Source organism: Podarcis gaigeae (assembly GCF_964106915.1).
Source record: "Podarcis gaigeae genome assembly, chromosome: 11".
NCBI classification, from domain to species: domain Eukaryota; kingdom Metazoa; phylum Chordata; class Lepidosauria; order Squamata; family Lacertidae; genus Podarcis; species Podarcis gaigeae.
The window spans coordinates 53,784,155-53,845,102 of NC_139687.1; the positions used below are offsets into that span (position 1 = coordinate 53,784,155).

Sequence of the window (60,948 nt, forward strand, 5' to 3'; positions counted from 1 at the left end):
CTGAATGAGGAAATCCCTAGTTACAAGATAGTGGAGGAGGAAGTTAGAGAGCAGATAGCAGAGTCCTCCCTGGAGAGTATGGGAGACCCTCCTAGTCCATGGACTCACCGTCACCGGTCCTTCTGTGTGGCGTTTGCCCTCCTATATGTGTGATACTGGGTACATAGGGAAAGGGTTAACTACCGTATTTTTCGCTCTATAGGATGCACTTTTTCCCCTCCAAAAATTAAGGGGAAATGTGTGTGCGTCCTATGGAGTGAATGCAGGCTCCTTGGCTTCAGCAATAGCAACGCAAAGCCTCCGAAGCACAGAGGGAGCGCTCCCTCCGCACTCCGGAGGCTTCGCGTTGCTTTCAGAACGCGTTGCTTTCAGATAGCCTCCTGAAGCCTTCGGAGCGCAGCACAAGTTTCCACTGCGTTCCGGAGGCTTCAGGTTCCTTTCGCTGAAGCCGGGAGAGCAAGAAGGCTTCAGGGATCTTTGAGGTAATTGTAAAATAACTAACCAATGGGAACCCAGGGGGCAGAGTTAACTGTGTATAAGGTTTAAGCACAGAGGGGTTTTTTAGGGAGTTAGAGTTAGGGTGGTTGAGAAGACAGTCTGGAGTTAGAAGAGACCGAGAAGATAAGTCTGTGGGTTGGGCTAGTCTGGTGTGACAGAGGGAGAGAATTTGTTAAGAGGAGTCAGTCAAACAGTTGAGATAATCAGTCAGAAGGTATTAGGAAGGTATAGGCCAGTAAAGAAACTAAAGTTAAGATACTGACAGGAATATTATCTAAGAAACCATAAACTTGCTAATGTTTGTAAAATAAACTTGGGGGGGGGGTTGGTTCACTTTTAACAACTGTCTGGACTCAGTGTTTTACCAGAGAGTAACGGGTTGGTGGCAGCGGGGAAGCGAGCACAGTGGTGGCTCAGGGATCAATAGACCGTCAAACGTCTGGGGACCCTGTGTGATCGCCACAGTCTGCATTCAAGAACAGAGGCTGCTGAGGGTTGTGACTCCTGTGACTTCGTGTAGGTTCCCAGGATGTTGTGGGAGATGGAAGAGGAGGGACTCAGAGTAACCAATGTCTCCTATGCATGGAGACATGGATCTTTTGTCTTGCAACCAGATGACTGAATAAAAAGCCATAAAATACGAAATGTTTGTTCTTGTTGCCTCTCAGGCTACCAGGGGAAGGAGAGGATACTCCACGCCCGAACACTACAGGAGATAAGGAAAGCATTGCACCTGAGGCCGTTGGGTAGGACCTCCCCAGAGGAACCTCCCAGGTCCTCAGGGCCTGCAAGACCACAGCCTGGACCCTCACAGTTGCCTTCCTGAAGAACCAGATGACTCCTATCTCACCCATTTATTCCTGAAAGTCCTGGTTATTTGCCATATACAGCAATGAGCAGATTAGAGGTGACTTTTGATTTTTGCCTGACTAAAATCACCTCCCGCTACCCTCAGATTTATAAAGTTTTCCTGGGATTTCTGCATCTATCAAATCGGTTTGGAGGGAGTGAGGTACCTCTGCCCCGAGGGCCAAATGTGGAATTTGGATTTTGGATCTTACAAATAAAAACTTTGCAAGTAAACTCATTTTAAAAAAAATTGATAATAGAAAGCCCAGAGAGGTGTCAGTTGTGACTACCCAGTGTATTGCATAGGCTGACACCTATATGATCATCTACCCTCAGGCATGTCCAACTTTCAAGAGACTGCGATCTACTCCTACTATTTTAAAAAAAAAAACTGGCCATGATCTACTCATTGGATTGACCAAAGTTGTTGAATTTTGGGGCGGGGAGCGTCAAAGTTGTTGAGCTTTTTCTTTTTGGGGGTGGGGGAGATTGATCATGATCATGCGATCAACCAGGATCGACCACAGATGCCCCGCGATCGACTGGTAGATTGCGATCGACTGGTAGATTGCGATCCACCTGTTGGACATGCCTGATCTACCTGATAGACAGAAGTTGTGGGTGGGTGCTCACTGCAGTGATCTCCTGCCTCTCAGGGAACAAGATCATTCCCTTCAGGCCGTAGTATGCTGCATTGATTCAAAGAGTCCCAGTTATGCTTATGGTCCACTGAAAACAATGGACAAATTAGTCACATCCGAGACTGTAATGGTTCTAGGGGTTGCTCGTGTGTAAGTTGCCGCCACTCCTGGCTAGGTTACCTGGTTAAACCCTTTCTGTCTGGACAGCCCTTCACTTCGTGGCTGTTTCAGTCGCTGGCAGAATCCGTCAGTGGGCGTTTCTTGAACCTCTTCCAGCAAAGAAGTTCTTTGACGCCAAGTCTCCGCCTACTCTCCCTGCGCGGAAGTCTTCTGCGCAGGGTGGGTGTGGGCAGCGGAGGACCCGTGCTCTCCCCGCTGGTCTCTGGCAAGGAGTCCTGGAGCCCCCTCGCCGATTCCCCCATCTCCCCCCCTTCACCCCTGGTGTTATGCTGATTTCCTTCCCCAGCAGATGGGCTGCCTCTCTCCCTGCTGGGCCCCTCTCCAGCATCGCTCTGGAGCCTTGCCTCCGCCTCTAGCTCCGATGGCAGTTTCCTGACAGAGACTGATGGGTTTCTTTCTTCTTCTTCTTCTTCTTCTTCTTCTTCTTCTTCTTCTTCTTCTTCTTCTTCTTCTTCTTCCTCCTCCTCTTCTTCTTCTTCTTTTAAAAAAATATTTTCAGTTTTTTATGATGATGATGATAATGATAACAATAATGATAATTTATTTGTACCTCGTCCTCCCCAACCGGAGCTGGGATCAGGGCGGCTAACATCATAGGACTAACACAGTATAGAAAGAACATAACATAAAACAGGCAATCAATTAATTTTTTTTAAAAAATTAAAATTAGCTCAGAGCAAATTAAAATCTGGACAGATGGCAGTCCACGGGGAAAATTGAGAGTGGTTAATATTCTCCAGGGCCAAATGTTACCACTGGTCTTGAAAAGGACCTGTGAGCGGACTAGGAGGCCTCTTTAATACTTGCTCTTATACAAAAAGAAAAGAATCAGACTGAACCCTGACCAAAGGCCTGGCGGAATAGCTCCGTCTTGCAGGCCCTGCGGAAAGATGTCAAATCCTGCAGGGCCCTGGTCTCTTGTGAGAGAGCGTTCTACCAGGCTGGAGTTATTTCCATACACTCCAAACATTATATATATATATATATATATATATATATATGCAGGTTTTGGTGTCCTCGGGTGTCTTCCCGTGTAAAAGTTGGGGTGTCTAGGCGACGTTTCGACGAGGTCTCACTCGTCATCTTCAGGCTGGTGCTTTCGGCTTCTTGTTACTGGAACAGAGCGGGATCTCAATGTTTGAGTTCCTATAAATACTGTAGAGGGGGTGTGGTGTCTAGCCTCCAATGTTCTGGGCAGAGAGGAAGTTCCCAGGCTAGTGTGCCTTTTCTTCTTTTGTTCCTTAATTACTTGAGAGATACCTTGAGTGATTTCTTGAGTGATATCCTGAGTACCACTTAGGTGGGTCATTAGGTGTGGATTAGTTGCTAAAGTCTTTGTGTCTTGACCTCTTGAACTTTGTGAAGAGTTTTCCTGAGAAGATGGCTGTATTGCACTTAGTTGTGCTTTGGCTTGGCTTCGTGTATAGGGGCGAGCTGTGGTTTTGTGGCTTGTGTCAGCCAGATCTGTGTAGGGATTGCAGGGGGGTGCAGCATCCGGAGGTGCCACCATGGATTGGCTACTGGATGGTGTCAGTAATTCATCTGTGGAGAGGGTCTGGGTTTGGGTCTGGTGTGGTTGATTGGTGTTGGCGTTCTGTGTGCCTCTGGATCTGGTGTCAGTTTTTGTGGGGAGGGCTAATTTCCAGATGTCTGGCAAGCGGGATGTGTCGTCACGCTTGTTCATGTTGTGAGGGTGTTTCTCTATCTCGATGGCTTCCATGATTATTCTCTTGTGGTGATGTTCCGTGTTAAAGAGCAATTTGGAATCTGCAAAATTAATTTCGTGTCCTGTTTCTTTCATGTGTTGGAAAAGAGAGGAAGTTTTTTCTTCTTTTTTGACGGCATTCTTGTGTTCTGCGATACGTGCATTTATTCGTCTGTTTGTTTGTCCAATGTACGTGGCTGGGCAGACTTTGCAGGGTATTTCATAGATCCCTTGGTTTTCCAACTGGATTTTATCCTTGGGGTTTCTGAGGATATTGGCTATTTTTTGGTTGGTGCAAAAGGCTGTTTTGATATTGTGTTTATGGAGGATTTTGCTAATTTTATCTGTAGTGCCCTTGATATAAGGAAGGAGGGCCATGCCATTGTTTTCTTCTGTGTCTTGGTTTTTGGGGGGTGTTTCCTTTTGGATTAGCTTCGTAATCCTGTTTTGCTGGTATCCATTGGCAATTAACACATTTGAGAGATTCTGTAACTCAGTTGTCAAGTGGTCTTTGTCAGCCAGGCGTTTGGTTCTGGAGATGAGAGTCTTGGCTACGGAGTTTATTTGTGCAGGGTGGTGGTGTGATTGTGCATGTAAGTAGCGGTTGGTGTGTGTTTTTTTCTGGTAGATAGTGTGTCCTAGGGAGCCATCAGGTTTTTTGTAGATTAGGACGTCAAGGAAGGGAAGTTGGTTGTTGGCTTCTATTTCCATAGTGAATTGTATTTTGGGGTGTAAGTTGTTGAGATGTGTGAGGAAGCTATCCAGTTTTTCCTTCCCGTGTGGCCAAATTACAAAGGTGTCGTCAACATATCTGAGCCAAAGTTTGGGTTTGTGTTCTGACTTGTCTAAAGCATTGGTTTCAAAGTGTTCCATGTACAGGTTTGCGATGACCGGTGAGAGGGGTGATCCCATAGGTGCTCCTTCTATCTGTTTGTATCTTTGTCCATTGTGGATGAAGTACGTGTTGGTTAGGCAGTGGTTGGTCAGGTCCAAGATGTATTCGGGGGGATTGTATTTGTTTTGAATAGCTGTCAAGGCTTCATTAATGGGCACTTGTGTGAAGAGAGATACAACATCGAAGCTCACAAGTAGGTCATTAGGATGTAGGTTTTGCTTCTTTATTGTTTCTATGAACTGGAAGGAGTTTGGTACGTGTGAAGAGATGGATTCTGCATAGGGCTGAAGTTGCTTGGCGAGAAATTTAGCGAGATTTTGTAGAGGTGAGCCTATGGAGCTGACTATTGGTCTGAGTGGTGTTCCTTCTTTGTGTATCTTGGGGACACAAGCCACAAAACCACAGCTCGCCCCTATACACGAAGCCAAGCCAAAGCACAACTAAGTGCAATACAGCCATCTTCTCAGGAAAACTCTTCACAAAGTTCAAGAGGTCAAGACACAAAGACTTTAGCAACTAATCCACACCTAATGACCCACCTAAGTGGTACTCAGGATATCACTCAAGAAATCACTCAAGGTATCTCTCAAGTAATTAAGGAACAAAAGAAGAAAAGGCACACTAGCCTGGGAACTTCCTCTCTGCCCAGAACATTGGAGGCTAGACACCACACCCCCTCTACAGTATTTATAGGAACTCAAACATTGAGATCCCGCTCTGTTCCAGTAACAAGAAGCCGAAAGCACCAGCCTGAAGATGACGAGTGAGACCTCGTCGAAACGTCGCCTAGACACCCCAACTTTTACACGGGAAGACACCCGAGGACACCAAAACCTGCATTCCTGTACCCGTGAAAATCTACGAAAGCATATATATATATAGTACTGGGATTAAACAAACCCCCGGTTTCCAAATTTTGCCCTCTTTTCTTGCATATAATTATATTTATCCATTCTATTTCATCTTCTTATTTTTTACTTTAGTTCCTATCACTTCATAAATGTTATAACAACCCTGCTAAAGTTTCTAAGTAACTACAGTGGTTTTTAAAGTATTCTACAAATTTTCTCCATTCTTGATTAATTTTTTCGTCATCTTGGGGCCTGATCTTCACGGTCATCTTTGCCATTTCAGCATAGTCCATCCTTTGGTAATCCATTCTCCTTTTGTTGGGACCTTCTCCTCATTCCACATCTGGGCTAACAACATTTTTGCAGCTGTTGTCACATAAATAGTCTTTTTAGATCTCTTGGTATTTCTGAGACCAGTGGGTTTCAATGCGTCTTAAGCATAAATAACTTCCTTTGGTTTTGTGCCAGGTAGTGGGAAAGTTCTCAATCCAAAAGGTCAGATCCCATTTTTTTTTTTTTGGACAAATCTGTCACTATTCATGTCCAGTTACAGATAGGTAGCCGTGTTGGTCTGCCATAGTCAAAACAAAAAAAAAAATTCCTTCCAGTAGCACCTTAAAGACCAACTAAGTCAGTTCTTGGTATGAGCTTTCGTGTGCATGCACACTTCTTCAGATACACACTGTGTATCTGAAGAAGTGTGCATGCACACGAAAGCTCATACCAAGAACTGACTATTCATGTCGTTTGCAGCAAAGTATCGGCGAAGGATTTCAAGCAAGACTACAAAAAGAAGAAAAGGATCAGATTGCATTTAATAACAGCTCCATTCCATCTTGTGGTAAAAGCAGTGCAATTTGGGAAAGACATTTTCATCCAACAAATCAATTGATAACTCCAGCTTCCCTAGTTTGTATGGGTGGCAAGCTGTTGACGAAGAATGAAATCTTTCTCCCATCCCCAAAATGTAATTACCCATGGAAGATTTATGTTTCATACTCCAATATGCAGAAGCCACTCTCAAGAGACGTTTATAGATCACAATGAAACTTTAGCAAACACAGACAGAATGCAATGGCACACAGATAGGTCACAAAGAGCTGCTCAAAAGGAGGAGAGCAGGATTCGTCCCTCGGTGGAATTATTCAAGGCTTCTTGTTGGATGAGAAGGCATTTACGAACTCCAAAGTATGCAGAGCTGCAACAAGTGAATAAATAGCAGCAAAATCCTTAGCATGTTAATTCAGAAGGAAGTCCCTCTTTGTTCAATGGGGCTTACTCCCAGGTAAGTGGGCATGCAACGCAGATTTTATCTGCAGTGTATTGTGGCTGTTGCCGTGTAGCTCCTTCCACTGATTGACTGAACTGGTGTAATGGCCCAAAACATTCCAATGGCTCAGGGACATAGGCGCCATCTCTGGGGAGCTCTGGGTGCCAAGGCACCCACAAAATTTGGGCCACCCAATGCTTCATGAGTGTGACATCACAGCCACAGGAGGGTCCGATGGGGCCCATCGTGCCGTGTGACGTCCCATGTGCAAAGTACAGGATGCCATGCTCTCTAGGCACCCCCAATGTGGGGCAAAACCCAGCATCCTTGCTCAGGGAACAAATCTTTCAAAGTGTTTGCAGTTCTGCTTCTGTCAGGAAAGGAGAAAATGGCTGACTTCTGTTGAGATTAAAACTTCACAGAGACTGCGGAAGTAGAAGCAGTTTTGTGGTATGCACTGAGAGAAAAGTCCCAGAGTAAGATCAATGCTTATCTTAAAGGTAAAGGGACCCCTGACTGTTAAGTCCAGTTGCAAATGACTCTGGGGTTGCAGCGCTCATCTTGCTTTACTGGCCGAGGGAGCCGGTGTTTGTCTGCAGACAGCTTCCGGGTCATGTGGCCAGCATGACTAAGCCGCTTCTGGTGAACCAGAGCAGCACACGGAAACGCCGTTTACCTTCCCGCCAGAATGGTACCTATTTATCTACTTGCATTTTGATGTGCTTTTGAACTGCTAGGTTGGCAGGAGCAGGGACCGAGCAACGGGAGCTCACCCCGTCACGGGGATTCGAACCGCCAACCAGCAAGTCCTAGGCTCTGTGGCTTAACCCACAGCGCCACCCGCGTCCTAACACGTATCTTACCCTTCCATTATTATGTGCAGTCTTTCAGGGGCCACATGCCTGAGGCCAAAATGGGCAGAGCAATTTACCTTTGTGGTCAGTTTGGCAATAGCAGATCCAGAGAACCTGAGCCCCTGAACCCATCACTAGAGCCCATCGATAGACTCAGCCCACTCTGTGTGCCAGCCATAACAGCTGTAAAAGTCAAATTTTGTTCCACTTCTATCATAATCCCTTGAGATGGGTAACATGTCTTTTGGGGGTCAGCTGCTTACTCCCCAAATCTTCTAGCTCATTCTAAAGGCAAGTGTTGAACACGAATTCCAGCGCTTGGCTAATATTGCTTCCAACACACATTCTTGGGTGGTGTTAAATAAACTTGACTTATGAAAGGTCCCTGCGGTTTGGAAACAAAACTGCCCTCCATCAATTCTGCTGCAAAATACATAAGGAAAAGTTCTCTGAAATGCAAAACTGTTGTATGGTTTGGCGTTAAGAAAAAGGCACTTTTGAAAAGCAGCTTGGACAACGAGTAGAGAAAGGTCAAAGCCTTCTTTTTTATACCCTTATCTCATTTGTTGCAAAACTGGCATGTCGTTACTCAAAACTGTGATTTAAAAAATGAGGCGATCGCATTCTGTTTTACTGCTGTACAAAATCAATTCCTTTATATTTGAGACATGCAGAGGCCAGCATTGCATATATTTGCAGCCTGTAGAGCGGAGGGGACAATGTAGATGTTGATTGTGATGGGATGCAACTCATATAGCAATGCACTGATCCAAAGTCCGCTATCGGTGGAAGAGTACCCGATTCAAATCAAGTCCCAGGGTATGGTCTGAAGGAGCATGGGGCCACCAGCTTGCTGAAACCAAGCAGATTGGGGTTTGGTGAGCACCTAGATGGGACACCACTAGAGATGGCGGAGAAATCAGATTCAGTTCACATTTAAAGGTGAACCTACCTGATTCACACTTTCCGAAACAATACGCAAACCGAAGCACAGCTGTCCTTTGAAATTCACACTTCTCTGAATTTTGCAGTGCCCAAACCCAGTAATGTCGACAAAAATGCATGAACTAAAGAGTACATAAAAATGCTTCATATTAGGGGAAATAGCTTTGCAAAAAAACAACAACCCTGTGTGTATTAAGCAAAATTGCATTCAAAAATGTGTATATTAGGACAAACATGCACTCAGATGCTAATGAATTGTCATGAGGACTTTATAAAATGCAAACTGATGTATAAATGTGAAGAACTTGAACTGAAGACTGGAAGGAGAGGTAAATAAAAAGGTAAAGAACCCTTGGATGGTTACGTCCACTCAAAGGCGGCTATGGGGTTGAGGCGCTCATCTTGCTTTCAGGCCGAGGGAGCCAGTGTTTGTCCACAGACAGCTTTCCTGGTCATGTGGCCAGCATGACTAAACCGCTTCTGGTGCAACGGGAGACCATGACAGAAACCAGAGTGTACGGAAACACTGTTTATCTTCCCGCCGCAGCTGTACCTATTTATCTACTTGCACTGGTATGCTTTCAAACTACTAGGTTGGCAGGAGCAATGGGAACTCACCCTGTCATGGAGATTCGAACCACCGACCTTCTGATTGGCAAGCCCAAGAGGCTCAGTGTGCAAATCTACACCTTTTTTTAGATCTATGACATCACCTAGCTCCTAGTTGCGACTGGTCAAGCTACGGGGCAGGGCCAATTCCTATTTCCTTTTCTTCAATCCATCCCCCATGTAGCAGTGGTGGGCTTTAAGCTTTCCAGTCAGACCTCTACCATTGCACACCCTCGTGTTTGCGTGAGGGTCCTTCCAAGATGTCCTAGCCACCAGCCTGAATCTAAGAGAATGAGGAAGATGGGGTGCATTTATTTGACCTGCACCAGAACCAGGAGGACCCCCCCAAAAAAACCAGCTAGGGAGACAGCTTGCTGTAGGTTTTAGCCCCTCCACAGGCAATGAACAGAGCTGTTGTCCAACCATCCCTTCAGCGCTGCCCGGGTCACCGGGCGTCTTCCTCTAACAACTTCATGGTGAGTTCCAACACCTATTTTTCTTGGGGAAAAAGCACTTCTAAAACAGCACCCTTGTTGGAGCTCAGAGGACATAATGGGACGCATAAGAGGGTGGCCTCTAGGGTTATGTTGGGATTGACCCATTTGGGGTTTCTGCAAAACTATTGCCATCTATTATGCCTGGAAAAGAACAGAGAGCCACTGCAGATGTTAGAGCAGTGATGTAATGTGTTGCCATCCCTTAGCAGAATATGGCCTTCCTTCCTTGCAGTATGTCATCTTGCATAGATTTACAGGGCTGCAGCTTGGATTCATTGCCCGGTCAAAATAGATTTTGTGCCAGAACCCCATTATTACAGCTGACATGCAATCTTCCATGTTTAAAGTTTCATAGTCCCCGAGTCGACAGGTGAGGTCTTGCTTGCAATAACGAAGAAAGCGCTGTCAGTGAGATGTAATAGAGAGAGAGATTACTGCAAGGGCATTTATGCAGAACGCGCTGGAGGAAACCTCGCGGATGCTCCTCAAAGTGGCCGTTTGTCACCGGTTTGGGATGAATTCATGAAAGACATTGTGAAACCATGCTTTATAATTGGATGCCTCTGGCTGCAGCTCAGTGCGGCATAGCAGACACAGGGTTCCTGTCCCTGTGCTTTGCTAGTTAGCCTGGCATCTTCAAAAAGTTTGTTTTACAAAACATTGTCAGAGAGATGTGTGACGTCCCCCACAAGGTTTAGGGAGGGCGCAAGTTGTGCGTTTCAGGCTCTGGGTCATGATTTGTGCAACGTCAAAACTATACTTGTGGAGAATGAGCTGATTGCTGAGCATCACAGTAAGAACTTCACGGACCAGTTTATTCAGCCATTTCATGTTTTTTATGGTGTGTGACCATAAATGGAGCTGGACAATAAAGAAGGCTGATCGCTGAAGAATTGATGCTTTTGAATTATGGTGCTGGAGGAGACTCTTGAGAGTCCCATGGACTGCAAGAAGATCAAACCTCTCCATTCTTAAGAAAATCAGCCCTGAGTGCTCACTGGAAGGACAGATCGTGAAGCTGAGGCTCCAGTACTTTGGCCACCTCATGAGAAGAGAAGACTCCCTGGAAAAGACCCTGATGTTGGGAAGGATTGAGGGCACAAGGAGAAGGGGACAACAGAGGACGAGATGGTTGGACAGTGTTCTCGAAGCTACCAGCATGAGTTTGACCAAACTGCGGGAGGCAGTAGAAGACAGGAGTGCCTGGTGCGCTCTGGTCCATGGGGTCAGGAAGAGTCGGACATGACTAAACGACTAAACAACAACAAATGCTGTGTGATGCAGAATGAACACCTTTTTGACCATTTGTTCCCAGATCTACGTCAAATGGCATCAGGAATCCAGCCATTCACACCACAATCTGGAAGGACTCTTTCTAATAGTCAAGAAGATTATCTAATTAATATACCAACCTCTGCTAATCTGGGCCCCTCCAAAAGTGTTGGATATAAAAAGTATATTGGACTACGACTCCCATTCTGGCTGTGGTGATGGGAGTTCAAAATATCTGAAGGCTGGTATTTTGATGAAGGCTGAGGTATACTTTCATATCCAACTCTTTTCTGCCACACTTTCTAGCAAAGTATGTGCTCCTTCATTTTTGTATTTGTTAGGTCGCTTTGAAGGACTCTTTTTCCTCTTTGAATTTGCAATTCTGGTATACTTCATAAAAGTACAGTTTTAAAAGAATAACCAAGTGCTTATACATGCATGTACGATCCAGCTCTTAACATAGCTTATATCAGGCTTCTTCAACCTTGGCCCTCCTGATGTTTTTGGCCTACAACTCCCATGATCCCTAGCTAGCAAGACCAGTGGTCAGGGATGATGGGAATTGTAGTCTCAAAAAACATCTAGAGGGCCAAGGTTGAGGAAGCCTGGCTTATATGATTTAAACAATTACATTATATATAAATAAATGTTCAGTGTTGATGTTGAGATTTCAGTAAATAATTTATCAAATTATTTGTAGCAAACTTCATTTTATAACCACTCGCCACTATTACTTGGGTATTAAAATTTGACATCCGATGAACAAAACAGGGGTGTTGGAGTTTAATTAAATCCATTAACTGTTGCTCTCTTACATGAAACGACCACTAGAGGGAAGAAAACACTTAGATTTTTCACTCTTTTAAAAACAAACCTACAGTTGAATCCACAGTACAGTGGTACCTCGGGTTAAGTACTTAATTCGTTCCAGAGGTCCGTTCTTAACCTGAAACTGTTCTTAACCTGAAGCACCACTTTAGCTAATGGGGCCTCCTGCTGCTGCCATGCCGCCCGAGCATGATTTCTGTTCTCATCCTGAAGCAAAGTTCTTAACTTGAGGTACTTTTTCTGGGTTAGTGGAGTCTGTAACCTGAAGTGTATGTAACCTGTACAGTGGTACCTCGGGTTACATACACTTCAGGTTACAGACTCTGCTAACCCAGAAATATTACCTCAGGTTAAGAACTTTGCTTCAGGATGAGAACAGAAATCACGTGGCGGCAGCAGGAGGCCCCTTTAGCTAAAGTGGTACCTCAGTTTAAGAACATTTTCAAGTTAAGAACAGATCTCCAGAACGAATTAAGCTCTTAACCAGAGGTACTACTGTATCTTATGTTCCCATTCTCCATTGAATTCCAAAAGGTAGGCTAAATGAGGAGCCAAAATGACGTCTATGGACTGTTAATCATCGGATCCAAAGCTACCCTCACAACAATATTTGTAAGTAATATTCAGTGCTTTTTTTTCCTAGAAAAAAGGTGCCAGTACTCACCATGAAGTTGTTACAGTAAGTGCCACACCTTTTAACAACAACAACAATAACAACAACAACTGTGCCGGTACTGTGTACCCTTGAGTGCCTCCCCCAGCACTGGTGATCTCCGATATTCAGCATCAGCATTTGACAGAATCAATATGTCCTTAACAGATTGGCAGTGTTGCCATACGTCCTGGAAAACCTGGACATGTCCTCTTTCGGGGGGCCAACATGCCCGCCCAGGCGGATTTTTACATTTTAAAGAAAATGTCTGGGGTTGGGGGGGGGGGTTCGGGTTCAGGCTGCTCTGCACACCATGGCTGCTGCCATATTGAGCCAGGAAAAGAGGCACAGAGGCATGGCAGCAGTGGCCCCACGCGCCCGCACCCACGCACCACTTTCCCTGACTCGGGCTGGCAGCAGCTCAGGCTATCCTCTTTTTTGCTCTTCAAGATATGGCAACCCTATGCCTATGGATTGGAAAACTGTGCCTCCTCCTCTTCCTCCCCCAAGCTGAACAAGTGCTAAGTAGGTTTTGTGAAGGACGCAGGAGGACTCCAGGACCCTGACAGAGCACTCATGTCTCCTCCCTGTTGCAGGAATTTATGTATAGTTTTGGGGGGGTTGCCCCTCCAGCAGATATCATACACATGCAGCCCACTACCAAAACCAGCACAATCACTTTTGTGACTTTTGTGATTTGTCCCCCAAAACACTTCATCACAGTTTCTTCCTATCTATTCAAAGGGCCTTTGCTGCACGATACCAAATGTAACAATTCACTGATATATGTATCTATAGGTGCTGGCTCACTGGGAAAACTTCAGAAATTCATATAGACCTGTGAGCTCAGCTACTCAGCAGCCCCTCTGCCTGAGTGATAATCCCTGGCCTCCTGATACCTGAGTGCCAGACAGGTAGCCATTCCAGAAATAACAAACCCAGATGAAGACAAAAGGGTGTGATTAACTTGGCTGGGAAACAGGGAAATGTAAATATATTTTTTGTTACACTTGATGGGTGTTTGGTGGAGGGCAAGGAGAACCATGAGGCAGGGTCCAGGATGCTCAGATTACTGCCACCAGACCTCCCCTTTCATGATGTAACCGTGATGTATGAGTGATGTAGTTTGGGGGAGGTGTAACATGGAAATAACAGCTAATAAAGGTTTGGGGGCTCTTTTGTTCGGGGCTTCCATCTTGTTCCACCTTGTGGCAGGTGGGAGTCCTGTCGCGACAGTCTTCAATAAAGACCAAGCCTACTGGCTGCTGTTTTGCTCAGGTATTCCTGGCTGGTGTCCTTGTTTTTTGTCCAAGGGAGCCCTCAGATTTCTCTGTTAACATCCCCAAAGCCCAGCACTTATTAGGCTTTGGGGAAAAGGCACCCCCTTGCCTTTGCAGTCTGTGCTGTGGAACCAGTTGCACTTCCCTAAATCTGCCTCCGCCCGCAAAGCTTGTGCTGATAGATTTCTGTGTGTCAGGCTGCTGTTACAAGTGTAAGGGGCTGGACCAGTAATAACATATGGCAACCTGAGGGTTAATCTGTGAGGTTTCTTGGATAGCCCACAGAAGCTGGCATCTTCCTTGATGGGAGGCCATTTTCATGCCATCTTAGTGTAGTCAGCACACCTACAGGTCTTAATTACGGTACCTTCTCTGGAGGTTCCTATGCTGACATAAGTGTGTTTAATTCATATAATTACAGGCCTTTGATTCTGAAACAGGACGTGCCCAGGGCACAAACTTCCTTTCCTTCCTTGGGGAAGGAACCACACAAGTAAGACAGGAACAGTTTTCATCTTGAGTCCCTCTCCCCATGCAACACCATACCCTCCAACATTTCTCCAATTAAAATAGGAATGTCCTGTTCTATTATTATTATTATTATTATTATTATTATTATTATTATTATTATTATATTTTTATTACCCCACCCTTCTGACTGCTTTTGTACAAATCTATGGTGCAACTGTATTTGGACTACAGCACTGAGTTCTGTTTAGGTCACCTCATGTTAAGAAGGATCCTGCAGAGATGGAAAAGGTTAACAGAAGGGCATCCAAAATTATCAAGGGGGTGGAGTTTCCATGAAGAAAGATTGCAGAATTTGTGGAATTTTTAGTTTAGAGTCAATGAGAGTAAGTGTCAGGCGTCAGGGAATCCGATCCCCTCGCTGCCGGGAATAGATAAGACAGGGAATGTTTTTACCAATGTCTTTTATTCCGTATTCACAGAGAGAGGCTTAGAAATGCATTCTCTTGGAGTAATGGTGTTGCTCTGAGTAAATCTCCAGACACAGACACACACACACACCTTCTCTCCACTTCCTCAATTGTCAACAGCACCCCCCACCTTATGGTGGCTACTTAGGGTCATTTGTCTCTGAGCCCTTTGCTCTCCTATTTTCAAGGCTCGCCAGGTTCTGGGAGATGGAGGGTCTGGAATGCTTTCTAATGACAATGTGTCAGCCGGGTGTTGTTCCGGCTCTCCCATGGATTTCCAGCTTTTCCTCTCATCAGCCTCTGAGCTGCTACCTCCCTCAAACCCCTGTTGTAAATCTATACTGTCTTACTCTTCCTGCTCCCTGCTCCTGCTCCTTCAGTTTATTGGTTAAATTTTCTAGTAGGGCTGTTTCCTAGACTATTTGGTACCATTGGTCCATGCTTACACCTGACAGGTCTCTCCAGTGTCTGGCTATGATGCTTCTGGCTGCTGAAAGTAGGTGGGTTATGAGTTCTTTGTGGTGTAAGTGGGCATTGTTTAGTAAGGTCAATTCTGGGGTGATTTATAATGCTCCACAAACTAGTGTTGTAAATCTATACTGTCTTCCTCTTCTCTGGAAGGTTCAGGCTGGGGCAGTGATCTTCACCACTTTTCCTCTGTCTAGTCCCTGACAGTAAGAGGTGTCATGATACAAGTTTATAAACGTATACATGGTGCGGAGAACAGTTTTCCTCCCATCTCTCAAAACACTAGAACTCGGGGACATCCAATGAAACTGAAGGTTGGAAGATTCAGAACAGATAAAATAAAAGTCTTTCTTCACAGCGCATAGTCAAACTATGGATCTCTGAACTAGATGGCCCATTAGCCTGATCTAGCTGGCTTGTTTTATGTTCTTAAGGTAAAGGTAAAGAGACCCCTGACAATTAGGTCCAGTCGTGGCCGACTCTGGGGTTGCGGCACTCATCTCGCTTTATTGGCCGAGGGAGCTGGCCTACAGCTTCCGGGTCATGTGGCCAGCATGACTGAGCCACTTCTGGCAAACCAGAGCAGCGCACGGAAACGCCGTTTACCTTCCCACTGGAGTGGTACCTATTTATCTACTTGCACTTTGATGTCCTTTCAAACTTCTAGGTTGGCAGGAGCAGGGACCGAGCAACGGGAGCTCACCCCGTTGCGGGGATTCAAACCGCCGACCTTCTGATCAGCAAGTCCTAGGCTCTGCAGTTTAACCCACAGCACCACCCGCATTATGTTCTTAGGTTTTAGCAAAATCTGCTTCTGAGCCTTATTTGTGGCCCTGTTCCTAGCTATACTCCTTGATGTTGTTTCTGATACAAACTGTACAATATATATGTCTATAACAACCTCAATAGAAACTTCACATCCTATATATGTTAAAAGCAGAACCGCGCAAGCTTATCCCTGCTTTAGAGAAAGGAATCTCCTAGGACCAGTATCCCCAAGACTGGGTTTCTGCTATTCTTCTTTGCACTGGCTTAAATTTGTGCTGCAGTGATCCAAGAAATTAACATTTGGTTCTTTCAGGCAGCATAACTAGAGACATTGCCCGTGTATTGACCCATCGATGAATGTTTCCATTAAAAAAAAAAAAATTTAAACTGCTGCCAGGCACAGAATTATATCTTTGCTTATAAAACACCAATTAAGGATCAATGTTGGCCAATTAAAAATTTTTTATTAGCAAGCTTTAGAATCGGCCAGTGATTAATGGGTTAGCAATTAACCTTTTCACCTTTCCCAAGTTGGAGAGTATATATTTTTTTCACGGCCAGGAACTTCTTCAATTAAATATAGATTAATGGTGCCCGTTGCTGAGTTTATCATCTTTCTGGCTCATGGTTCATTCGTTATCACACAGATCGCTATCTACATGCTATCTACAGATGCACCTGTTTTCAACTGGCCTGCCTTTCAAATACTTTGGCTATCTTTCGGACACCCGCTAGAAATAAGAATCACCCACTCAATTATGTTTTTATTAGGCTAATAAAGGTCATCTCTTACTGAAACCCCAAGAGTGTCTCTGAAATGCTATGCTGTTTCTCCCATTCTCCAGTAGCTCAGTTAAGGTTACCAACTTCTTACCAATCCTGCTCCAATGCCTTTAAAAGCAGGTGTGCCACACAAAGATTTAGAAGGCAAAGCTTTCCAGACAGGGCAGTGGCATAGCTTGGGTTGCCAGTGCCCCGGGCAAGGCAAGTATCCTCAGCATCACTTGCCAATAGGCTAGAATGAAGGGGCAATAGCTCAGCGACCTACCTGAGTGGTCGATGTGGCACCCTATGAGCATCAAGCACAGCAGAGAGCAGGGCAGGGGATTGGTCAGGAGTAGATGTCTTTCTAAAGCCTGTGTAGAGGGCAGGGTGCCTTAGTGACTGACCATCACCCAAATCTGCTCCTCAGTCTGAGCATGAGAAAATTGGGAGATTTTCTGTGTGAGAGCCTGTGGGTGCCTCAGGTGTCACCACTGATGGGGGTGACAAAATGGCGGGTGGCATTCCCCGCAGGGCCTGCAGCATGCCCAAGCCACATGTCTCTCCTGGGAGTGACACCGTGGCTTGGGTGTCCGCAGGCTCCATGCTGCCCTAAAAGGTCCACCCGCTGCCTTCTCCTCAGCTGTAGGGCGGCTGAGTGGGGGGGGGCAGGCAGACTCCTTGGAGGCCTTGCAGAGCATCTTGCCCTGACTGCCCCGCCCCATGGGTGGCTGGCCCCGCCCCTGGGTACAGGGCATGCACACCGCAGGCGCCCGATTGGCTTGCTCCACTGCTGGCAGGAAGCTGCCTTATGATGAGTCAGCCTACACTGTCTGGTGGCAGTTCATAATTGCCTAATTCTATTTGTATGCTGCATTCCCACAGTTCCGATCATGCTCAAGACAGCCTACAACATGAAAAGATAAAAAAAAAAACTACAACATAACAAAAATAGTCAAAAACAATAAATGAAACATTACAAAACACAAAACCAAACTGAACAATTTCCGTGCAAATCACAGCAACATTTAAAATAAAGATACAAAAAAACCAACAGCAACAACAGCAACAGCCCCTTCACCCACTTTTTTCATATAGGTTTGGCTGCCAATCAAGATATCCTCGCCAAACTTAGCATGAGGGTACCTAAGGTGGAAGCAGAGGTCTTCATCAATGTTTGGACGCCTGGCACTAATCTGATTAAAGATGGCAGACCAAAATGTGACTTTGGCATGACTTTGCCCAATTTTGGCATGATGGGCCCAAACTTGCAAATTTCACCTTCCAGATATTTCTTGGTTTCTACAAATTCCTGGATGATGCCAGGTAACCTCTGCTGGTAATAAATACATAAATAAGGATGTTCTATATTTTAAAGGGATTGTTTTATTGTGTGTTTTAATGGTGGGTGTTTATATTTTCATGACTGCACAGTTGGTTTTTATACTTGTAAACCACTTAGAAGCCTACGTTGGCATTCAGTGCTATGACCATTATGTCCAGTTGTGGCCGACTCTGGAGTTGCGGTGCTCATCTCGCTTTATTGGCTGAGGGAGCTGGCGTTTGTCCACAGACAGCTTCTAGGTCATGTGGCCAGCAGGACTAAGCCGCTTCTGGCAAACCAGAGCAGCGCACGGAAACGCCATTTACCTTCCTGCTGGAGCGATACCTATTTATCTACTTGCACTTTGACGTGCTTTTGAACTGCTAGGTTGGCAGGAGAAGAGACCGAGCAACAGGAGCTCACCCCATCGTGGGGATTCAAACCACTGACCTTCTGATCAGCAAGTCCTAGGCTCTGTGGTTTAACCCACAGCGCCACCCGCGTCCCTGTATTCAGTGGTATATAAATGAATAAATAAGAATCCACTTGTAAGGTAAGTCAGCATTTTTATTCACCCTATTGTATGGGGTGGAGTTGGGGTTATCAAGAGTGGCTTGCCCAACTCTATCATGTGTTCATGGCAGAGGCAAGATTCAAACCGGGGACTCCATGATTCCCTTCACCGGCTCCTGCAGCTGCAAAGAGTACACTAAGAAGCAGCTCAGAGTATGATATCAAATGCTTATTAACAAGGGGTACATTTTATGTTTCTGACAGCAGCATGCCTCTAATCTATTATACAGCGAGAAGAGAATTACATAAACCTGAATTCCAAGCATGGCTAGCCTGCCTAACAAACCCCATTCCCCTGGATGCTGAAATAATTAGGATACTGCTCATTCATAAAATTAAAGCCACAGATGTAAACCTGCAGCTGTGCGAGGGTGGGTTTTTGGTTTTGTTTTTTTGGTCGCCATTCAGAGCAGGGGGAGAAATTACACACTCTTGTGCACAATTCTGTCTGGGGAATGAGTGAGAGGCCAGGACTGCCACGCATGTCAGAATTCTTTTCTCTCTCTTCCCAAGATGTGCTTGTTTTTTGGTTTTGAAAACTTAATAAATGAAAACATACAAACGAAACAAAAAACGACAGCTGTACCTTGTTGCACGTAGAATAAAATAAGCAGAAAGTTCGGTATACTTTAGTAGACATCAGAATAAAATGTCACATGCCTCTGCGACTCCTAGTTCCCCAATGCCCCTTTGATGAATCTATTTCATTATGTCACAATTCTTGTACACGGTATAAGACCCTCTATGCTCTCATATCCAAATTTACAAATGAAGAGCCCAAGGATTAACCTCAGGCTATGCAATAATTCATAGAATCATAGAATTCCAGAATTGGAAGGGACCCAGGGGGTTATCTAGTTTAGGGGTCAGCAAACTTTTTCAGCAGGGAGCCGGTCCCTCAGACCTTGTGGGGGGCCAGACTTTTTTGGGGGGGAATGAATGAATTCCTATGCCCCACAAATAACCCAGAGATGCATTTTAAATAAAAGTACACATTCCACATTCTGCTCATGTAAAAAAACGCTGATTCCCGGAGCATCTGTGGGCCGGATTTAGAAGGCGATTGGGCCCCATCCGGCCCCCGGGCCTTAGTTTGCCTACCCATGATCCAGTTCAATCCTCTGGAATGCAGGAATATGCAGCGGTCCCAAAAGAGGATCAAACCTGCAACCTCAGGGACTGCCTCTTTCCATATGGACCTACCTGGACCCTGAGATCATCTTCTAACCCCCTCCTTCGTGTGGCCCCTCTTTGAGAGGTCCAGAGGGTGGCAACACGAGAACGGGGCCTTCTCTGCAGTGGCTCCCCTTCTGTGGAATGCTCTCCCCAGGGTAGTTCACCTGACACCTTCATTGTACACCTTTAGGTGCCAGGCAAAACCATTCCTTTTTAACCCGGCCTTTGGTTGATCCAATTTATATCCTATGCCCTTTAAAATGTGATTTTGTGGGGGGGGTGCTATTGGGATGTTATTTTCATTTTTATTAGGTATTTTGTGGTTTTATAGCTTGATTTTATTCTGTGAACCACCCTGAGACCCCCGGGTATAGGGCGGTATATAAAATTAATAATAATAATAATAATAATAATAATAATAATAATAATAATCATCATCATCAGCAGCAGCATGTTCTAATCCAGGGGTACGCAACCTAAGGCCCAGGGGCCAGATGCGGCCCAATTGCCTTCTCAATCCGGCCCATGGACGGCCCGGGAATCAGCTTGTTTTTACATGAGTAGAATGTGTCCTTTGATTTAAAATGCACCTCTGGGTTATTTGTGGGGCATAGGAATTCGTTCATATTTTTTTCCAAAATATAGTCTGGTCCCCCACAAGGTCTGAGGGACAGTGGATCGGCCCCCTGGTGAAAAAGGTTCTGACCCCTGATCTACCGGCTGAACTATCCAGGGCTTTGGTATAGTGCAGCCCAAGAGTGCAGCAAATGCCCAGCAAGCAGCTTAGGTCCCCAGTAATCCCAGTTCAAAGGATCTCGAGTTGCAGAACTAGGACAATGTCAGGCAGGCAGTCAGAAATAAATCAAACAGAGCACATGAAGTTAACTCTTTATTAATAGAATCCCCCCCCCCTTCATGCCTCTTCTGCTCCTGGAGGGAAAGGGAGCATTTTGCAACATTTTGAGTCCACTCCTTTCCAGCCTCTGCTTCTGCCTCTGCTTCTGAATGGCTCTCCACCACAGCCTCTTCCTGCTCACTAAGCCCTGTTACCTCTTCAGCTTCCGACACCTCCTCCTCCTACTCTGCTCCCTCTTCTTCCTCTGACCGCTCAATGCCGTCCCACCACAAGTCCCTAGGCTCTGAGCCTTCTTCCCTTGGGGGCTCCTCACCTAGTGCCCCCCACCATTCCTCTGTGACCAGCCAGCCTGTGACATTAACATATGAGAGAGCTGGAGGTGAAATACTTAAACAAGTTACCCAATCAGAACCAGGGGGGTGGAGTCAGAGGGACTATAAAACCAGCTCTGGGAGGGGCAAAGGGAGGAGTTTGTTGGGAGTTGGGTGGTTGGTTGGAGTGGGAGTGAATTGGGATAGATTCTGTGGGTAGGTTGAGTTAGTGTAGCGAAATAAGCTGAGTCAGGAACAGTTAGGGGCTAGGAAGACAAGTACCGTATTTTTCGCTCTACAAGACGCACCAGACCATAAGACACACCTAGTTTTTGGAGAGGAAAACAAGAAAAAAAATATTCTGAATCTCAAAAGCCAGAACAACAAGAGGGATCCCTCTGCACAGCAATCCCTCTTGCTATTCTGGCTTCTGGGATAGCTGCGCAGCCTGCATTCGCTCCATAAGACGCACACACATTTCCCCTTACTTATTAGGAGGGGAAAAGTGAGTCTTATAGAGCAAAAAATACGGTAAATATCTGAGAGGTGGTTTAGTGAGTTAGAGCAGGTAGCAGAAGTTATAGGTCTGGATAGGCACCCCCATGATTGTAATTGACCGATACTGTTTATGAAACCACACGCTTGTTAAACGGCAATAAATAAACAGAAGTTTATGTTCCAATTTAACCCTGACTGGACTCAGTATTGTACCAGGTGGGGCCTGGGTGGTGGCAGCGAGAAATAAAGTGGTGGCACAGGGATCAATAGACGGTGAAACGTCCAGGGACCCTGTGTGATCGCCACACAGCCCATGACAGGCAATCATTTCACTGGACATAGGACAGCCCGTTTTCTAAGTATAGAACTGTATCTTTTCTTTTTCATATGGGTAATAAAACCATTTTTGCGCTTCTCGTGAGCAGCTGGCCATGCTCTGGGAGATGACAATCGCAACATTTTCAGAGGTTCTGTAGTTCTTTCCCCCTGCCTATGGTTAGAGCAGGAACAGAGACAGAACACCATTAAATCACTTTGGGAGATTTGCAAACCGTTAGTGCACATCGTTCCCAGCCTATTACAGAAATTCCAGTGAAAGTTCTAAGATGCCATTCCTAGAAATCATGGGAAGATCCCTTTGTTATTCAAATGCCCCAGAAGGGTGCTTTTGTGTGGACTCCATCTCTAACAAAAGGCACTGAATGTTGGACTCAGAAAGTTCTGGAATGCCCCACGGCAGTTGGAAGTCGGCTGGAAGGAACAGGGACAAGCAACTTTTCATAGAAAAAGGGAAGGGAAGTCAGAAGGGAGTGTGCAAAGGAGAAGATTGTGAGGTAAGATAAAGTCTGTGGCTGTGTGTGTCTTCTCTTCTCATGAGGTGGCCAAAGTATTGGAGCCTCAGCTTCACGATCTGTCCTTCCAGTGAGCACTCAGGGCTGATTTCCTTAAGAATAGTTAGGTCTGATCTTCTTGCAGTCCATGGGACTCTCAAGAGTCTCCTCCAGCACCATAATTCAAAAGCATCAATTCTTTGGCGATGAGCACCATAATTCAAAAGCATCAGTTCTCTGGCGATCAGCCTTCTTTATGGTCCAGCTCTCACTTCCATACATCACTACTGGGAAAACCATAGCTTTAACTATACAGACCTTTGTTGGCAAGGTGATGTCTCTGCTTTTGTAGCAACTATGATAGTGCTCTAAATGTTAAGACTCCAACTGCAATCAGCCCCAGACAGCCTGGCCAATGGTTAGTGGTTATGGGAGCTGCAGTCAAGCATCTAGAGAGCAGCAGTTTAACCACCCCTACTGCAGTTGATAAGAGATGCGGGTGGCGCTGTGGGTTAAACCACAGAGCCTAGGACTTGCTGATCAGAAGGTCAGCGGTTCAAATCCCCGTGATGGGGTGAGCTCCCGTTGTTCGTTCCCTGCTCCTGCCAACCTAGCAGTTCAAAAGCACATCAAAGTGCAAGTAGATAAATAGGTACCGCTCTGGTTCGCCAGAAGCGGCTTAGTCCTGCTGGCCACATAACCCGAAAGCTGTACGCCGGCTCCCTCGGCCAATAAAGCGAGATGAGCGCTGCAACCCCAGAGTCGGTCACGACTGGACCTAATGGTCAGGGGTCTCTTTCCCTTTCCCTTACTGCAGTTGATAAAAAAGGTAAAGGTAAATGACAAAAGCAGGATAAGCCTGACGCCGAGACCAACATAAAAAGGATTGCCATGCAGTCAGCTGTAGCAGTGTTAGCCAATCACATGGCAGAACAGCCACGCTTCTGTTTCAAACAGAAAAGCACCTTACCCCATTCTGCTGGTTGCTCAGCTGCAGTGACAAAATACATACTTAGTTAGATGGACCAATAACCTGAGTCAACATAAAACAGTTCCTTGTATCCAGCTGCTGTCTGGAATTGACAGCCTTTGTTTCCACAAAATGTTTTGATGCAGAAGTTTGGGTGGAACAGTTAGAACCACTCTGAGTCTGGGAAGGCCTTGTGATCTTTTTGAGTAATAGTCATAGGAAGTCACCTTATACTGAGTCAGACTTTTGACCCATCTTCATGGACACCACTTTCATGATTTTTTTAATGGCAAGAGAATGGCAGCCATTTTGATTGCTGTGATCTTGCTCGATTTCGTGCCACAATTCACTCTTTTCCCAGGGGGAAATCACAGCACGAAATGACGTGAGATCATGCTGACCAAAATGGCTGTGCTGTCTCGCAAGACTGAGTTTCACTAGCCACTCTTGGCAGCTCCCAACAGAATATTAAAAACACAATAAAACATTAAAAACTTCCCTAAACAGGGCTGCCTTCAGATGTCTTCTAAAAGTCAAATAGTTATTTCCTTGACATCTGATGGGAGGGCATTCCACAGGGTGGGTACCACTACTGAGACGGCCCCTTTGCATGATTCCCTGTAACCTCACTTTTTGCAGTGAGGGAATTGCCAGAAGGCCCTTGGAACTGGACCTCAGTGTCCGGGGATGGAGATGCTCCTTCAGGTATACTGGGCTGAGTCCGTTTAGCAGGCACTCCCAAGCTCAGCTCTCCAGCTGTTTTGGGACTACAACTCCCATCATCCCTAGCTAAGAGGACCAGTGGTAGGGGTGATGGGAATTGTAGTCCCAAAACAGCTGGAGGACAGAGTTTGCGGGTGCCTGGTTTAGAGCTTTGAAGGTCAGCATCAACACTTTGAATTGTGCTAGGAAACATACTGGGAGCCAATGTAGGTCTTTCAGGACCAGTGTTATATGGTCTTGGTGTCCACTCTCAGTCACCAGTCTAGCATTCCACATCACTGGCAGCGAATGTCCAGGATTTCACACAGGGATCTCTCCCAGCCCTACCTGAAGATGCCAAGGGTTGAACCTGACTTCACTCTGCCCTCCCAAGTCTCAGAGGTGATGACCACAGACTCTGCAGTATTTACCTGAAAGCTTTCCTTCCTCCACGTACTGTATACTTGGTTGTTGACCCATAACTAATTATGCCCCACCAACCTCAGCCAGCTTCCACCTGACCTGCCTTCATGTTTGCAACCAGTCCAGAGCAGGGAGCACAGACGATCAGCTTCCTCTTCCTTGGTCTTCCATTGTAGAACTCAGCTTGAAGAAGAACAGGAGCAAAACGAGAATTTGTTGGTTCTCTGGCTCTATCTGCTTTTGGTCTGCCTGCCTTCCATCTTAACAGTTCCAATAGATACCAGCTACCATGGACCATAACTATGGAACTGAAGGCGAAACCACCCATTATGCTCCACGAATAGAATGAAAAACCTCTTGTTTTTTCCTTCAGTTACAGGGCCTATGGGGCAGTTGTTACTAGGAGTATTTATTTATTTACAAAAAACCACAAAAACCTATTTCTATACTGCTGTAGCATTACACACACACACACACACACACACACACACACACACACACACACTATCTCACAGTGGTTTACAGCAATATAAAAACCCAAAACCACACAGTAAAATCACGAAAAGTTTAAAGCAAAAGAATTTAAAACAGACCATTGTGAGTGATGTGCTCTTCATTGCCTGCATAGGCCTGGCAAAATAGAAAAAGTTTCCGAATGCTTAAAAGCTGGACACAGAATGACCTTCCCTCAAGGTCCCAGGGTGGGTTACGGTATTAAAGCACAATATTAAAAACATATAGATAAGGAAAGGCTAGCAAAGTTTGTTCTTCTCTCGGAAGAGTTACCAAAGTAGGTAATGGTGCAAACTATCAAGCATTGTCCAGCAGCACTAAACATTTTTAAAAGAACACAAACATGGCCTGGATATTTATTTTAGGTAAATATTGTCAGAGCTGGGCTCTAAGAGCCTGTTCCATGGGCCTACTGACTTTCCTGATTAACCAGTAAGCTTTTATAATCTGCAATTAAATTTTTAATGGATTAGCCATGCAGATGAATCAATTAAATTCCAGGACCTCCAGCTGAGTATTATTTTAGACTGTTAACAGTCTGCAAAGATTTATAAATGAGAGACTCCAGGTCATCTGAGGCTAGTTATGGAGGCAGATCACATAATCCTGGCCTCCTAAATACTTGTGGACGTTTCCCAGGATTCCCAATGTGCTCCTAACAGCTGCATTCTCCCCTTGAGAAACTAAACAGCCTTCGCCTGTTGCAGCAGGGCTTTAAATGCAAACAAATTTAGAGCAGTTATACAATAGGGAGTCACAAGTGGCAACTGCAACAAAATGCTGCAGTCTGTCCCGTTTCCCCCCCCCCCAAAAAAAAGCATGCTTCTGCTCAGGATGCCAGCAAGCCATTTCCTCCCAGCAAAGCATTCCACTCCCCTTTCAAAAACAGCTCAGTTAGGACTAAGCATGCTCAGCAGCCTCTGCAACCTGGAGAGGGGGTGTGACGCCCTTTGGGGTTTCGTTTATACTGCTTTTCCTTTTGTAGTTCTGCAAAACATAGTATTCCCTAGAAGCATGTGAATATCTCTCTTTCCCAATGGCCCCATTTTGACTCCAGGCTTGTCGGCACCCAGCACCTGAGCTCAGTATTAGATGGAGTGATAGAAATAGCTACTCTCTCCAGTCAACCATGGAGAAAGCAGGTTTTTCCTATGAAGAGCTATTGTGTTCCTTTGGTGTCTAAGTTATTGCCTTGACCTTCTGTCAAAAAGTGTATGTGTGTGTTTTTTACCCTTTCTTAGGACCTTACCCCAACAATTCCTGTGCTTCTTAAAGACCAGTTGGTTATTACTTCAACAGCCAGACTTCTTTTATGCACTTAAAAATATACATCCTGTTTTCTCTCCAAAAGGCAGCCTTGAAGTGAGTTACAAGAATGCCTTTGATGTTCCGCCAGTTTGTGGGGAGTGTGTCTGTATACATGTGTATATAATTTTAAGGGACGTGTAAGTTGAGTTGTTTATGCGCGTTCACAGCCAGCCACGGTGCACATTCACCAGGCCACATACAGAATGGGCACATGATCTATTCATGAAGATGGAATGTTGTACATTCTCCGGTCATTATGCATAATCCCCAACTGGAGAATGTGCATATATCAACTGAATTTTGTACATTCTCTGGACATTTCAGATACAGATATATACTCACCCACCACAAACAAGTGAAAAGCTGAAAAGATGAGCATCCCAGCTGGAGTAAAGGGAAATAGGGAGAGACATAGGCAAATGGAAAAAGGAATAACAGACTGGGGGGTGGGGGAGAGAGAGAGACTGTCATTGTCCAAGGCAATTGAGCACACTTCTATTTATTCTGTTGTGTCGACATTTGTTTCATTTCAGCAAAGTCTCAAGAGGCAAATTCTAATGAGCACAAGAGCCCTGTCGGATCAGGCCCATCAAGTCCAGCACCCTGTTCTTACAGTGGCCAAGCCCATAAAGGAGGACCCATCTATGATTCCTACCAAACGGTAATACTAAATGGAACAATGCCTTCATGTTTTGTGCAGATAGCAAAGTACATATCTAGCTTTATATATTTTTCTCTGAAAGTGCTAGGACCGACACACCCTCAGTCCAACTATCAAGTTTAGGACAGAATAGTCTTTCCATTGCCACTTATGCTCCAAGGCACCTTCTGTCCATTGGACAATGCCCATTACATCACAGCATGCCTTCTTGAAAACCCACTGTCATTTCAAAAAGCTTTCACTCTAATTTTTTTACCTACCGTATCTTCTAATCCCTCCTTCCCCCATTATGTAGGGGTAGCATTAAAGCATTGGTCAAAGTGATGCAAACCCTTCTTCCTTCAACACCATCCTATTTCCTGGTAATATGCAAAGCCCTCCTGAATGTTGTGGGGATTCTACTTAACTTTGTTACTTATGTAAAAGCCCACATTTGTGGAATTGGCAAACCACTTAAGCTAGGACAGTGGGGCATTCTGAAATCCACAGTCCAATCCTATTTGATGTACTCAACAACACCATAACATCCCAATTTCCACTGAAATTGGTACAGAAATCACTACACCCCTTCCGAACCCGTCCTCACTATTTAATAGCAAAACAATCCTTAGAATTAGGCTATTAGTCTTATTGATGTCAGTGGGGCTAAAAGCCTTCTTAAGTGGTTTGTGGGTGTCAGCCAGGATGACTCAAAAGCATATTTGCAGAGCTTCAGGCATGCAGGAAACATAAGACGCGTAGCAAAGGCAATATGTGTGTCATCCTAACTGTTTTATATCACATAAGTTTGAATAAATATTTATTTTCCAGGGGAAAATGATGAAGGTTGGCTTAAAATAGAGCCTTGCAGATAGTCTGGAAATAGTCTGAGCTCACACCATATTGGGATTTCTCCATAAAGCATGTGTCCACAGGAAAATGATGAAAAATTCAGTCTTCTATGACCTACTTTCCCCTCTAATATTCTCCTATGTAACAGTAACTTTTTTAAAAAAAGGCCGCGGAACAAGTTAACAAGGGAGGTTGTGTGATACTTCTCACTGGAAGACTTTAAAAAACTAAACAGGATAAACAGCTCTTATGGGAGAGCTAAGGTGTAGTTCTTCTACCCTCACAGTTTAAAAACACATCATCAGCTCAAACTTTGTTAATTGTAAAATTATTCAGAATGTTGCAACTCCCAAAATGAATGGCAGACTCAAGTTGCCAGTCTAAGTAATAGGCCCACAGATTAACATTTCATCTCAACTCTTGTCTCCCAGTATACATTTGCACAAGGCCAAATGGAAAGTGGGGTTTGGGGGGGGTTGAGTGGGGACATTTTCAATCATATTGCCTTGGACCCATAAGCACTACCTTCCCATTGGCAGCATTCAGATATTGGTTCACACGGACCACTCCATTAATGGTAGCTGCTTGAAAATGCTAGCTTCATGCAAGCTGTTCTAAGTGGAAAATAATTTGTCTGAAGTAGCCACCACTCATGAACATGAAATTTATTACAGTCAGAGACCAGCTTGTGAAACACAAATGGAACTACAATCCCAAAAGCAAAACAAACATTTAAAACAATATACATTTAAAACAATAGCCACCACTCCAAATCACCAGTTTTCAAACATTGTTGGCTTCTTCACTGTGGAATGCCACGTTTGCCATGAAACTTCTGTGAATTGCAGAGGACATGGGGCATATTCTAGGGTAGAGTTCTGGAGTCTGTGTTGACCCATACGGATTACCATGTGCTCCCTACACCCCCCCTGCACATTGCAGAGGAAGATCAAGACTGGTGAGCAACCTGTCCTTCGAAGAAGCTTGCCTGCCATTAATGATCTCCTCAAGGAACCCCTTTTACGTTTGAAGAATCCCAGCGGTCCCTAAAAGTCTTAAAAACCACTTCTGTGGTACAGAGATATGGAGAACACTGTAAGCCAGGCTTCCTCAACCTTGGTCCTCCAGATGTTTTTGGCCTACAACTCCCATGATCCCTAGCTAGCAGGACCAGTGGTCAGGGATGATGGGAATTGTAGTCTCAAAACATCTGGATGGCCGAGGTTGAGGAAGCCTGCAGTGTAAGCAATTTGCTGGCGACAGTTTTACTTCTCCTTTACATCTGCAAAATGGGGCATGTGCTGGATCGTTGCCTTGTCTCAGTAATGGAATGGATGAGAGCTAACAAATTGAGGCTCAATCCAGATAAGACTGAGGCACCCTTAGTGGGAAGTAGGGTTGCCACCTTTGTCCTGGCAAAATACAGGACAGGCTGGGGTGGTTGGGAATGTGATCTCCCCCCCCCCCCCATATGTTGCTGAAGTGACTTCAAAGCAACCCATCACAATCTATTTCAGCCTAACAGGATGGCCCCTCTGGAATTTGTCACATACACACGTGTGTACACACATGCACATGAATTTGTAAATCCTTCTGTGCTTGGCTACCCAGAGCTTAAAGACATGACCTCTCACACACTCTTTCAAACATGCATTTGGAGGATCCCTAACTTGGCATGCGCACACACATACACACACGCAGGGGCAGAGACGACCTGTAATACATGACAAAAGTGTATCAAAGCAGGACATAGCATTTTCCCCTGAAAAAGGGACAATCCTGTATTATAAAGGACAGGTGGCAACCCTAGTGGACCGTTCCCTAGATCAGGTAGATGGGATGTTGCCTGCTCTTGATGGGGTTACACTCCCTCTGAAGGTGCAGAAATATAGCGCCTATATCTGGACAGGGATAGCCTAACTTCTGTCACCTATGCTCCGATAACCTATAGGTTAGATTACTGCAATGTGTTATACATGGGGCTGCCTCTGAAGGTGGTTTGGAAACTTCAGCTGCTGCAGAAATCGGTGGCCAGATTGCACACCTAACACTTGTTGTGTTAGGAATCCACATCATCTGGCCTTTTAGTTTTCCTTTTGTTTTCGCTAGTTTTAGCATATTACAACAATCCTGGCCTGACTACACCAGCTGCCAGTGCCAGTTAAATTTCCAGGTCCAGTTCCAAGTGCTGGTTTTGGTGTATAAAGCCTTAAATGGCTCAGGACTGCATCTCCCCAATCTCCCCATATGAATGGATCTTACGATCATCCTGAGGACTTTCTTTGTGTGCCTCATTTCTGCAGTGGCTCCCCACTTGTGGAATGTTCTCCCCAGGGCAGCTCGCCTGGCGCTTTCATTATATATCATAACATAAACAGGCCTTGAAGTGATTAAACATTCTATGGCCTTTTTAGATGGTGGGGGTGTTATTGGTTTGGTTCTATTATGTATTTTGTGTTCTGGTTTTTAATTTTTAAGTTGTGAACCACCCTGGGATCTTCAGGTGGAGGATGGTTTACAAATTAAATAAAGACTGAAGACATTTTCCCTTTCTGCCACTTTTAAGAAACCTGATGGTGAGCAGCTGAAAATTGACAAGGGGTAACTTAGCCCCAGCCTGCAAAAGGTAACTTGGCCTGCTCACCCAAGAAACCTTTTCCAGGCAACTCTCCAGGCAGCACTGTTAAAAAAAACAAAACCCTTTTCTTTTGGAGAAAGAAATTCACATGCACTTTTGCAGATTTTCAGCAGAAGCTTGTTCTGAAAGGAACTGGGCGAGTTCCCCCCACTCTCTCTTTGCCAGGGCTGGTGCCACCCTGTCATTTATTAAAAAGGAGGCTCAGACTTTCCTGGGTGGAAGCCATGCGTTTGATCTGGGGAAGCTTCTGGGGGCGAGACTTGCAAAAAAAAGTAAATAAAAAAGTTGTGTGCGCGCAGGTGCGTGCATTCTGTGCATGTTCAGAGGCACGCTTGCGGGTGTTTGTGTGTAAACCCGTCGAATATATTATTATTATTTAAAAAGATGGCATATAATCTCTGGACGGGCGCCCATCCTTTGTCTCCTGCTCCTCCCTCGCCTCAGCGCGGCTGGTGCCCTTCAACCTTCCCTCCCTCAGGCGCTTCTGCCTTTCTCCCTCTTCCCTCCGTTTTTCTTCCCACGCGGGATGAGGGAGGGAAGCGGGAAGCTGACCGAAGGCCGGGGTGAGTGAGGGGCGGGCCAGGCCAGGCCGCGGAGGGCAGGCAGGGCAAGGCCTCGGCTCACCCGGCCGGCGCCGCCGCCTCAGCCTCCCTCCCGCCCCCGTCACAATACCCGCCCGTCCGACCCAACAATCCTGCGGGGCCTGGCGGCGAGATTGGGCCCGAGGCGAGCGAGCGAGGGCGGGTGGGCGCGTGGATGGTGTCTGAGGAGACCAGAGGGCAGGAGGGAGAAGAGCAGCAGCAGCAGGCGCCGCCGCCCTCTCCGCAAACGCCGCCGCCGCTTCTTCTCGCCCCGCGCCCCTTTCCCCGTCCAGGCGCGGCCGGAGCAGCCGCTTTCCCCCCCTCCACCTCCGCCGCCGCCGCCGCCTCCTCCTCCTGCGGCCGCGGCAGCAGCAGCAGCCACCGCCTTCCCGGGGCCCTGCCCAAGCGCCGGCTGCTGCTGCGGTTGCTGAGCCGCCGCTGCCACCACCCAATCGCCCGGCTGGGGGAGCGGCGCGGGGCGGGGCTGGAGCTGCCTGGGCCGCCGCCGCCTGCGGCCGCCGCCGCCGCTGCTGCTGGAGGAGCCGGCGGGGGGAAGCCGCCATGGAACAAAAGAAGCGCTGAGCCGAGCGGCGGCCGTGGCGGCGGCACCACCGTCGTCGTCGCCGCCGCCGCTCCTGCTGCCAGCGCCTCGCCTCAAGCCCCGCAAGAGGCGGAGGAGGAAGAAGAAGAAGAGGAGGAGGAGGAAGAGGAGGAGGAGGCCGTCGTCCTCGCCGCCGCCGCGGGAGAGCCGGCAGCAGCAGCAGCAGCAGCATGTCGCCCAGCAGGGCCCAGTAGCCCCAGCGCGTCGCCCCTTCCTCCTCTTCCTTCTTCTCCGCCCGCTGCTGCTGCCGGCGGCGGCGGCCTTGCCGAGGCCATGCCGAGCGGCAGCGCCTCGCCGTCGCCTCAGGAGGAGCCGCCCGAGCTGGTGGGGCTGCTGCTGCCGCCTAGGCCACCGCCGGGCCTGCTGCTCCACTATCACCACCATCACCCGCTGCTGCTGCCGCCGCCGCCGCCTTCGCCGCCGCTGCTGAGGGAACGCCTGGCCGGCTTGGGCCTGGGCGAGGCGGCGCCCGTTCCGTCGCTGGAGCGCCCGGAGGAGGAAGAGGAGGGCGGCGGCGGCGAGGAAGAGGAGGCGGCCCCCGAGGGCGGCGGCGACCTGGAGCTGGACTTGGAGGAGCCGCCTGACGAGGAGGACGACGACGACCGAGGAGGAGGCGGCGGCGGCGGAGAGGACTTGCTGCTGGAGCCCGGCGGTGGCGGCGTCCCGGCGGCCTCCCTCCTGCTGCTGCCTCCGCCGCCGCCGCCGGCCTTGCCCCCAGGGCTGGGCTCGGTCATGCTGCCGCCGCCCCTCTCCGCCGGCTCGGCCTTCGAGGCCCAGGAGGCGGCGCTCGGCGGGGCGCTGTACGGGCCCGGCGACGATGCCCACCACGGCGGCGTGATGGCGGCGATGCTCTCGCAGGGCTACGGGCCGCCCGGAGGAGGTGTGGCGGCGGCGGCGGCCGGGATCCCTCCGGTGCCGGCCTTGAACGGCGAGCAGGCGGCGCTGCTGAGGAGGAAGAGCGTCAACACCACCGAGTGCGTGCCGGTGCCCAGCTCCGAGCATGTGGCCGAGATTGTGGGGCGGCAGGGTGAGTGCTTTGGGGGTGGGAAGGAGAGCAGGAGGAGGCCTTGGGGTGGGGGTGGCTGAGTAGATCGGGGATCGGGGCCCCGAAATCAGGTGAGCGCTGGGGGCGGGGATCTGGATAAACTGGGTTCGGGCGAGGCCTCCCTAATTATTATTATTGCCATTGTTGGAGGCTGCCCTGTTCTCTTGTGCATAGGAAGCACGAGGGGGGCGGGCGGGTAGCATGCCCCATTGAATGCACACCCACACGAAATTTGCACGAGGCCAGGGAAGCCAAGGGTAAGTGCAATGGGATACTGGGAAGGGCTGGGTCCGATGGAATGGGATGGCTTGGAGCGAAGGCGAAGTTCCGGGGTGGGTCAGGAGACCCCCGGGCATTAGGAGCAGGAGGAAGTCGGGTCTGAACCTTGGGATTGCCAGGATACCAGGTGGGGGTAATGGGGAGGAGGAGGAAATTGTCTGGAGGATAAGGGGTTTGGAGGGGTGCGACCTCGGGTGATGCAGGATCATAGCTGTCAACTTTTCCCTTTTCTTGCGAGGAATCCTATTCAGAATAAGGGAATTTCCCTTTTAAAAAGGGAAAAGTTGACAACTGTGTGCAGGATTGACATGTGCTGGAAGTTGCGAAGACCTCTTGGTTTTGGGACTTGGGGGGTTGGGATTGGTAGGTGCCCTGCCCGGTTACAGGGTTGCTGTACCTTGGTGGTGGTGGGGGGGGTGGGTTGGTAATACCAACAGGTGGGTGAGGAAGTGGCGTTCTGAAATGTGGGGTGCTTTCTGGTGTTCCTGTGACCTGTAGAGAAAGGGAAGCTGCGCAAGAGTTTTGAGCTGGATTGGGAAGGAAAGGTCCAAGGTATTTTAAAACTAAATGTAGGAGGCCTTTGAACAGGCCTGGGCATGTTCCACAGAAAGCATGAGCAGATTTGGGTGACTTAAGTTTTCACAGACGTTAAAAACTTAGTTGTATGGGTGGTATAACTGAGTAGGGCCTGTGGGGTTTTTTTTATTATTATTATTAAGAACGGACACTTAAAAAGTATGTTTGCTTCCATTAAGTGGGGATGGGAATACTGTATATTGCTCGTAGAGAAAGGATCAGAGATCTTTCAGGAAGCGTTATTTTGGAGAAGGCGAATAGAACATTTATCGCAGGTAGAACTGTGCACAAAGTCTTATTGTTGCAGAGTTTCGAATGGATGATATTGAAGCCTGATGCTAGGAAAAACTTTCTAAGTAAGCATAACTTAGCAGTGGAAAAGATTGCCTGGGGTGTGGTGGAATCTCCACCCTTCAGGCCAGGGGGAGCTTGGGAAAGAACTGAGTTGGGATAGGTGATGAATTCAATGCCTGGGGCTGGCAAGAGGCATGAATATTGAGATGACTTCCTGGTAGAAAGCTGGTGTGATGTTAAGAGTACTAGGGAGACCCTTAATGATGCTCCCTTATGATGAGTAGCTCCCTTAATGATGCGCTTGTCACCTGCTCAATCTTCATTGTGAGAAGAGGTCCCATTATCCTTGGAAAGATAGACATATAATGTGGTGTGAGGCCATTGCTAATATACACAAGCACCTTATAGGACTCCTACCACAATAAAGGGCTACTTCAGTTGTATGGTTCTGAGAGCTCTTTCAATGAAGGATTTGATATATCTTAACTGCATGCTATGTGGTGATTTGCTATCTGCAGGGATACACTTGGGAAGATGCTGTTTTGTTGCTGTAGGTGGTCTGTAACACTGTCAGTGGTAATATAAGTGTGGGAAGGGAGAACTCTGGCGACAGATCTACTGGGATATAATAATTTATAGTTGAAGGGTTGGCATAATCCAAGCTGGTGCAGTATCAGAGGGGTGGGTTAGAAGATAACTAGCAAAGCCCCTTTGTAAAGCAACATGCAAATAAAGATGAGGTGCAGCCACTTTTTCCACAACTTGTGCTTTCCTTGTCCCCCTCCTCTCCCATCTACAGTGTAGAGTACTGTATTCCAAGTTTCAGAAAAGCACAAAACCAAACTAGTTGAATTAATGCCACTCATCCTTTCCCATTCTCAGTCAGTTAATTGTCAGTTGCTTTCCTGTCACCCCTCCTCCTCTTCAGAGTTATCCCCCATCTGTCCTTTTTTGTCTGGGAACACAATAACCTGAAGTTGGTGGGAAGGCGTATTCAAGGACACAACAAAAGCGCCAGGCTTTTGTGACCTGTGAAGCAATAAATAAAAAGCTTGAAGCAGACATAGCTGGCTTTGCAGATACAAGGATAGACATCATTTGCTGCTGTAAATTTTAAGTGCCTATCCTTTCCTCCCAAAAACTTGATATTGTTGTTTTTTAAAAACTTTAGCTCTGATTATAACTGAATATGAAACCTATTAACCTCAGGCCAGATGCTGCCACCAGGTTTTTAACTACCTCTGTTAGCAGTCAACTGACTTGTTAGGGACTGACTCAGATCAGCAAAGTTATGCTGCTGTGACTTTTACTTTGACATGCTTCCCTTTGTGCTGAATCAGGCCATAAATAAAAAGTAATGGGTTTTACAGTAAGCAGATTTAAGGAGGGAATACATGTATTGTTTCATGCTTGCCTGGCCAATGTCTCCAATCTCCAGCTTCTGCTTTCTGCTGTTGCTTCTACCAAGTACCCTGTTTCTCAGTTTGTGCTTGTCTGATAAGGACGTGACTTGTGATGTCATAAAATCAAGTTATCACTTCCTTGTGGATGGTGTGGTCAGTGATAAAAGCATTTCCATTAAACCAAAGTACTATATAGCATGTGATTATTATTATTTTATAAACACTTCAAAAGTTTGGCTGTCTCTTGTTGTTTTAAAAGTATTTTTAGTCAATCATTGTGCTTCTTAACTGATTAATCAGCTGCTTTAAATTTTGTTAATTTGCATATTATTTATGATGCTGTAAGTCATTTATTATTTAATAAACGGTACTTATTGCTCATTATTAGAAAATATTAACAATCCTCTTTCCCTGTGTTTCATTCCATGTCACAATAACATTCCAGAACCAACAGCTTTTCTGCTTCAGGCTAGATAACCTTTTAAAGATTACTCATGTGATATACTTATTCAGTAGGGCAAATTGGACTATACTTTCCTCCTACCCGTGTCCATCATGTGGAGAGGAGACTGGCCCACTGACCTTCATCTCTAGCATCCTCAGCTGTGCATGTGGGAAAATTCAAATATATCCAGCACTCGTGGTGGGGATCCTCCTGCCCACAGGCTTAATTATGCTTGGTCAAGCCATGCCCACCTGCCATACACCTAACTTCATATGTTGTCAGGTATGGGCAGATAAAGGCATAGTGGGGCTGCAAGGACGTCAGTCAGCTGATCAGCGGGATTTGCATAGTCCTGTGCATGAAGGCTCAATAATCAGCTGATTGTTGGAGCTTGCAGAGCACAGGGTTAAGGCTTCCATGCTCATGCTATGCAAAAACTGGTCATTGTGATGCCAGCTGATTGACAGGTAGATAGCCCTGTCCACCTGTCTAACTTAGCCCACAAGGCTGTGGGAGGTAAGAAGCCCACCAGCCAGCCAAACCCTGTTCCTACTTATGTCCTAAATCAGGCACGCCCAACAGGTAGATAGTGATCTACCGGTAGATCACTGGACGTCTGTGGTAGATCACTAGACAATCACTGGCGTCCCCCAAAGAAGTTCAACATTTAAACCGCCCTGCACCCCAAAAATGGGGCTTTCGTCCTCACTGAAAAGGCTCGACAACCTTGACCTGAACCCCAAAAAAGGGGGCAGATCACAGAGTCTTTAACTCTGAATAGATCACAGTCTCTTGGGAGTTTGCCACCCCTGTCCTAAATCATCCTTCCACAACCTAGTGTATTTTAGACTGAAACTCCCATCATCCCCACCCAGTGGTGGGAAATAATGGTAGTTATAGTCTAAAAAGATCTGGAGGGCATCCAGAAGGGAGCACTTATCTTATGTGCATAAAATTCAACATGTGTAAGTCGAATCTTGTAATCAGTTTATTGACAAAATCTGCTGATGAATAATATACACTTTTAGCTTGTGCACATAAGAAATTAGGCACTTAGATAGTATCTGAACATGACATCCCCTTGCTTAGGGGCATCAGGGACTAAGTAGAGAGAGCATGCATGCTTATGCTTCTCTCCACGTAATAGACTGCCTTTGGGGGCATGTAGTCCTGTGGATTTTATTACCTTGGTAACTGGCAAAGGAGAACACTATTTAGAGATTAGAGCTGCTATGTAAGTCTATTTTAAATCTCAGAGGCAGATCATAGAATTGCAGAGTTGGAAGGGATCTGAGGGGTCGTCTAGTCCAGCCCTCTGCAATGCAGAAATCACAGCTAAAGAATCTCTGACAGATAGCCATCCAACCAACCGCTGAAGGAGGAGAGTGCACCACCTTCCGATGTAGACAGCTGAAGGAGGAGAGTGCACCGCCTTCCGATGTAGACATCAAACAGCTCTTATTATCAGAAGGTTCTTCCTAATGTTTTGTCGGAATCTCCTTTCTTGTTATTTAAATCCATTGGTTTGGGTTCTACCCCCTGGAACAGGAAAAAACAAGCTTGCACCATCTTCCATGTGACAGCCCTTCAGATATTTGAAGATGGCTATCCTATCCTATAACTTCTTGGTATTATCTTCTACAGGCTAATCATGCCCAACTCCCGCAACCATTCCTCATAATGCTTGGTTTGCAGGCCCTTAATTATCTTGGTTGCCCTCCCTTGCATACATTCTAGCTTGTCAATATCTTCCTTAAACTCTGATGCCCAGAATTAGGTGTAATTCCCTAAAAGGCTTTATTGAATTAATAATATTTTTAAAAAACCCATTACAAGCTATATGTTAAATAAATAGCCGTTCCATCGTTTCTTATGTGACTTAGGTTGAAGTTTCTTGGGTGCCTGTTATTATTTTCATGTTTATGACAAACAGGCTCTTCTTCTCTCAAATTTATGCCCTGTTTACTCTAGATTCTTTATTTATAGCTGTCCTGAGGATCTTACTACATTGCACAAAAGCAGGAAATCATACTTTCAAAGAAGAAAAATGCATTTTTAAATGTGTACCTTTTATACAAACAAAAGCAGAAGAAATGTGTTGGAGTGTTCACAGTTGCTCCTTTTAAGAGAATTGCAGGAATCAGGGAATTTAAGAAATTGTGTGACCATTTACAGTGCAATCATGACTCCCACATACAACACACCCCACTATTCCAACTGATATATTTTTCACCCTGGCTGAGCTCTTCTTAAGCTGGCGACATAACTTGGCACATTTGCTTAGACTGTCTGTGTTCAAGCCATACTGGCACAAATCAAAGTGGTGGGGAGAGAGAGAGAGAGAGAGAGAGAGAGAGAGAGAGAGAGAGAAGATTAGGGCAAAAGGGTTGTGTCAAGTGTGGGAAATGAGTGTGCTGGGGTGGGGAGAGGAATAAAACGACACTGCATCCTGACTCCATTCACTGATCCTGCCCACCTGTTTGGTGAATATACACCACCAAAATACAAGTGTAACTAAAATTCATCCCATAGGCATCAATGGAAGAGCAGAAAATGAAGGTTTACAGTTCCACCTATATACACCATACACACAAGAGAAGTTACAATGTAGTTAAATTTGCACAGAAGATAGATTGGATTATCTGCCTCAGTATTTCTCTGGAGGCTAGAATCCTATGCACACTTTACTTTGGGTGTAAGTCCCGTTGAATTTAAGAGTTGTCTACCTAGAAATAAACTCTTGCATAGGATTGCTTTGCTAGTCCAGTAGCTGTCAACTAATATCTTCTGCAGCCTGGATTGTAAAATACTGGTTTGTTGATTCTACCAAGAAGTAAGGAAAGAAGTAGCAGCCAATCTAAATACATTGTTTCCCCAATCTCTGTTCCCAGTTCATAACAAGTGGTTGAACCACCTTTTCACAGTGAGGTGTGAGCTACTGCAAAACAAGCACACTATAGGATCTGTTGCTTGGCATCTGTCATAAAGGTTGGTATGCAAGTTATGTTAACTACCTGCAATTAAATGTTGCAAGATACAATCCTCAAGTGTGGTATATGCTTCTGATATGCTCCTCAATGTTGAACAAGTAGCTCTTCTCCAGAAGTACTTTATCAGGGATTCGGTTCCTTCAAACCAGATTCAGAAAACGTTATTTGCGTAAGAATTGAGTCCTGTTCTGTTTCCCCATCACCACCACCGAAGGCTATTGTTGTTTATTGCAGTTACTTTTCGTACTACATGTTCCTGCTATTTAGTTTTTGATGCCACTACAGAATCAGCATAGCAAAGAACATGTCATAAATAGATTTGTGACTCCACAAAGAAATTCCTGTTGAAAAAAAAATATATTTTCTGCAAGAGGCATGAGTGAGGGGAGGAATAAACAAACATTAGTGCATCTGTACATATTAAACAGTTCTCAAAATTATATTGTTCTATTTGAACCTAGAAAGCAAAAGTTGACCAGTTGAGATGTCTGAGTAGTTCTGCATTCAAGACTACACCCGGCCAGCTCAGCATTCGATGCCACCATGGTAGAATTTAACATTTCTGAAAGTACCTAAAACAGTTGCCCAGGTTATTTATCCAGCCTTCCAAAGGCCAAGTGGGTGGGACAAAAGAACTGTGTTTCATCCAGAGGCAAAAAAACAACAACCCTACTAACATGAAGGAATCTGAGTAGAATTTGCCGTTAAAAATGGATGGGGCTAAATGGATTTTCCCTACTCACATGATACCTGCTTTGCCAGGCATGCTCGGTGACAAAGTTGCCAGAAGAGCCATGATTAATCCAGGCTAATATAGAGTTTTGTTAGGTGGGGGAGTTATCACCATTTTATAGTGAATGGCTTGTTCCACTTAAAGATGTGGTTGTCATAAAACATTTTGAGGAATGGTGAAAAACAAATACCTGTTCAGAAGGACATTTTGTTAGAATCCTTGCTTACATTGTACAGTGCAATTGTACATACCATGTATAGTCAGAGCTTGTACAGTGGTGCCCCGCAAGATGAACGCCTCGCAAGACGGAAAACCCGCTAGACGAAAGGGTTATCCGTTTTGGAGGCGCTTCGCAAAACGAATTTCCCTATGGGCTTCCTTTGCAAGACGAAAGCCCATAGGGAAGTCTCCGGGACAGCGGGGAAGCGCAGCGCGCCTTCCCCACTGTCCTCGGACCTCCTCCGAAGGCTGGCGGTGGGGCGGAAAGCCCTTCTCCCCACGCCAGGCTTCAGAAGGCTCCTCCGAAGGCTGGCGATGGGGCGGAGAGCCCTCCTCCCCCCGCCAGGCTTCGGAAGGCTCCTCCAAAGGCTGGCGGTGGGAGGAGGTCTCTCTGCCCCACCAGCAGCCTTCGGAAGGCTGCTCCGAAGGCTGGCGGCGGGAGGAGGGTTTTCCTTCCCACCGCCAACATTCAGAATGCTGTTCTGAATGTTGGCCGTGGGGAGGAAAAACCCTCCTCCCACCGCAAGCCCCGGGAACAGAGGAGAAGCGCTGTGCGCCTTCCCCTCTGTTCCCGTACCTGTGCTGAAGGCTTGCGGTGGGGAGAAAAGCCCTTCTCCGCACCGCCAGCCTGGCAAGCGGTCTCCATAGGAACGCATTAATTGATTTTTAATGCATTCCTATGGGAAACCGTGCGGAACGAATTAATTTAATTTCGTCTTGCGAGGCACCACTGTATTTCCAAAGCAGGTAGAGCTCCATCCCCTTTGATATGGATGGGCAAAGGGCTATTGGTCCCATTTTGTATGATCAGCTCCATAATATTCTTGCAGTGAAGCTGGTAAAATGTGGGTTGGGTGGTATAAGGCTTAGGTATGTTTGTAGCTGGGTGTCTGACCATACATAAAGAGTTCTCACTAATGGTTCCTCATCATCCTGGAAAGTGACAAGTGTGGTGCTTCAGAGTTCTGTCCTAGGCCCTTTGTTGTTCAGCATCTTTATTAAGTACTTGGATGAAGAAATTGAGGGGATGGCCGCCAAATTTGCAGATGGGAGGGATAGTTAATGCCACGGAAGACAGGATTCACTCTGACCTTAACAGATTGGAGAACAGGACCCACACTAATAATATGAATTTCAATAGGAACAAACGTAAGGTTCTGCACTTAGGCAGGAAAAAACAGCTACACACATATAAGATGGGGGACACTTAGCTTGGCAGTGTGATGCAGCAGCAAAAAGAAAGAAAAGCTAATTCTATTCTAGGATGCATCAACAGATGTACAGTGTCCCGATCAAGGGAACTCAATAGTACCAGTCTATTCTCCCTTGATCAGACCACACCTGGAGCACTGTGTCCAGTTCTGGGCACTGCAGTTTAAGAAGAACATTGACAAGCTGGAATTTATGCAGAAGAGGGCAACCAAGATGATCCGGGGTCTGAAATCCAAGCCTTGGGAGGAATGGTTGAGGAAGTAGGGTAGCCTTGATGAGAGGAGATATGATAGTCATCTAAAAATCAGACTCAGACTCATTTCCTCTCCAGTGTGGCAAAGTCACAAGCAGGGGAGGAGCAAAAGCTCTTTTGTGTTTTATTTACATTACAGTGGACGCTCGGGTTGCGAATGTGATCCGTGCAGGAAGCACATTCGCAACCCGCAGCGCCGCATCTGCGCATGCACGGAACGTGATTCGGCACTTCTGCGCATGCACACAGTGCCATTTAGCGCTTCTGCGCAAGCGCCGAAACCCGGAAGTAACCCATTCCGGTACTTCCGGGTTCGGCGCAGTGCGCAACCCGAAATTGCTCAACCCGAAGCATCTGTAACCCAAGGTATGACTGTGCACATAGTTTATGTTGTGTGCAAACTAGGCCAATGTAAGTTGTTTCTCCCAACCCAATTTGACACTTCTTTGAGGACAAGTATAGCTTCTACAGTGCTATAGAAAGGTAATAAATTGAAGGTACGTTACATGTTATTAAAGTTCTCATTTGACATAAATAGTAATTTTATGAAAAATGGATTTAGTTAAATGATGGTTAACAAGGGGGGGGGAAGCTCCAAAGGTTTTAAGAACAGTAAATGGCTCCCCTGCTAACTAGGCTGCTCATTTTTACCCATTGTTGCTTTGTTTGTTCTTTGCTGACTGAAAAGTGTTAGGTTTAAAAGGTACTTGAAATTTTAATAGAGGACCTCTGTGCTTTATGAAAGCAAAACAAAAAATACAATAAAGCTGATTTATTTAGCTGGAAATTGCCATTTAAGTTTGCAGTTTCTTCAGACAGTCTTTTGTACACTCCACATTTGGGATGGAGGATAAATCAAATCAAGTTCATAGAGGATAGGTCTCTATCAACAGGCATTAGCCATTACGGTTATATGGAACCTCTGGATTCAGAGGCAGTGTACCAGATGCTGAGAAGGGCTGCTGTCTTCCTCTTCAGCTTGTGAGCTTCCTGGAGGCATGTGGTTGGCCATTGTTGGAAACAAGTTTCTGGGTCTTAATATGATACAGTAGGGTACCGCTTAAATTCTTATGATGACTCCTGTGAAATTTGCACTGCAAGAAACTGAATTCCAGAGCATTAGTAATTGGGGTAGAGTAGTTAGTTGCAGATGAAGTGATTTATTTTGTAAAGGAAACTTTACAATGGTGAAAGATTTGTGAGCTTTCTGAAAACAGGGCCAGATGGACATTAAGATTACAGTTCTTGAGAGAGTTACTGAAGAGTGGTAACTTAACAGAAATGTGGTAACCTAACCAAGCAAGGTAATTATGCATCTTGATGACAGATGTTTTCCATCCAGAATTAGTATATATTGAAATATGCTAGTGGCATATTCTTGTAACTTCCACTGTGGAATATTAATACATCAGAGTTCCCAGAGTCCGAAACTGCAGTGTGTTAGATATTTTAGGTGTTTTTTTTTTCTTTTTTTGGCCTTCGTGTGATTTCAGTGGGTGGGCATTATGTGTGCGCATTCCATTTCTTCAGCTGCTTGCGAATTTATAGCCTTACATTCAGCACCGTCAGTACTGAAGCCATTGCTGGCAGGGCTGCAGTAAGTATCTCACAGCTCCATTCACTACAAGCTTTGCTCTGTGTTATGAGGCACAGAGTCATCCAGAATGATTTGCTGCCAAAAACGGACAGTGTTAGGCACACTGCACAGAGAATTCAGGCCAGGAACAAGTTTCAATGACCACCTTGAGAATAGGTTGGTGACCGCTGCTGGTTGGCTTGCTTTGTCTCCAGCCCAAATTTGGATGCTGGTCTCACCTGCTGCATGTGATGACATCACAGAAACTTGTAGTACCATTTCCAAAGAGGAGGGCCAGGCAGTTCCCAATCGAAGGTTTCTTGGAGTCTGCACAACTCCAAACCTCCTTGCAATAAGAATAGGAAGGTCAGAAGGGGAAACCCCAACCTGTCCTTTGGTTTATTGAATCTCCAGAACAAAGGTCAAAAATTAAAAAGGAGGCAAACTTCTAAACCTGCTAAAGAAAATACTGTCATGTCTGTCTGTTTGTATTTTATATAAATTATGCCTTTTGAGTGCCAACATCAAGAGGCAGCTGTCGGTATTTGACTCCTGAATGAGTAGGAACATAGGAAGTTGTCTTGTATTGAGTTTATTTAGCTCAGTAGTTTATCTAGCTCAGTATTGTCTACACTGGAAGGCAGCAGCTTTCCAGGATTTCAGCTGGGGTCTCTGCCAGCCCTTCTAGCCGGAGATTGAACCAGGGACTTTCAACATGCAAAGCAATTAATCTTTGACCCTGCCACAAATAAAAATTTCTTTATCTTTGTGGACATGGGGAGCTCCTCATTTGGAGGATAAGAAATCACTTCGAGTAATAATAAAATATTGGAGTGCATTTCCAGACATGAACTCCAGAGTCAGAGAAGTTAGGGGGAGAATCCCATATTGCATGCTTAAATCTCTTCATGCATTTCCCTAGATGAGAGTCAACTTGTAAAACATTTCTGATCTTTTCAGACCCAGCACCCACTTTTAACGCAAACATGCATTTGGGGGACCCATTTCTTAACCCTTTACCATATATGTGCATGGTGTTAGTTAAAACATTTGAGAAGCAGTGATACAATGGACCACGTCCTTTTCATGGTGCTTTATTTTATTTGCTAAAATAAATAAACAAGCATTGAAATGCAGACATACAAGACTCCAGGAGTGTGAGGCTGTAGAGCCCTTGAAACTTTCTGTGTATTTGTCCAATCTGGCGCTTTTGAAGGCGTATGGGACTTAGGTGCTTTGTTTGGTGTAATAGAACATGTAAACCTGACTCATGGAGGTGGGTGTTCAAATCACCATCCAGCTGTGACTCTCACAAGGTAACCCTGGGCACAACCTATTCTCCAGGTAATCTGAACTCTGGGAGAAAGGGGTAGGCAGATTTGTCAAAATAAAAACATTTTTCCAACAATGATCATAAAGACACATAATAGTCACCTTCATAGTGATGGGGTTTGAGAGCTATTGCAAAACTCTGTTAGTCCTGCAAACATAGAGGAAGGATTGCTCAAGGCTGTAGATTCTGGGACAAGAAGCCGGCTAGAGGCTGTGTTGTGGGTTAGGGAATTCTGATGATTAAGGAAGTTCTGCCCGTGCTTCCTGCTCACATCCTCTCTGGTTTCAGTCTTTTGGCAGGCACTGTCTGCACGTGATTTTAGTTTTGCTTGACAGCTGTGAGGGCTCGAAGCACTTCTCTGTGTATGTTTTTGTTAGGCTTATTTTAATGAAAGCTGAGTTCCCAGAGTCCTCCTAAGAGGCCAAGGCCAAGTGATCTGATCACAGCCATGGAGGTTTTGTTTATAACTCTTCTCTCTGTTCCATAACCTTTGTGACTAATGGCAGTTGGTGCCCTTTCCATGCAGAGTGATTGTGACTGTTATCTGAGGGCAAGTTATGAAGCTCATTTGGGCTCAAAAAAAGAAAAAAAAGTGCTGAGACACTTTCTACAGTGCATATAGTCTCGCTTAACATACAGTTGTGAACTCCAAATGTAATCCAGCGTGTTATATATTGATATGGCATGTTATTATTTTCCATTATCATTCTTACTGGAGGATTCTAAATAAAATTTCAGTAACTTTCAGTTCCCTTTCAGTTCTTAGGAAGTTCTGCAACATTTCCTCCGGGACCCCCTGCAACTGTCTTATTTCAATGTTATAGTTACCTTTTGAAGGTGAACAGATTTGTGTCAGCCACTGAAAAGACTTGGTAATGGAAATCTAGAGGCTTGGTGAATTCTGGCTTTGAGAACAGTTTTTTCCCCATTTGTGATACATTAGTATTTCAGGCTTATTTCTGCATCTCTTTAATTTGTTTAAAATCAGTGCTAAGGTAGTGCTTCAAAAACACATCAGTACTCACGAATTATGTGTTACTGAGGACTCAGCTATACAGCTGCAAATAAAATGTTTTAAATGTGTTTTAAAATACAACATACAAATGTGACACTAGATGGCGATGGCAAGTTATGGCAAATTCAATATATTTTTCAATACATGTTTTAAAAAAGCATTTTCACAGCGTTTTTCATATCTGTGCAGTTTCCACATGAGGAGGGATTTCAGTGCTCCTGTGTGCTCCTACTGCTTGCAGCTGTAACAAGCAAGATAGCACTGTGTTTTTTATACTGTGAAATAATATCTACTTATAGGCAAGTACAAATGGGTGAGTTATCCTTGGACTGGCTCAGAACCAGTTTGATTCGAATCTTCTACCCATACACAAATGACAACGCAGCCAATAGAGAAAAAGAATTGATGGCTGTATGAAACAGTTCCATGCATCTGGTGATGACACGAGACATCAAAGTTAGTCCACATAGTGGGAAACAGGCAGCACTGCCCAAAGTACCTGGATTGGGGCCACCCCCACTAGGGACCCTCTTTCCCAATGACATTTGGTAAGTATTTGCATCCCACTAGTACAGTCATACCTCAGGTTAAATGTGCTTCAGGTTGAGCGTTTTCAAGTTACACTCCACGGTGACCTGGAAGTAACGGAGCGTGTTACTTCCGGGTTTCGCCGCTTGCGCATGCACAGACGTTCAAAATGATGTCATGCGCGGAAGCAACAAGACACACAGTCGCGTCTTACGTTCTACTCAGGATGCGAATGGGGCTCCAGAACGGATCCCGTTCACATCTAGAGGTACCACTGTATAGTGTTCATAAGACTGAACTGTAACAATCGGCAATATCTTTTCAGAAGCAATGAATTGTAGTTAGAACAAAGCAGTGTTTTCTGTGTAGTGGAAATAGACTATTCATTTTGTTTATGTTGTTTATAGAAATTATTTCAGAACTTTAATACATTGCAGTTCCTGGGTAGCTGGGCATAAAAAAGGAGAATATGATCATCATAATTACTCGGTGTATGATCCTAGTGAGATTCAGAATGGCATCAACTAGATTCTGCTGCCATAGAGATCAAACCATAATATGACTGTTGTGCTGCAATGATGATTACTGAATATGTTTTCCCCACAGTGATTGCTTTTCAAACAGTAGCCTTTCATCAAAATCTCACAAGAGTGACATAAATACAGTTTTTAAGAGATACAGTGGTACTTTGGAAGTCGAATGGAATCCGTTCCAGAAGTCTGTTCGACTTCCAAAACGTTTGGAAACCAAGGCGCAGCTTCCGATTGGCTGCGGGAAGCTCCTGCAGCCAATTGGAAGCTGTGGAAGCAGCGTCAGACGTTCGGGTTCCACAGAACGTTCGCAAACTGGAACACTCACTTCCGGGTTTGCTGCGTTCGGGACCTAAAAGGTTTGACTCGCAAGGCGTTCGTCAACCAAGATATGACTGTAATGGGCAGGATTCACCTTACAAACGCCCTCAACAGAAACCCTGTGCAACTGGGCTCCCTCATTTTTACTCCCTGTTCACCCTGAAATTGGCTCGGGGTGTGTGTGTAGGAGAATCCCCAGCATAGTGTGTGTGGGGGGGGATACTATCTGACAAGGCTGATAAGCTTATGTAAACGAAAACACTTGTAGTATCACATTAAATTCCACCGTAAATGTGTGCATTACGTTCAGATTTCATTTTTACCAGTTTTTTAAAAATAGAAACTTGTTATACTTGAAGCTTTTACAATCTGGCAATTTTCATTAAAATAAAACTTTAAAAGTAATCAGTTTTTATCTCTCCTGGCAGTGGGTGGATGAGATAAGGAGGATATGATAATGTGTTCCACATACTAGTTAACTATGTTTAAGGTTCAGGTTTTTTTTACAATCAGGTGGTTGTGTCCATTTTCTTAAATAAATGAATTCACCCCTACCATTTCCGTAGCTGTGACTTTTAAGCTGCTAAACATGAATAAACCATAATGCCCACATCAGTCTTTGTACATAAGCTACACATATAATTGCATGGTTCTTTTTCCCCATCCCCACCAGTTTAAGTTGAAGTTTTGGAGGCTAGTTAACAGGTGTCATTGAACAAGTGCCCCACCTTGTTTTGTGTAATTAAAGTTGATGAATTAATTGCTCCTTTGATTAAAATATACTCACTGTAAGACTAGTTGAGCTAGTATAACCTGGCTTCTGGCCTTTGAATCAGTACAAAATAGTGAAAGTTCCCTTTGGGGCGTAGGGTTATTATTTAATGAATTTATTATCCTGCCCTTCCTCCCAAAGGTGCCTAGGGTGCCAAGCAAATTCACAGTTGTTGTGTTTGTAAAATCAACCTTCTAAAACAAGATAGAAGGAACTGGTCCACCTAGCTTAGTATCATCTCTTGAAATGGACTTAGTTCTCCAGCCCTTAGGCAGCAGGCTTCTCAACACTATGCTACCTAGCTTCCTTTAGCTGAAGGTGCCGTGGACCGAACCTGGGCCCTTGTGCTTACAGGTATTTGTTCCACCTGCCAACTTATATGGCAATCACATTTTATTTACAAGAGCTTGGAACCAGAGAGCCTTGCAGAAAAGCACTTACGCAAGACAGTCGCCTGCCGATTTATCTCTTGTTACCCTGCCCTGCTATAGTCCCCCATACCCAGTCGCATGCCATTCCAGAGAGTCCCTCACCCTTCAGAAGTGGCTTTCCAGGGATCCTTGGGATTGCAGTGCAGATATGTGCCTGGAAAGCCCTGCCACATGAGTCGAATTCTGCTAATATATCTCAAGATCCGATGTTTTAATTGCTATGCGTTTCCCCCACAAAGATGTATCTTTCGGTGTCCTTTATTGTAGTGTTTCTTCCAAACTGACCTGATTTGGAGCCAAGTACTGTGTCTTCAGCAGCCTACCTTGAGTGAGAGTGAGAGGGAGCTATCAGGGATTGTTAGTTACTTAAGAAATGTGCATATATTATTCTAGTTTACCTCGGCAGTATTTCCATATGTGCTGTTTCCCTCTATAAAGTTATGCATTTCAACATGGAAATGCTAATAGTAATTACTTAACAGACATGCCTTGCAGAGACTAGCGCAGGCTTGTTATGTGCATCAGTATTTGGGGGTAACTGCCAGAGTTCCCTTGGGTATTGTTTTTCTCTCTCCTTAGGCTACTCCAAGTTGCCAGTGAACAGACAGTTTTGTCGTCATATAACATAACTTGCACTGTAAAACCAGCAGAGCCAAGCAACTAACTTAGTTTGGTTGGTGTTGCTTTTCTCATCACAGGAAAGGGTCCAGACTCCACTCTTGGAGCAGGATTGGAATATCTGGCATTTGCCATGTGCTGACTACCTGCAAAGTTTAATTTTGTGGGGAGTCTTTTGCACCCTGATACCTGTTACCAATCATAAATGTGGAGGAATATGGGGTGCCTTTGCATGTGGCCATGTGGTGCAGACAACTGTGGTTGTGTGCATCGTGCAATCCATTTTATGGGTGGCCATCAAATAATTGTCACTCTGATTCTCCCTTTGCTGTTGGAAAGAGAGAATGGTAAAAACAAATGCAAAACAGGCAAAGGAGAGAAGGCTACAATGATACAACAGACTGGTGGGTGGGGATGTAGTATACACACACACACACACACACACACACAGAGAGAGAGAGAGAGAGAGAGAGAGAGAGAGAGAGAGCCCTGCTTTTCCTCTTTGAGACTGTTGTCTGTTGGTTTATTGGCATACAATAAGCCTGATAGCGCATCACATTTTCCTGAAGTGCAGAATTGCAAGGAGACAGGCTTTTTGGATCTGTATTCCAAAATGTGGGAGCTTCCTATCATTCACACTTTTTTGTGCAACTAGAAAAATGCCTGCCCTAATTAGAGTTAAAAGATGTCCAGAAACTTTAGCGGTTGCCTTGACTGTAATTAGAGACCCAGTGAATTCGGGCACTTCTTAACCTCTATACTAGTTATATATTAAGCCATCTTTTGCCAGCCTGGTGGCCTCCAGATGTTTTGAACTAAAACCCCACCTACCCCCAGCCATCCCTGCCATATTGATGCTGGTGCTGATGGGAATTGCCGCCAAAAAGATAGGGAGGACACTAGATTGGTGAAGGCTATATACAGAAGTCATGCGTTTGGCCTGCATATCCCAAGGGAAGCTAGCAGATTTTAAGGTGTGCCAAGTCTAAACAGATGTCAGCAAGAGAGGTGAGAGGGCAAGTGGAACGGCCGACTTCTGAACTGCCACTGTTCCAGACCAGAGGCTGACGGGTAAGCACGAGTTTTCTTGTTTCAGTTCCTTATTCTTCAAAGACCAGCACTTGCAGTGACGTAGGCAGCACTTCCTTAATTTGGTGCCTCTCTTCCATGTAAAGAGGAATAACCAAGTAGAAGGAAACAGGTGGGCTTGACTGCTAAGAAGAGCTGTACATTTCAGCAGGCAGTGTGACGTTGCTACACATGTGCAAGCAGGCATAGACTCCTGGAGATTAAAGCAATGACTGAGATATGCTCAGCTCAGCTCAGCTGTTTGGAGAGTTTCTGCCATGTCCTTGCTGTGCCTGAGGACATCACCTGTTGACACTGAGATTCCCTTTCTTTGAATATTTCCACACTCATCTGCCTTGCAAATATCCTGAACTGTAGTTAAGTAATCGATTATACTTTTGGTAAGCATTGCTCCAAAATTGCTCATCTTTGTGTATTATTATTTTATAAAAAGTAAATTTTGATTATGGTTTAGAAAAATTTTGCTTGTTCAATTGTTGCTTAGCTTTTGGGTTTGAAGGGTTGTATTCAAAAGATATTGGGATATACAGTGGTACCTCTGGTTACGTACTTAATTTGTTCCGGAGGTCCGTTCTTAACCTGAAACTGTTCTTAACCTGAAGCACCACTTTAGCTAATGGGGCCTGCTGCGCCGCTGGAACACGATTTCTGTTTTCATCCTGAAGCAAAGTTCTTAACCTGAGGTACTATTTCTGGGTTAGCGGAGTCTGTAACTTGAAGCGCATGTAACCTGAAGCATGTGTAACCTGAGGTACCACTGTACTCTTCAGAAGAAAGCAGTGGGTTAGATCAGGGCGGTCCACTTTTCATACCTGCAGGCCACGCACTACCTTGTTGCACAAAGTGGGGAGCCAGGCCAAAAGGGGGGGACCCCATCTTTGTTCTGCCTTCTCAAAGCCAGCTAAGCGAGGTGTCGGGCTTTAGGAAGGAGGCACAAGGCTCTGGCCAGGGTTCTGAAGTCCGCGCCTTACCCAGCTGTGGGAAGGTAGCACGAGGGACACATGTTGGATCACACTGAGTTAGATAATGCAAAAAAATTTTTTTTGTTCTCAGCCACTTTTAAAATGTGGTCATTTGTAAGGGAAATAAGTAAGCTATAATGGAAGGAGTGTAATAACGTAGGCATAGGCAACGAGTCTGTAGAGAAACATTTCTGAAATTCAGTGAAGATTCAGTAACATTTCATTCTGCGGTGGAGAGACAAACAGATGGAAGAAACATCAACTTTGTTCTCGTCTGACCCCAAACCTGCCATGTTTGATTTTGAGTAGATCTTTTCTTGGCTACATAGTATTCAAAAATAATTATTTTTGGTGTATTATAATTTGTTTCTCTGATGTGATGTCTAAATAGAAAGTGTCATTTCTAGAGATCTTCTAGTTGCATAGCTGCCAGTTATTTGCTTTCTCCATTTCCAGGAATAATTCTTTCTATGCTTGATACAGGGGTCAGAGATATTGGCATGCCTTGGTACCCAGCCAAAATGTCTTCCTGTCGTTGCGCTATCCCTCCCCTCCAGAGAGAGGGATTCCTTGCACCCAAACATGCAAATAATATTGAATGATAACAAGAATAGGTTTTAGATAGCATGGCGGTCAAGCTTAGAGTAGGGAATTTTAGCACCCCACTCCGCGATCGATGGCTATTGCCAGTTATCCGATTCCAAGCTGACTTGAGTCCCATCAGGGGGAAAAGCAGAGTATAAATAAATTTATCATCATCTTCATCATCTACTATGCCCCATCTTGTATTTTTTCTTTCAAGCATCCTCTGCTTCCACTGACAGCCCCATTAAATGTCAAAATCTTTTGAAAGCATCTATGTTGAAAGCTGAGTTGATGTAAAACAAATGCATGCAAATCTGCTTAGCTAAAATAATGTATTCTAACACAGAGTTTGCACTTTCCTGGCAAATAAAATAACATTTGTGTGTGTGTGTGTGAGAGAGAGAGAGAGAGAGAGAGAGTGTGTGCACAGGATCAGCCCAACAGATGCAGAAAGTATCAACTAGCTGACTTGAAGGATAAATCTATTATTATGGAAATATAATCCAGGATACATGTAGAAAAGTTTAAAACTACAAATACTGCACAGATGTGAGGGCAGTGAGGGGAGAGGAGTGGTGAACCTACTCAAAATCATGATAGGAACAACCCTCAATTATTGCAAGCAGCTTCCAGCATTAAATTTTCCTAGTGAGGTGGAGAGGAAATACTGCTCCAGCCCTAAGGAATGTATAAAAGAAACTCGGCCAGAAAGAGGGGTGGGCACATCCCATTAATATTAGCAGCAGGAAAAAGCATCTCGCTTGGCGCAGTAACCTTTTGGACATGGCTTTGAGAGAGGGCAAAAAGATAAATCCATTGAGAGTGAGGGCAGTCCTGCTATGTTCCATCTCAGCCACACCAGCCTGTTGTCAACTTTGGCACCATCTTCCTCACTATACGATACCCACTGGGCAAGGATCATCAGTGAGATTATTGCCAGGAAGAAGACTCTGTTTACTTACTCATTTTGAGGATTTATAGCCCAACTTTTAATTGAGTGGATTAAATTGAATGTTTTCTTTTTTAATGGCATTGAAGGAGACTAGTAAAAAGCAGCAGACTGAATGGCAATAAGCAGGGGATTTTTTATAAAGAATGTTCACAGCACTGTGGGGGAGAGGAAGGTGCTATTTAGCTCTGTTCCCAAAGCAACATTTTCTCCCTGAGCATGAAGCTGGCAAACGATAAGGACCGCCCTAGTATGTAATTTGGCCAAGCTTTTACCTGTTTGTACCAGTGGTGGTAGAAGACAGCTGGAAACAGAAGGCTCACAACTATTTTAAGTCATATTAAGGGGTGCAAACAGTCTTACAAAATTTAGGAGATAGATTGGAGAAAGAGATTTAGGCAGAAAGAGAACTGATTTAGGGAATAGGAGCCTGCTCTCTCTTATTCTCCCCGCCCCCCAAACCCCCAATTTCCCTTCAAGTATTGCTCTTGGAAATTATTATCTCCAGGTGTCTGCTGGCTAGGACAGCAGTGAAGGAAAATAATACGAAAAGCCTACTGGACCAGGCCTGTGGCCCATCTAATCCATCACCCTGTTCTCACAGTGGCCGAACTGGTGCCTTTGTGAAGCCTGCAAGCAGGATCTTAGCACAAGAGTACTCTTACCTGTGGTTTCCATCAACTGGTACTTCTGTATGGTTTCCAGAGTTCCCACCTCTGAAATGAATTCTGGGAAACCTTGGCTCAAAGAGAAGGTGGAGAAAACAGCAAGGTAGTACAGTGGTACCTCGGGTTCTTAACCTGAAACTATTCTTAACCCGAGGTACCACTTTAGCTAATGGGGCCTCCTGCTGCCGCCACGCCGCCGCCGCGTGATTTCTGTTCTCATCCTGAAGTAAAGTTCTTAACCCGAGGTACTATTTCTGGGTTAGCAGAGTCTGTTACCTGAAGCATCTTGTAACCTGAAGCGTATGTAACCTTCTAGCAGCGTGGTATCTAGAGCTGGACAATCACATCACATCTTAGATCTTATTCCACTTACATTGGTTGCTTATTTCCTTCTGATCACTTTAATGCCGGTGTTAACCTTTAAAGCCCCTACCAACCTAGGTTACCTCAAGGACTATCTATTTGTGTGTTAAGGTGCCTGGTTTTTAAAAAAATAAATGGGACTATATTTATTTTTATTCACAAGTAGGGTGATGGAATATTTCACCTAGCAAATAACTAGTCAGCTGCATTTGTGGAGGATGTTCTCCAACAAATTCTATGGTCAGAAAGGGCAGCAATGGTGCATAATGAGTATCATTGTCTTTCTGGGAAACGGCAATGATTAGTTCTCCTGGTTGTATGAGGGATTTGGCACTGAGTAACTAAAGAGAGTTTCACATACACATGCACACCGGAGAGTAGACAAAAGGTCTTACAAATAGAGGTTGATCGAACCAGAACCCTGATATCTCTTAACTGCACATGGCTAAAGGCATTGTTATCTTATTACTTGAGAAACAAATTCCTGGGCTGTGATTCAGGGAGAGCAGGGTACATGACTTGTAATGTAAAAATCAGCAAGATGTTAAAAAACAAACATATATATCTCTTTCACCTGGAAACTTAGTGAATAATGTGTTCCATCATATTCCAGGCTGCAGAAATCTCAAAAGAAGCAACAAAGGCTCTGAACCACTCACCCTTAGATTATAAAATCTAGATTGAGAACATCCAAGATGGGTGCAATAGGCATTGAATTCTCTACAGTCTCTCTCCCCCTCCTGCCGCAGTAGGTAATGGGCACAGCTTCTGTCTTAAGCAGGTCGAGAGGTTATAACGGTTAGTGTCCTCCCCCTTTAACTATGTCATCAACACATCACACAGGTTCAATGATAAAAGGGAAAGGACCATAGGGCATAGGGCTTACACAAAGTGCACCTTGCAGTATGCAAGCTCCAAGCTCTTTTCCCCCCTTCAAAGATGCAGTGAGAGATTGACCTTGGAGGACATGCACCCTCTGGTCCAAACACCCAGTGGCCCAATTCCCTCCTTCCTGAAGCATTGTTTTAGCTACAAGGGGAATGGCCCATTAACAAGTTGCAAGAGGAGCAGAGGCTTTGCCTTGGGAATGCAGTTCCTCTGAGCCCAATACTTCCCTCTCCTTTTCCACCCATGAAATGTCCACATATCCCAGTTTGTGGTGCATTTAGGCGTTGTTGTTTAGTCGCTTATTCCCTCCATCCTTCTGCACATACCTGGCTGACTTGACTTGGGCACCCTCTATGTGATCTTTCACCTATAGAAATAAGAGGAATAATGAAATGAAAGGGTTGATAAAGTATCAGTTAAAAAACAACAACACTTGAGAGAAGGACTGTGTTTGCCTACCAAGCTTTTGCTTTTCCTAAAATTGTTCATTTTTGTTTACAACGATGGAAATATTCAACTGGCAGGCAGGCATATCTGTACATAAATCTTGGTGACTACATTGGAACGCAATGTAGTCTTTCGGTGTTCCACATCTAGAATTGAGCTTATAGTTCAAGGCCTCAGATAAGAAAAAACAACTTCCCATAGGTGGATGTCTGTTTGTACATACAGTTACCCCACCTTGTACCAGTAAATAGGGAATCACCTTTGTAGTGTGGTAGCTTGTTCTCATAGTTCTAGATCAGTAGCCCTAGGTTTATTCATGGACTGTGTGTATTCTTTAAAATCTCTTTGAGCGTGTCTGGAGACAATATCTTGCTAACAAATCAGCACTGCACAGTTTAACTCAGTTTTTCCAAGCATCAGGTCTGTTCTGTCATCACAACAGAAAATGCATGTGGCAATCTCTCACATGTCCAGGGATTTGGAAACAAGGTGTGGGAGATTGTAAGTTTCCCTCCTTTATAGCTTTGGGCCTCAGCATCCAGGACAGTCTGTTAGAAGCATAAAATGTACCAGTAACTCACCCTAGCTTAATACTTTTACCAGGCTATTAGATGGCATGTTGAAGACGTGATTTAATGGAGAAGACAAGGAAGGCAGCAGACACGAAGGTCAGCCAGTAGAACTACAGAAGAAGGTTAATGGCCTGTGTTCTGGCCTGGCTGCCTTTACAGTAGTCTATTGCATCTGTATCTTGCTACCAGTTCCTTACAAACTAAACTCATTTAGCATTGATTGATGACGCATTCAGAAGTTTCAGGTGTCGGAGGCTGCGGCTTTCTCTCGACTGCTGTTTCTTCTCTCCAAATAACAAAGGAGAGATTGACCTTGGAGTCTGTAGAGTCAGCTTTCCTGTAAAAGTCACTTTAAGAAAAACTTTTTAATGGTCTTGTTGTGTTGGCTTTTCATATAATAGATTGGGACTTGGCATTTTTCAGTGACGTTCCAAACTGCATGCATTTCTCCTGATGAGAAACCTAAAGCCACTAAATAGGGTGTCTTCAGCTTGGGAGGCTTAATTCTGTACTGTATATGCGATGTTTTAATGGTATGACCCTGAATGTGTCTACTCAGAAGTAAGTCCCATTGAGTTCAACAGAAATATCTTATTTTTGGCAATCTCTGTTCCGAAAATTCGCAAATTCCAATTTCAAGTAAACTCTTTGCCTAACTTTTCTAAACCAAGCTAAGTGGGTAAACTTTGTCAAATATAGTGTATCCCACACTATTCACCCTATTATATTCCTGCACACCTTGAATTTTTTACTTTTTAAAATTTATTTGCCACCTCAGTTGGAGTTGTAAAATATTAAGTTGCCCTCCAGTTCTGTAATCTTCAGATGGTATTATATTCTCAGTGTATCATAGAATAATTCTTACTGGTGATGGCAATAATGGAAATGTGCGCAGTGATTCTAATCTCAACAATTTCCATCCAGTTCCCTTCAGAACCCCACCACATATGAAAGCCACATACTCTGTGCTGGAAATGCACTCACTCTGTCATTACCCTATTCATTTTTGCTTAATTTTAAAGGATTTAAATGTTTTTTGTATAGAACTTTATAATGATTTTCCTTTAAAGCAGTAGGAATTGAGATATAAGAGTCTTTTATGAAAATAGCTTCACCACCCCACAATAATTATTCCATCTAGCTTTTAAACCTATCTATATTTGCTTTGCTTTCCTCAACCATTATTCTCCAATATATTTTAGATAATTATTCTTTAGAGTTCTGTAATTATGAAGTTAATTTTTCAAACCCTGTTGTCTATTAATTTCATTTTGCCTTATAAGGTCTTCTAGCAGGCGCATTAATTGAAAACATTCAAACCATTGAATTCTATTATTCCATCTTGTGCAAATTATCAAATACTGCAAGACTTACCATCTTTTTTGGGGGGAGTGATATTTAACAAAAACCCACATTTTCCTGGGCTATGAAATTGTAAATGTTATTGTTGAATATAGTTAAAATATATATGCCACCAAGCAATATCTGCGCTCAACTAGAACTGAACAGTTTTCCAGTTAATAAGAAAAGATTGTATCATATAATTAACAGAGATATCAGATGACCATCTAGTATAGTTATACCTTTATTAACACCTTTAATAAGATCTCCAGACCATGTTTATTCTTTTATCGATAGTAACTCTTGAGAAGGCAGCACCATACTATTATTGGACTGAACTTTGTTTGTTTATTTATTTATTTCAGTGAGTCGTCTTTGGGTGTGCTTTTTGTTGCTCACACATATGTGGTCATGCTGCATTTTCTGCTTCTGTTGACCTTATATGGGTTTTACTCATTTTATTGTAAACAGCTTTGATATTCTTTGATGAAAAGCAGCATATTGAAGAAAATTAAATCTCTTGTTCAGTTAAATAACCTTCATGTAGCTTCTGTTTAATTGCTTTATACGGAATGGAATGAAACTGTCTGCTACACCATTGATCAATGTGTTTTTGGCTTCACCTAATTACTTGGAAAAGATTTCTTTGAAAACCTAAGTGCACTGGCTTTAGAGGTTGTTCTGCACTCCGCGGAGGAACAGAAGAAATACAGAAGTCAACAACTTTTTTAGCTTAAGACAGTGATTTGGAAGAGGCTTGTAAATAGTCACTAGCCAGGCAAGGAGGCATTTCAAAAAGTTAGCTCTCTTTTTCAAATTGCAGCTTGGTATGGATGGGTAGGTTGCTAAAAGTTTCTGTGAGTTGAGTTACTTTGTGACTTAACTGCCTAGCTTCCTAAGCACTTGTTCTCAATAGCAACCTTCTTTAATTGGGTAATTGCTGTTTTCACTGTAATGGTGTGATTTTGCAGTGACCTAATGGTGGGGAGAGGGAGATGTTGAGGATCAGAGTGTCAGCACAAAGCGATTTTTGCTTCTTGCATCTTTTTCCATTCAAGATTCTTCACTAAAGCACTGTTATTTGTGCTTTCTCCACGCAGGTTGCAAAATAAAGGCATTGAGAGCCAAGACAAATACCTACATCAAGACCCCTGTCCGCGGAGAAGAACCCATTTTTGTCGTCACCGGGCGCAAAGAAGATGTAGCCATGGCCAAAAGGGAAATTCTTTCTGCTGCTGAACACTTCTCCATGATTAGAGCTTCACGCAACAAAAATGGCCCAGCACTGGGAGGACTGTCTTGTAACCCCAACCTACCAGGCCAAACTACAGTCCAGGTCAGGGTGCCTTACCGTGTTGTGGGGCTGGTGGTTGGCCCCAAAGGCGCTACAATCAAGCGGATCCAGCAGCAGACCCACACCTACATAGTTACTCCCAGTAGAGACAAGGAGCCAGTCTTTGAGGTTACCGGTATGCCTGAAAACGTAGATCGTGCTCGCGAAGAGATAGAAATGCACATCGCCATGCGCACTGGAAACTACATTGAACTGAACGAAGAAAACGATTTCCATTATAACGGTACGGACGTGAGCTTTGAAGGAGGGAACCTGGGATCTGCCTGGCTTACTTCCAACCCAGTACCTCCTCCAAGCCGCACTAGGATGATTTCTAATTACAGAAACGACAGCTCCAGTTCTTTAGGAAGCGGCTCCACTGATTCCTACTTTGGAAGCAATAGGCTGGCTGACTTCAGCCCCACAAGTCCATTCAGCACAGGCAACTTTTGGTTTGGAGAAACGTTGCCTTCTGTAGGTGCGGAGGACATTGCAGTTGACTCTCCTGCGTACGACTCCTTGCCGACGCCTTCTCAAACCATCTGGACACCCTTTGAACCCGTTAACCCGCTCTCCAGTTTTGGTAACGAACCTGCTAGTAACGTAAAGGCTCCACGAAGAGGGAGTCAGCCATCCACTCCTCGCCTGTCGCCTACATTTCCCGAAACCTTGGAACATCCGCTGGCAAGGAGAGTCCGAAGCGACCCACCCAGTACAGTCAGCCAAGTCGGCCTTCCGATCTACATCCCTGCTTTTTCCAATGGTACCAACAGCTACTCTTCTTCCAATGGTGGCTCCACATCTAGTTCCCCTCCAGAGTTGAGAAGGAAGCATGACTGCGTGATATGCTTTGAGAACGAAGTAATCGCTGCCCTGGTTCCGTGTGGCCACAACCTATTCTGCATGGAATGTGCCAACAAGATCTGTGAAAAAGACATACCCACGTGTCCAGTTTGCCAGACAGCTGTTACTCAGGCGATTCAAATTCACTCTTAAATATATAGAGATATTATATATGGACTTTTTAAACTCTTAATGGCTTGGATGTAATGGTACCCCCTAAGTAAACTTATAATGAACTCAGACTGTTATTGGGCTTTCTTGAGATAAGGCTAATGTTGTTTGAAAGGCATGTACTCTCTTTTTTTCTTTTTCTTTTTTGGAAAAGGTCTGTACAGTTTAACACTAAGCCTAGCCAGTCTTTGTCCATTTTGGTTGCAGCTGTGGCACCTGTAGCAAAGTTCTGGAATGAAGTTGTGAGGCGATAGGAGGGTCAGGAACTTGGAACAGGACAGAATGGAGCGTGAGGCTTCGCAGGTCATGACAGCAAAAGCCTGACACAGCCCTGAATGTAGAAACTGTCGGTTTATAAGAGGGAAGGGTACAAAGGATTATCAGTGTATCAAACACACTTCCAATGCTGCCTTCTTTACACTGCCAGTTTTTCAAAACAGGTTTGGGGGCGCTTCCTCCCCCCCCCACTTTACAACATAGGCTTAACTTACCTAATGTTGCAAATAATTTTATGATGCACAATTTGATTTCCTGGCATTCAGCAAGTAGCGTAGCGGTAACTTTTATTAATGTGATCATTGTTCATAAGGGGACAGAGGACAGGGCAAAATGGTATGAATTGACAACCACCTCCTCCAATATGCAAATGGGGCATCTTAAGAGAATCAGGAATGTGCGGGTGTTCCATTGCTGAAGCGTGGGAAAGTCTGCCTTCCCTCGATCAGTGCTAAGGGACGCAAGGGGGGCAGAGAGTCCCCCCCCCTTCCACAAGTGGCTGGCCTCCCCATTCATTTCAAGGGAGGGAGTCGGTCTAGCGTTTTGTATCCATAGATTGGCTCACCCCGTTGAGAGTAGGGGGACCCCTCTGCTTGCACTGGAGCTCTCTGTGTTCGACCCACACCACACATGGAATCCATGTGAAGAGCTGTGGTGTTCCGAGCAGCCCACCAAATGTCCCTTCCTTTCCCCCTCCCACCTTCTCCCCCCCCCCCATCTGCTTCAGAGGAGGGGGCGTCTGGTGGAAGGACAGCTGTCGGGTCATTGCACCCTTTGTATCTGATAGCGAGGATGCTAACATTCCATTGGCTAGTTTGATCAAGCTGTTCTTAAATTAACTATTTTAGAGAATATCAGAGTTCAAAAAATGTGAATCATTTTTATGTTTCAACCATAACTTGCACATTATGTGAAGCATGTATTTTATTTTTAGTAATGTAAAAGGGTGGGACGACGACGACAGAGAAGCAGTCACATTCATGCTCTTGTATCATTCATGAGAGCAGCTGCGACTGTGGCCCAGCGAGGGGTTTATCTCATTTCAAAGCTACCCATCTTCCCCTTTGCAAGTCAATATGAGCTTCTCCCTGTTCCTTTCCTTTGTGTTTTCTTTACATTTCAACCTGTGGATGTTTTCTTGCTTCTTCATACTCAGAATGTTCCCAAATCTGTGCTGGCATTTGAAAAAAAGAACACTCAGAAGTTCTGGTGGATTTCTTTATTTTTTTATTTCTATCTTTTCTTTTCCTTTTGGAGCAATACCTTCCCGAGTTGAAACAAACCGATTCCCCACTCCCCTCAGTATAGCAAATTCTATGTGTATTGAACTAGTAAATATACAGAAATCTTTATTTTTTATTTCCACTTGAAAGGGTTACATTTCGTATTAAAAAAAAAGTTTACAGATAACGGTTTTTATTTTATGATTTTTTTCAGTATAAAAGTTGCCTTGATGGCATATTATTATAATATTATTATATTATGAAATGCATAACTTTAACGCTAACAGCTTGTAGGATAGTTTAAATGTCAGTATTGAAACCTTAATCTTTAGCTGCAGTCTTGTAGATATGAACAATCTCGTTCACCGAGCATGTATTTTGTACTCTTGCATTGTACACTGCAACTAATAAGCCAAGGAGTCGACAGACATTAGGTGCGTGTACCGTTTCTATAAACCACAGACTCAAGAATGACAAAGCTCTCAATATAGTTTAGTATTTGCTAATTTTACTACACTCTTTTTGTTATGTATATGTAGGGAGGTCATAGGGATTATAAATTCAATTTGAGTAAATTTAAAAAAAAACAAACCATATATTTTATGATAAAGGGCCTTTAACTTATGGTGGCCAAAGCACTGATATTATATATTTGCTGTAAAGAGAATTATAAGAGTTTTATTTTTCTGATATTAAAAGTTACTTAATAAAGACTTGTTTCCATTAACTTGAATGTTTTCTTGACTTCACTCTTTTCATGGTTTGCATGTCGCCTCATGTTAAAGGACATATTAGTAACCCGTAACTGAAGAATTCATGGAGGGTAACTAGTGCACTGAGAAGAAAACAAGGGAGGGAAGCAAAGAAAACGTCTCCATCTACACTATTACCTTGTGCACGCACACCCCAATTCAGGGCCATTTACCTCCCAATGCCAGGGTCAGCCCAAGACATACTGGCACTCAGGTGAACCACAAAATGGTGCCTCCCGCCAGGGAAGAAGGGCTGAGTGAAGATCTACATCAGAAACAAGAGGGAAATACAGATCTGCATTGGGAACACAGTGGGAGACCAGTACAGTGGTACCTTGGGTTAAGTACCGTATTT

The 60,948-nt window shown here is 44.8% G+C and overlaps 1 protein-coding gene and 2 long non-coding RNA genes across 3 annotated transcripts; 2 read left to right on the top strand and 1 right to left on the bottom strand.

Annotated features, from left to right (window-relative positions):
• The first annotated feature begins 20,851 nt into the window (after positions 1 to 20,851).
• On the top strand, positions 20,852 to 27,415 carry LOC310827215. The gene is made up of 3 exons (XR_014556219.1): positions 20,852 to 21,280; positions 21,549 to 22,333; positions 26,780 to 27,415. It is a non-coding gene; the product is annotated as an uncharacterized lncRNA (long non-coding RNA).
• A 3,671-nt stretch (positions 27,416 to 31,086) lies between these two features.
• Positions 31,087 to 60,568, top strand: MEX3C (mex-3 RNA binding family member C). The gene is made up of 2 exons (XM_083702663.1): positions 31,087 to 32,585; positions 57,096 to 60,568. The coding sequence occupies exons 1-2, from the start codon at positions 31,133 to 31,135 to the stop codon at positions 58,322 to 58,324; spliced, it is 2,682 nt and encodes an 893-aa protein (XP_083558789.1). The 5' UTR covers positions 31,087 to 31,132; the 3' UTR covers positions 58,325 to 60,568.
• LOC310827247 lies at positions 33,591 to 36,984 on the bottom strand. The gene is made up of 2 exons (XR_014556254.1): positions 35,738 to 36,984; positions 33,591 to 34,781 (listed from the first exon to the last, which is right to left on the bottom strand). It is a non-coding gene; the product is annotated as an uncharacterized lncRNA (long non-coding RNA).
• Positions 60,569 to 60,948: the final 380 nt, after the last annotated feature.

Coding starts and splice junctions, on each gene's coding strand:
- MEX3C (XM_083702663.1), top strand. CDS start 31,133: ATGGTGTCTGAGGAGACCAGAGGGCAGGAGGGAGAAGAGCAGCAGCAG. Junction 32,586..57,095: donor CGAGATTGTGGGGCGGCAGG/GTGAGTGCTTTG, acceptor TTCTCCACGCAG/GTTGCAAAATAAAGGCATTG.